The 64,975-nt window shown below is 44.5% G+C and overlaps 20 non-coding genes and 1 pseudogene across 20 annotated transcripts; all 21 read left to right on the forward strand.

The window, feature by feature from the left end:
- Nucleotides 1–92: 92 nt before the first annotated feature.
- LOC130315342 (U2 spliceosomal RNA) lies at nucleotides 93–283 on the forward strand. Its single transcript, XR_008862882.1, has one exon. It is a non-coding gene; the product is annotated as a U2 spliceosomal RNA (small nuclear RNA).
- A 2,091-nt stretch (nucleotides 284–2,374) lies between these two features.
- On the forward strand, nucleotides 2,375–2,565 carry LOC130315355 (U2 spliceosomal RNA). The gene has a single exon (XR_008862893.1). It is a non-coding gene; the product is annotated as a U2 spliceosomal RNA (small nuclear RNA).
- Nucleotides 2,566–4,670: 2,105 nt separating this feature from the next.
- LOC130315362 (U2 spliceosomal RNA) lies at nucleotides 4,671–4,861 on the forward strand. Its single transcript, XR_008862899.1, has one exon. It is a non-coding gene; the product is annotated as a U2 spliceosomal RNA (small nuclear RNA).
- A 2,076-nt stretch (nucleotides 4,862–6,937) lies between these two features.
- LOC130315363 (U2 spliceosomal RNA) lies at nucleotides 6,938–7,128 on the forward strand. Its single transcript, XR_008862900.1, has one exon. It is a non-coding gene; the product is annotated as a U2 spliceosomal RNA (small nuclear RNA).
- Nucleotides 7,129–9,221: 2,093 nt separating this feature from the next.
- LOC130315364 (U2 spliceosomal RNA) lies at nucleotides 9,222–9,412 on the forward strand. The gene has a single exon (XR_008862901.1). It is a non-coding gene; the product is annotated as a U2 spliceosomal RNA (small nuclear RNA).
- A 2,113-nt stretch (nucleotides 9,413–11,525) lies between these two features.
- LOC130315361 (U2 spliceosomal RNA) lies at nucleotides 11,526–11,685 on the forward strand (annotated as a pseudogene).
- A 692-nt stretch (nucleotides 11,686–12,377) lies between these two features.
- Nucleotides 12,378–12,560, forward strand: LOC130315360 (U2 spliceosomal RNA). Its single transcript, XR_008862898.1, has one exon. It is a non-coding gene; the product is annotated as a U2 spliceosomal RNA (small nuclear RNA).
- A 2,092-nt stretch (nucleotides 12,561–14,652) lies between these two features.
- On the forward strand, nucleotides 14,653–14,843 carry LOC130315344 (U2 spliceosomal RNA). Its single transcript, XR_008862883.1, has one exon. It is a non-coding gene; the product is annotated as a U2 spliceosomal RNA (small nuclear RNA).
- Nucleotides 14,844–16,938: 2,095 nt separating this feature from the next.
- LOC130315345 (U2 spliceosomal RNA) lies at nucleotides 16,939–17,129 on the forward strand. The gene has a single exon (XR_008862884.1). It is a non-coding gene; the product is annotated as a U2 spliceosomal RNA (small nuclear RNA).
- Nucleotides 17,130–37,913: 20,784 nt separating this feature from the next.
- Nucleotides 37,914–38,104, forward strand: LOC130315346 (U2 spliceosomal RNA). The gene has a single exon (XR_008862885.1). It is a non-coding gene; the product is annotated as a U2 spliceosomal RNA (small nuclear RNA).
- A 2,086-nt stretch (nucleotides 38,105–40,190) lies between these two features.
- Nucleotides 40,191–40,381, forward strand: LOC130315347 (U2 spliceosomal RNA). Its single transcript, XR_008862886.1, has one exon. It is a non-coding gene; the product is annotated as a U2 spliceosomal RNA (small nuclear RNA).
- Nucleotides 40,382–42,469: 2,088 nt separating this feature from the next.
- LOC130315348 (U2 spliceosomal RNA) lies at nucleotides 42,470–42,660 on the forward strand. The gene has a single exon (XR_008862887.1). It is a non-coding gene; the product is annotated as a U2 spliceosomal RNA (small nuclear RNA).
- A 2,092-nt stretch (nucleotides 42,661–44,752) lies between these two features.
- Nucleotides 44,753–44,943, forward strand: LOC130315349 (U2 spliceosomal RNA). Its single transcript, XR_008862888.1, has one exon. It is a non-coding gene; the product is annotated as a U2 spliceosomal RNA (small nuclear RNA).
- Nucleotides 44,944–47,032: 2,089 nt separating this feature from the next.
- Nucleotides 47,033–47,223, forward strand: LOC130315358 (U2 spliceosomal RNA). The gene has a single exon (XR_008862896.1). It is a non-coding gene; the product is annotated as a U2 spliceosomal RNA (small nuclear RNA).
- A 2,098-nt stretch (nucleotides 47,224–49,321) lies between these two features.
- On the forward strand, nucleotides 49,322–49,512 carry LOC130315350 (U2 spliceosomal RNA). The gene has a single exon (XR_008862889.1). It is a non-coding gene; the product is annotated as a U2 spliceosomal RNA (small nuclear RNA).
- Nucleotides 49,513–51,602: 2,090 nt separating this feature from the next.
- LOC130315359 (U2 spliceosomal RNA) lies at nucleotides 51,603–51,793 on the forward strand. Its single transcript, XR_008862897.1, has one exon. It is a non-coding gene; the product is annotated as a U2 spliceosomal RNA (small nuclear RNA).
- A 2,081-nt stretch (nucleotides 51,794–53,874) lies between these two features.
- On the forward strand, nucleotides 53,875–54,065 carry LOC130315351 (U2 spliceosomal RNA). The gene has a single exon (XR_008862890.1). It is a non-coding gene; the product is annotated as a U2 spliceosomal RNA (small nuclear RNA).
- Nucleotides 54,066–56,143: 2,078 nt separating this feature from the next.
- Nucleotides 56,144–56,334, forward strand: LOC130315352 (U2 spliceosomal RNA). Its single transcript, XR_008862891.1, has one exon. It is a non-coding gene; the product is annotated as a U2 spliceosomal RNA (small nuclear RNA).
- A 2,088-nt stretch (nucleotides 56,335–58,422) lies between these two features.
- Nucleotides 58,423–58,613, forward strand: LOC130315353 (U2 spliceosomal RNA). The gene has a single exon (XR_008862892.1). It is a non-coding gene; the product is annotated as a U2 spliceosomal RNA (small nuclear RNA).
- A 3,386-nt stretch (nucleotides 58,614–61,999) lies between these two features.
- On the forward strand, nucleotides 62,000–62,190 carry LOC130315356 (U2 spliceosomal RNA). Its single transcript, XR_008862894.1, has one exon. It is a non-coding gene; the product is annotated as a U2 spliceosomal RNA (small nuclear RNA).
- A 2,087-nt stretch (nucleotides 62,191–64,277) lies between these two features.
- Nucleotides 64,278–64,468, forward strand: LOC130315357 (U2 spliceosomal RNA). The gene has a single exon (XR_008862895.1). It is a non-coding gene; the product is annotated as a U2 spliceosomal RNA (small nuclear RNA).
- The last annotated feature ends 507 nt before the right edge of the window (nucleotides 64,469–64,975 follow it).

Raw genomic sequence — 64,975 nt, forward strand, 5'->3', positions numbered from 1 at the left:
TGTGCATGGAAAATTGTCTGGCAGCCTCCCTGACAGCAAGCAGTGATAGTGCCCATGAAGGGCACCTTGTTGGGCCCGCCCCTTTCACGGTTATCGCTTCTCGGCCTTTTGGCTAAGATCAAGTGTAGTATCTGTTCTTATCAGTTTAATATCTGATACGTCCCCTATCTGGGGACCATATATTAAATGGATTTTTGAGAACGGGGGCCGATTTCGAAGCTTGCTTCCGTCGCCCTATGCATTGACCCGATATGGCAGTATCTTCGGGTACAGTGCACCACCCCCTTACAGGGTTAAAAAGAAAGATTCCTACTTTCATTGCTACCTGCTTGCTGGCTAGCCAGCTAGCCAGCCCTGTGGGCCTTGCTGCTGCTGCAGCCAAAAAACAAAAGGTGGTGCTGCTGCTGCTTCTGCTGCTTCTGCTTCTGCTTGTGTCTGGCCGCTGTTGGAGCGTCCAGGCACAGGACTTCTGCTGCTGCTGACTAAATGGCCTCCTTAATTGGATCATTTGAGTAGCCAGCACACCTGTGCAGGTAGGGCATGACATGATAGGCAGCTGCCTTGATAGCGGGTGGGTGCTGAATGTTCCTAATTGACAAAATAAGATTAATGCTTATGAAGAAATATAAAATCTCATCCCTTCCCCAATATCGCGCCACACCCCTACCCCTTAATTCCCTGGTTGAACTTGATGGACATATGTCTTTTTTCGACCGTACTAACTATGTAACTATGTAACATAACATGGGGGGGGGGGGGGGTCTCCTGGCTGTTCACACAGGTGTGTCATTGCTGTACATTGACCATGCATTGCTTCTGTGGTATTGCAAAGGCAAAGACAAATGCTTCCAGCCATCCATTGCACTAATGGATTGGTCATCAGCTGGCTGTCTATGTCCCGCATCAATATAGACCAAAGTACAGAGGGTTAGGCTATGCTATTGTGCACCTACCTGATGCATCAGAAGGTGCGAGGCCCTTGCTAAATTCTGTGCACAGACTTTGAGATCTATACTTTAGACTGTATCTAAACCTGCTCCAACATGGACTGACATTCTGGCCTACTTTCAGCCGATGCGACTTGTCTGTCGCTGAACAGTCGCTTTTTATGTATTCAGCACCTATGTATAATGTTGTAAAAATGCTCTAGAAGCTAAAGTCGCAGAAATGTCACACATATTTGGCCTGCAACTTTCTGTGCGACAAATTCAGACAGGAAAAATCAGTATAAATCCTTAGAAAATTATCCCCCAGTGTCTCCATCTGCTGGCGGTATTGAATAAGCATTGCTGCACTGATGGGGTATGCATTAGACGAAAAAAAAGAAGAAAAAGAAGAATAATACGCCCAGAAAAGAGGCGAAAAGGAGAAAAACGTAAAAAAACGTGAAAAAAAAGTAAGAGGAAGAGAAGGGAAAAAAAGGTGGAAATGGGTTTAAAAGTGATTTCGGCGGAGAAATATATATATATATATATATATATATATATATATATATATATACGCGCACACACACACATATATATAAACGTATTCTCCGTTGAGATATTGCAGCCGCTGCTGTGTCCAGGCCCAGGAGCCTTAGCACTGTGCTGTGATGTCACTCAATACCACTGACATCACTAGGTGTAAACAACATCTCTCCTTTGCTGTGTATGTGACTATGGAGCTGTTTGGTGATGTCGTCTATTATGGCCTTCATAGAAGCAACAGGAGATTGTTGCATCCATCTAGAACCCTCAGAACTACAGTGCTATGATGTCACTCACTTCCACAGGCCTTGCAGAGTGTAAACAACAACAACCCAGCTTTGTTGTGTATGTAACCATAGGGATTTGTGATGTCACCTAGAACCTTCACAGCAGCGACAGCTTTATGAGGAGCATCAGCACTGCTCTGCCTGAGCAGAACCATCACCGCCATAGGTTGTCAAATAACCCGGATTTAACCCACACAGGTAAGTCCAATGGGGTGCAGGCATGTCCTCTATGCTTACAGCTTCCCGTGGGTGTTGGTTTGATACCGTTTGGGGACAGCCAAGGAGGCATCTGCAGGCAACAAAGGTAGGTGTGTGCTTGTGTGTGTGTTTCCTATGCAGATCCTAAGCCCAGTGTCACATGCAAGTAGGAGGAGTAAGAAGGGTTCCTGGCAAATCCGGGTTATGGATTGCATTTAAAAAGGCCCCGTGGGAGTGCAATGGGCCCCTGTCTTGCTGCTTAGCAATAATGGTATGGGTTTAGGTTCTGCTGTGTGTACTGGTGGTTGACTGCCCCCCAGCCCAGAGTGTGCATGGAAAATTGTCTGGCAGCCTCCCTGACAGCAAGCAGTGATAGTGCCCATGAAGGGCACCTTGTTGGGCCCGCCCCTTTCACGGTTCATCGCTTCTCGGCCTTTTGGCTAAGATCAAGTGTAGTATCTGTTCTTATCAGTTTAATATCTGATACGTCCCCTATCTGGGGACCATATATTAAATGGATTTTTGAGAACGGGGGCCGATTTCGAAGCTTGCTTCCGTCGCCCTATGCATTGACCCGATATGGCAGTATCTTCGGGTACAGTGCACCACCCCCTTACAGGGTTAAAAAGAAAGATTCCTACTTTCATTGCTACCTGCTTGCTGGCTAGCCAGCTAGCCAGCCCTGTGGGCCTTGCTGCTGCTGCTGCAGCCAAAAAACAAAAGGTGGTGCTGCTGCTGCTTCTGCTGCTTCTGCTTCTGCTTGTGTCTGGCCGCTGTTGGAGCGTCCAGGCACAGGACTTCTGCTGCTGCTGACTAAATGGCCTCCTTAATTGGATCATTTGAGTAGCCAGCACACCTGTGCAGGTAGGGCATGACATGATAGGCAGCTGCCTTGATAGCGGGTGGGTGCTGAATGTTCCTAATTGACAAAATAAGATTAATGCTTATGAAGAAATATAAAATCTCATCCCTTCCCCAATATCGCGCCACACCCCTACCCCTTAATTCCCTGGTTGAACTTGATGGACATATGTCTTTTTTCGACCGTACTAACTATGTAACTATGTAACATAACATGGGGGGGGGGGGGGGTCTCCTGGCTGTTCACACAGGTGTGTCATTGCTGTACATTGACCATGCATTGCTTCTGTGGTATTGCAAAGGCAAAGACAAATGCTTCCAGCCATCCATTGCACTAATGGATTGGTCATCAGCTGGCTGTCTATGTCCCGCATCAATATAGACCAAAGTACAGAGGGTTAGGCTATGCTATTGTGCACCTACCTGATGCATCAGAAGGTGCGAGGCCCTTGCTAAATTCTGTGCACAGACTTTGAGATCTATACTTTAGACTGTATCTAAACCTGCTCCAACATGGACTGACATTCTGGCCTACTTTCAGCCGATGCGACTTGTCTGTCGCTGAACAGTCGCTTTTTATGTATTCAGCACCTATGTATAATGTTGTAAAAATGCTCTAGAAGCTAAAGTCGCAGAAATGTCACACATATTTGGCCTGCAACTTTCTGTGCGACAAATTCAGACAGGAAAAATCAGTATAAATCCTTAGAAAATTATCCCCCAGTGTCTCCATCTGCTGGCGGTATTGAATAAGCATTGCTGCACTGATGGGGTATGCATTAGACGAAAAAAAAGAAGAAAAAGAAGAATAATACGCCCAGAAAAGAGGCGAAAAGGAGAAAAACGTAAAAAAACGTGAAAAAAAAGTAAGAGGAAGAGAAGGGAAAAAAAGGTGGAAATGGGTTTAAAAGTGATTTCGGCGGAGAAATATATATATATATATATATATATATATATATATATATATATATATATATATATACGCGCACACACACACATATATATAAACGTATTCTCCGTTGAGATATTGCAGCCGCTGCTGTGTCCAGGCCCAGGAGCCTTAGCACTGTGCTGTGATGTCACTCAATACCACTGACATCACTAGGTGTAAACAACATCTCTCCTTTGCTGTGTATGTGACTATGGAGCTGTTTGGTGATGTCGTCTATTATGGCCTTCATAGAAGCAACAGGAGATTGTTGCATCCATCTAGAACCCTCAGAACTACAGTGCTATGATGTCACTCACTTCCACAGGCCTTGCAGAGTGTAAACAACAACAACCCAGCTTTGTTGTGTATGTAACCATAGGGATTTGTGATGTCACCTAGAACCTTCACAGCAGCGACAGCTTTATGAGGAGCATCAGCACTGCTCTGCCTGAGCAGAACCATCACCGCCATAGGTTGTCAAATAACCCGGATTTAACCCACACAGGTAAGTCCAATGGGGTGCAGGCATGTCCTCTATGCTTACAGCTTCCCGTGGGTGTTGGTTTGATACCGTTTGGGGACAGCCAAGGAGGCATCTGCAGGCAACAAAGGTAGGTGTGTGCTTGTGTGTGTGTTTCCTATGCAGATCCTAAGCCCAGTGTCACATGCAAGTAGGAGGAGTAAGAAGGGTTCCTGGCAAATCCGGGTTATGGATTGCATTTAAAAAGGCCCCGTGGGAGTGCAATGGGCCCCTGTCTTGCTGCTTAGCAATAATGGTATGGGTTTAGGTTCTGCTGTGTGTACTGGTGGTTGACTGCCCCCCAGCCCAGAGTGTGCATGGAAAATTGTCTGGCAGCCTCCCTGACAGCAAGCAGTGATAGTGCCCATGAAGGGCACCTTGTTGGGCCCGCCCCTTTCACGGTTATCGCTTCTCGGCCTTTTGGCTAAGATCAAGTGTAGTATCTGTTCTTATCAGTTTAATATCTGATACGTCCCCTATCTGGGGACCATATATTAAATGGATTTTTGAGAACGGGGGCCGATTTCGAAGCTTGCTTCCGTCGCCCTATGCATTGACCCGATATGGCAGTATCTTCGGGTACAGTGCACCACCCCCTTACAGGGTTAAAAAGAAAGATTCCTACTTTCATTGCTACCTGCTTGCTGGCTAGCCAGCTAGCCAGCCCTGTGGGCCTTGCTGCTGCTGCAGCCAAAAAACAAAAGGTGGTGCTGCTGCTGCTTCTGCTGCTTCTGCTTCTGCTTGTGTCTGGCCGCTGTTGGAGCGTCCAGGCACAGGACTTCTGCTGCTGCTGACTAAATGGCCTCCTTAATTGGATCATTTGAGTAGCCAGCACACCTGTGCAGGTAGGGCATGACATGATAGGCAGCTGCCTTGATAGCGGGTGGGTGCTGAATGTTCCTAATTGACAAAATAAGATTAATGCTTATGAAGAAATATAAAATCTCATCCCTTCCCCAATATCGCGCCACACCCCTACCCCTTAATTCCCTGGTTGAACTTGATGGACATATGTCTTTTTTCGACCGTACTAACTATGTAACTATGTAACATAACATGGGGGGGGGGGGGTCTCCTGGCTGTTCACACAGGTGTGTCATTGCTGTACATTGACCATGCATTGCTTCTGTGGTATTGCAAAGGCAAAGACAAATGCTTCCAGCCATCCATTGCACTAATGGATTGGTCATCAGCTGGCTGTCTATGTCCCGCATCAATATAGACCAAAGTACAGAGGGTTAGGCTATGCTATTGTGCACCTACCTGATGCATCAGAAGGTGCGAGGCCCTTGCTAAATTCTGTGCACAGACTTTGAGATCTATACTTTAGACTGTATCTAAACCTGCTCCAACATGGACTGACATTCTGGCCTACTTTCAGCCGATGCGACTTGTCTGTCGCTGAACAGTCGCTTTTTATGTATTCAGCACCTATGTATAATGTTGTAAAAATGCTCTAGAAGCTAAAGTCGCAGAAATGTCACACATATTTGGCCTGCAACTTTCTGTGCGACAAATTCAGACAGGAAAAATCAGTATAAATCCTTAGAAAATTATCCCCCAGTGTCTCCATCTGCTGGCGGTATTGAATAAGCATTGCTGCACTGATGGGGTATGCATTAGACGAAAAAAAAGAAGAAAAAGAAGAATAATACGCCCAGAAAAGAGGCGAAAAGGAGAAAAACGTAAAAAAACGTGAAAAAAAAGTAAGAGGAAGAGAAGGGAAAAAAAGGTGGAAATGGGTTTAAAAGTGATTTCGGCGGAGAAATATATATATATATATATATATATATATATACGCGCACACACACACATATATATAAACGTATTCTCCGTTGAGATATTGCAGCCGCTGCTGTGTCCAGGCCCAGGAGCCTTAGCACTGTGCTGTGATGTCACTCAATACCACTGACATCACTAGGTGTAAACAACATCTCTCCTTTGCTGTGTATGTGACTATGGAGCTGTTTGGTGATGTCGTCTATTATGGCCTTCATAGAAGCAACAGGAGATTGTTGCATCCATCTAGAACCCTCAGAACTACAGTGCTATGATGTCACTCACTTCCACAGGCCTTGCAGAGTGTAAACAACAACAACCCAGCTTTGTTGTGTATGTAACCATAGGGATTTGTGATGTCACCTAGAACCTTCACAGCAGCGACAGCTTTATGAGGAGCATCAGCACTGCTCTGCCTGAGCAGAACCATCACCGCCATAGGTTGTCAAATAACCCGGATTTAACCCACACAGGTAAGTCCAATGGGGTGCAGGCATGTCCTCTATGCTTACAGCTTCCCGTGGGTGTTGGTTTGATACCGTTTGGGGACAGCCAAGGAGGCATCTGCAGGCAACAAAGGTAGGTGTGTGCTTGTGTGTGTGTTTCCTATGCAGATCCTAAGCCCAGTGTCACATGCAAGTAGGAGGAGTAAGAAGGGTTCCTGGCAAATCCGGGTTATGGATTGCATTTAAAAAGGCCCCGTGGGAGTGCAATGGGCCCCTGTCTTGCTGCTTAGCAATAATGGTATGGGTTTAGGTTCTGCTGTGTGTACTGGTGGTTGACTGCCCCCCAGCCCAGAGTGTGCATGGAAAATTGTCTGGCAGCCTCCCTGACAGCAAGCAGTGATAGTGCCCATGAAGGGCACCTTGTTGGGCCCGCCCCTTTCACGGTTATCGCTTCTCGGCCTTTTGGCTAAGATCAAGTGTAGTATCTGTTCTTATCAGTTTAATATCTGATACGTCCCCTATCTGGGGACCATATATTAAATGGATTTTTGAGAACGGGGGCCGATTTCGAAGCTTGCTTCCGTCGCCCTATGCATTGACCCGATATGGCAGTATCTTCGGGTACAGTGCACCACCCCCTTACAGGGTTAAAAAGAAAGATTCCTACTTTCATTGCTACCTGCTTGCTGGCTAGCCAGCTAGCCAGCCCTGTGGGCCTTGCTGCTGCTGCAGCCAAAAAACAAAAGGTGGTGCTGCTGCTGCTTCTGCTGCTTCTGCTTCTGCTTGTGTCTGGCCGCTGTTGGAGCGTCCAGGCACAGGACTTCTGCTGCTGCTGACTAAATGGCCTCCTTAATTGGATCATTTGAGTAGCCAGCACACCTGTGCAGGTAGGGCATGACATGATAGGCAGCTGCCTTGATAGCGGGTGGGTGCTGAATGTTCCTAATTGACAAAATAAGATTAATGCTTATGAAGAAATATAAAATCTCATCCCTTCCCCAATATCGCGCCACACCCCTACCCCTTAATTCCCTGGTTGAACTTGATGGACATATGTCTTTTTTCGACCGTACTAACTATGTAACTATGTAACATAACATGGGGGGGGGGGGGTCTCCTGGCTGTTCACACAGGTGTGTCATTGCTGTACATTGACCATGCATTGCTTCTGTGGTATTGCAAAGGCAAAGACAAATGCTTCCAGCCATCCATTGCACTAATGGATTGGTCATCAGCTGGCTGTCTATGTCCCGCATCAATATAGACCAAAGTACAGAGGGTTAGGCTATGCTATTGTGCACCTACCTGATGCATCAGAAGGTGCGAGGCCCTTGCTAAATTCTGTGCACAGACTTTGAGATCTATACTTTAGACTGTATCTAAACCTGCTCCAACATGGACTGACATTCTGGCCTACTTTCAGCCGATGCGACTTGTCTGTCGCTGAACAGTCGCTTTTTATGTATTCAGCACCTATGTATAATGTTGTAAAAATGCTCTAGAAGCTAAAGTCGCAGAAATGTCACACATATTTGGCCTGCAACTTTCTGTGCGACAAATTCAGACAGGAAAAATCAGTATAAATCCTTAGAAAATTATCCCCCAGTGTCTCCATCTGCTGGCGGTATTGAATAAGCATTGCTGCACTGATGGGGTATGCATTAGACGAAAAAAAAAGAAGAAAAAGAAGAATAATACGCCCAGAAAAGAGGCGAAAAGGAGAAAAACGTAAAAAAACGTGAAAAAAAAGTAAGAGGAAGAGAAGGGAAAAAAAGGTGGAAATGGGTTTAAAAGTGATTTCGGCGGAGAAATATATATATATATATATATATATATATATATATATATATATATATACGCGCACACACACACATATATATAAACGTATTCTCCGTTGAGATATTGCAGCCGCTGCTGTGTCCAGGCCCAGGAGCCTTAGCACTGTGCTGTGATGTCACTCAATACCACTGACATCACTAGGTGTAAACAACATCTCTCCTTTGCTGTGTATGTGACTATGGAGCTGTTTGGTGATGTCGTCTATTATGGCCTTCATAGAAGCAACAGGAGATTGTTGCATCCATCTAGAACCCTCAGAACTACAGTGCTATGATGTCACTCACTTCCACAGGCCTTGCAGAGTGTAAACAACAACAACCCAGCTTTGTTGTGTATGTAACCATAGGGATTTGTGATGTCACCTAGAACCTTCACAGCAGCGACAGCTTTATGAGGAGCATCAGCACTGCTCTGCCTGAGCAGAACCATCACCGCCATAGGTTGTCAAATAACCCGGATTTAACCCACACAGGTAAGTCCAATGGGGTGCAGGCATGTCCTCTATGCTTACAGCTTCCCGTGGGTGTTGGTTTGATACCGTTTGGGGACAGCCAAGGAGGCATCTGCAGGCAACAAAGGTAGGTGTGTGCTTGTGTGTGTGTTTCCTATGCAGATCCTAAGCCCAGTGTCACATGCAAGTAGGAGGAGTAAGAAGGGTTCCTGGCAAATCCGGGTTATGGATTGCATTTAAAAAGGCCCCGTGGGAGTGCAATGGGCCCCTGTCTTGCTGCTTGGCAATAATGGTATGGGTTTAGGTTCTGCTGTGTGTACTGGTGGTTGACTGCCCCCCAGCCCAGAGTGTGCATGGAAAATTGTCTGGCAGCCTCCCTGACAGCAAGCAGTGATAGTGCCCATGAAGGGCACCTTGTTGGGCCCGCCCCTTTCACGGTTATCGCTTCTCGGCCTTTTGGCTAAGATCAAGTGTAGTATCTGTTCTTATCAGTTTAATATCTGATACGTCCCCTATCTGGGGACCATATATTAAATGGATTTTTGAGAACGGGGGCCGATTTCGAAGCTTGCTTCCGTCGCCCTATGCATTGACCCGATATGGCAGTATCTTCGGGTACAGTGCACCACCCCCTTACAGGGTTAAAAAGAAAGATTCCTACTTTCATTGCTACCTGCTTGCTGGCTAGCCAGCTAGCCAGCCCTGTGGGCCTTGCTGCTGCTGCAGCCAAAAAACAAAAGGTGGTGCTGCTGCTGCTTCTGCTGCTTCTGCTTCTGCTTGTGTCTGGCCGCTGTTGGAGCGTCCAGGCACAGGACTTCTGCTGCTGCTGACTAAATGGCCTCCTTAATTGGATCATTTGAGTAGCCAGCACACCTGTGCAGGTAGGGCATGACATGATAGGCAGCTGCCTTGATAGCGGGTGGGTGCTGAATGTTCCTAATTGACAAAATAAGATTAATGCTTATGAAGAAATATAAAATCTCATCCCTTCCCCAATATCGCGCCACACCCCTACCCCTTAATTCCCTGGTTGAACTTGATGGACATATGTCTTTTTTCGACCGTACTAACTATGTAACTATGTAACATAACATGGGGGGGGGGGGGGTCTCCTGGCTGTTCACACAGGTGTGTCATTGCTGTACATTGACCATGCATTGCTTCTGTGGTATTGCAAAGGCAAAGACAAATGCTTCCAGCCATCCATTGCACTAATGGATTGGTCATCAGCTGGCTGTCTATGTCCCGCATCAATATAGACCAAAGTACAGAGGGTTAGGCTATGCTATTGTGCACCTACCTGATGCATCAGAAGGTGCGAGGCCCTTGCTAAATTCTGTGCACAGACTTTGAGATCTATACTTTAGACTGTATCTAAACCTGCTCCAACATGGACTGACATTCTGGCCTACTTTCAGCCGATGCGACTTGTCTGTCGCTGAACAGTCGCTTTTTATGTATTCAGCACCTATGTATAATGTTGTAAAAATGCTCTAGAAGCTAAAGTCGCAGAAATGTCACACATATTTGGCCTGCAACTTTCTGTGCGACAAATTCAGACAGGAAAAATCAGTATAAATCCTTAGAAAATTATCCCCCAGTGTCTCCATCTGCTGGCGGTATTGAATAAGCATTGCTGCACTGATGGGGTATGCATTAGACGAAAAAAAAGAAGAAAAAGAAGAATAATACGCCCAGAAAAGAGGCGAAAAGGAGAAAAACGTAAAAAAACGTGAAAAAAAAGTAAGAGGAAGAGAAGGGAAAAAAAGGTGGAAATGGGTTTAAAAGTGATTTCGGCGGAGAAATATATATATATATATATATATATATATATATATATATATATATATATATATATATATATATATATACGCGCACACACACACATATATATAAACGTATTCTCCGTTGAGATATTGCAGCCGCTGCTGTGTCCAGGCCCAGGAGCCTTAGCACTGTGCTGTGATGTCACTCAATACCACTGACATCACTAGGTGTAAACAACATCTCTCCTTTGCTGTGTATGTGACTATGGAGCTGTTTGGTGATGTCGTCTATTATGGCCTTCATAGAAGCAACAGGAGATTGTTGCATCCATCTAGAACCCTCAGAACTACAGTGCTATGATGTCACTCACTTCCACAGGCCTTGCAGAGTGTAAACAACAACAACCCAGCTTTGTTGTGTATGTAACCATAGGGATTTGTGATGTCACCTAGAACCTTCACAGCAGCGACAGCTTTATGAGGAGCATCAGCACTGCTCTGCCTGAGCAGAACCATCACCGCCATAGGTTGTCAAATAACCCGGATTTAACCCACACAGGTAAGTCCAATGGGGTGCAGGCATGTCCTCTATGCTTACAGCTTCCCGTGGGTGTTGGTTTGATACCGTTTGGGGACAGCCAAGGAGGCATCTGCAGGCAACAAAGGTAGGTGTGTGCTTGTGTGTGTGTTTCCTATGCAGATCCTAAGCCCAGTGTCACATGCAAGTAGGAGGAGTAAGAAGGGTTCCTGGCAAATCCGGGTTATGGATTGCATTTAAAAAGGCCCCGTGGGAGTGCAATGGGCCCCTGTCTTGCTGCTTAGCAATAATGGTATGGGTTTAGGTTCTGCTGTGTGTACTGGTGGTTGACTGCCCCCCAGCCCAGAGTGTGCATGGAAAATTGTCTGGCAGCCTCCCTGACAGCAAGCAGTGATAGTGCCCATGAAGGGCACCTTGTTGGGCCCGCCCCTTTCACGGTTATCGCTTCTCGGCCTTTTGGCTAAGATCAAGTGTAGTATCTGTTCTTATCAGTTTTCATGCTGGTGGGGATGGGTGCTGCATGGAGGATGCAGGTGTACCAGGGCTTTCCGGGGCTGGTTCTGAGGAATCAGCTCGACGGCTGCCCCGATGTGACCTGTTCCCTCCGGGTCTCGCCATGAGGCTGAGAGGGTCTAGAGCCGAGGTACTTTTGTGCCTCGGGGAGTGGTGACCCCGAGGTGCCGAAACTCACTGGGAGAATAGGCTCACTGAGTTGAAGCACGGGCACCATAATCTCTTCACCTTGTGGCACTCACCTCTTGATTCCCGGCCTTCTGGCTAGGATCAGAGAAATTTTTATAGATCCGGCCGGATGTCCGGGCAGTATATCTGCACACATTCACTTATTTATTTATTTTTTGTCTCACTGTGTCACTTTTTGCGTGTTGTGTGTTCACAGGATTTGTCAGGATGCGGTAGCCCTTCTGGGTGTCCCTCCTGGCGGTCTAGGGGAGGTGTGTGTGGCCATTAGGTTCCGCACCTCCCTGCAAACACCCCGGGTACTCCTGCTTAGCAGGGTACCTACCGTAATCGGCTCTGCGGGCAGATACCTTGGCTAACGCCAAGGGGGATGCCGGGAGCATTTGTGGTCTCCTAGTAGCTTCGGCGAAAAGGGACATCGAACCTGGAACCTCGCAGGTACCTTTTGGTCCGGAGGCGAAGGGTAAGGTTTGTTGGGGGGCCTCTCTCCTATCGGAGAAGGGCTTGCGATAGACCGCATCCTTTGTGCACGTTTTTTTAGTGTAACACGTTTGCACTTTTTCTTGCACTTTGGGTGAATCGAAAGCACGTTCCTCGGCTTTAGATAAAAAAAAAAAAAAAAATCTGTTCTTATCAGTTTAATATCTGATACGTCCCCTATCTGGGGACCATATATTAAATGGATTTTTGAGAACGGGGGCCGATTTCGAAGCTTGCTTCCGTCGCCCTATGCATTGACCCGATATGGCAGTATCTTCGGGTACAGTGCACCACCCCCTTACAGGGTTAAAAAGAAAGATTCCTACTTTCATTGCTACCTGCTTGCTGGCTAGCCAGCTAGCCAGCCCTGTGGGCCTTGCTGCTGCTGCTGCAGCCAAAAAACAAAAGGTGGTGCTGCTGCTGCTTCTGCTGCTTCTGCTTCTGCTTGTGTCTGGCCGCTGTTGGAGCGTCCAGGCACAGGACTTCTGCTGCTGCTGACTAAATGGCCTCCTTAATTGGATCATTTGAGTAGCCAGCACACCTGTGCAGGTAGGGCATGACATGATAGGCAGCTGCCTTGATAGCGGGTGGGTGCTGAATGTTCCTAATTGACAAAATAAGATTAATGCTTATGAAGAAATATAAAATCTCATCCCTTCCCCAATATCGCGCCACACCCCTACCCCTTAATTCCCTGGTTGAACTTGATGGACATATGTCTTTTTTCGACCGTACTAACTATGTAACTATGTAACATAACATGGGGGGGGGGGGGGGGTCTCCTGGCTGTTCACACAGGTGTGTCATTGCTGTACATTGACCATGCATTGCTTCTGTGGTATTGCAAAGGCAAAGACAAATGCTTCCAGCCATCCATTGCACTAATGGATTGGTCATCAGCTGGCTGTCTATGTCCCGCATCAATATAGACCAAAGTACAGAGGGTTAGGCTATGCTATTGTGCACCTACCTGATGCATCAGAAGGTGCGAGGCCCTTGCTAAATTCTGTGCACAGACTTTGAGATCTATACTTTAGACTGTATCTAAACCTGCTCCAACATGGACTGACATTCTGGCCTACTTTCAGCCGATGCGACTTGTCTGTCGCTGAACAGTCGCTTTTTATGTATTCAGCACCTATGTATAATGTTGTAAAAATGCTCTAGAAGCTAAAGTCGCAGAAATGTCACACATATTTGGCCTGCAACTTTCTGTGCGACAAATTCAGACAGGAAAAATCAGTATAAATCCTTAGAAAATTATCCCCCAGTGTCTCCATCTGCTGGCGGTATTGAATAAGCATTGCTGCACTGATGGGGTATGCATTAGACGAAAAAAAAGAAGAAAAAGAAGAATAATACGCCCAGAAAAGAGGCGAAAAGGAGAAAAACGTAAAAAAACGTGAAAAAAAAGTAAGAGGAAGAGAAGGGAAAAAAAGGTGGAAATGGGTTTAAAAGTGATTTCGGCGGAGAAATATATATATATATATATATATATATATATATATATATATACGCGCACACACACACATATATATAAACGTATTCTCCGTTGAGATATTGCAGCCGCTGCTGTGTCCAGGCCCAGGAGCCTTAGCACTGTGCTGTGATGTCACTCAATACCACTGACATCACTAGGTGTAAACAACATCTCTCCTTTGCTGTGTATGTGACTATGGAGCTGTTTGGTGATGTCGTCTATTATGGCCTCCATAGAAGCAACAGGAGATTGTTGCATCCATCTAGAACCCTCAGAACTACAGTGCTATGATGTCACTCACTTCCACAGGCCTTGCAGAGTGTAAACAACAACAACCCAGCTTTGTTGTGTATGTAACCATAGGGATTTGTGATGTCACCTAGAACCTTCACAGCAGCGACAGCTTTATGAGGAGCATCAGCACTGCTCTGCCTGAGCAGAACCATCACCGCCATAGGTTGTCAAATAACCCGGATTTAACCCACACAGGTAAGTCCAATGGGGTGCAGGCATGTCCTCTATGCTTACAGCTTCCCGTGGGTGTTGGTTTGATACCGTTTGGGGACAGCCAAGGAGGCATCTGCAGGCAACAAAGGTAGGTGTGTGCTTGTGTGTGTGTTTCCTATGCAGATCCTAAGCCCAGTGTCACATGCAAGTAGGAGGAGTAAGAAGGGTTCCTGGCAAATCCGGGTTATGGATTGCATTTAAAAAGGCCCCGTGGGAGTGCAATGGGCCCCTGTCTTGCTGCTTAGCAATAATGGTATGGGTTTAGGTTCTGCTGTGTGTACTGGTGGTTGACTGCCCCCCAGCCCAGAGTGTGCATGGAAAATTGTCTGGCAGCCTCCCTGACAGCAAGCAGTGATAGTGCCCATGAAGGGCACCTTGTTGGGCCCGCCCCTTTCACGGTTATCGCTTCTCGGCCTTTTGGCTAAGATCAAGTGTAGTATCTGTTCTTATCAGTTTAATATCTGATACGTCCCCTATCTGGGGACCATATATTAAATGGATTTTTGAGAACGGGGGCCGATTTCGAAGCTTGCTTCCGTCGCCCTATGCATTGACCCGATATGGCAGTATCTTCGGGTACAGTGCACCACCCCCTTACAGGGTTAAAAAGAAAGATTCCTACTTTCATTGCTACCTGCTTGCTGGCTAGCCAGCTAGCCAGCCCTGTGGGCCTTGCTGCTGCTGCAGCCAAAAAACAAAAGGTGGTGCTGCTGCTGCTTCTGCTGCTTCTGCTTCTGCTTGTGTCTGGCCGCTGTTGGAGCGTCCAGGCACAGGACTTCTGCTGCTGCTGACTAAATGGCCTCCTTAATTGGATCATTTGAGTAGCCAGCACACCTGTGCAGGTAGGGCATGACATGATAGGCAGCTGCCTTGATAGCGGGTGGGTGCTGAATGTTCCTAATTGACAAAATAAGATTAATGCTTATGAAGAAATATAAAATCTCATCCCTTCCCCAATATCGCGCCACACCCCTACCCCTTAATTCCCTGGTTGAACTTGATGGACATATGTCTTTTTTCGACCGTACTAACTATGTAACTATGTAACATAACATGGGGGGGGGGGGGGTCTCCTGGCTGTTCACACAGGTGTGTCATTGCTGTACATTGACCATGCATTGCTTCTGTGGTATTGCAAAGGCAAAGACAAATGCTTCCAGCCATCCATTGCACTAATGGATTGGTCATCAGCTGGCTGTCTATGTCCCGCATCAATATAGACCAAAGTACAGAGGGTTAGGCTATGCTATTGTGCACCTACCTGATGCATCAGAAGGTGCGAGGCCCTTGCTAAATTCTGTGCACAGACTTTGAGATCTATACTTTAGACTGTATCTAAACCTGCTCCAACATGGACTGACATTCTGGCCTACTTTCAGCCGATGCGACTTGTCTGTCGCTGAACAGTCGCTTTTTATGTATTCAGCACCTATGTATAATGTTGTAAAAATGCTCTAGAAGCTAAAGTCGCAGAAATGTCACACATATTTGGCCTGCAACTTTCTGTGCGACAAATTCAGACAGGAAAAATCAGTATAAATCCTTAGAAAATTATCCCCCAGTGTCTCCATCTGCTGGCGGTATTGAATAAGCATTGCTGCACTGATGGGGTATGCATTAGACGAAAAAAAAGAAGAAAAAGAAGAATAATACGCCCAGAAAAGAGGCGAAAAGGAGAAAAACGTAAAAAAACGTGAAAAAAAAGTAAGAGGAAGAGAAGGGAAAAAAAGGTGGAAATGGGTTTAAAAGTGATTTCGGCGGAGAAATATATATATATATATATATATATATATATATATATATATATATATATACGCGCACACACACACATATATATAAACGTATTCTCCGTTGAGATATTGCAGCCGCTGCTGTGTCCAGGCCCAGGAGCCTTAGCACTGTGCTGTGATGTCACTCAATACCACTGACATCACTAGGTGTAAACAACATCTCTCCTTTGCTGTGTATGTGACTATGGAGCTGTTTGGTGATGTCGTCTATTATGGCCTTCATAGAAGCAACAGGAAATTGTTGCATCCATCTAGAACCCTCAGAACTACAGTGCTATGATGTCACTCACTTCCACAGGCCTTGCAGAGTGTAAACAACAACAACCCAGCTTTGTTGTGTATGTAACCATAGGGATTTGTGATGTCACCTAGAACCTTCACAGCAGCGACAGCTTTATGAGGAGCATCAGCACTGCTCTGCCTGAGCAGAACCATCACCGCCATAGGTTGTCAAATAACCCGGATTTAACCCACACAGGTAAGTCCAATGGGGTGCAGGCATGTCCTCTATGCTTACAGCTTCCCGTGGGTGTTGGTTTGATACCGTTTGGGGACAGCCAAGGAGGCATCTGCAGGCAACAAAGGTAGGTGTGTGCTTGTGTGTGTGTTTCCTATGCAGATCCTAAGCCCAGTGTCACATGCAAGTAGGAGGAGTAAGAAGGGTTCCTGGCAAATCCGGGTTATGGATTGCATTTAAAAAGGCCCCGTGGGAGTGCAATGGGCCCCTGTCTTGCTGCTTAGCAATAATGGTATGGGTTTAGGTTCTGCTGTGTGTACTGGTGGTTGACTGCCCCCCAGCCCAGAGTGTGCATGGAAAATTGTCTGGCAGCCTCCCTGACAGCAAGCAGTGATAGTGCCCATGAAGGGCACCTTGTTGGGCCCGCCCCTTTCACGGTTATCGCTTCTCGGCCTTTTGGCTAAGATCAAGTGTAGTATCTGTTCTTATCAGTTTAATATCTGATACGTCCCCTATCTGGGGACCATATATTAAATGGATTTTTGAGAACGGGGGCCGATTTCGAAGCTTGCTTCCGTCGCCCTATGCATTGACCCGATATGGCAGTATCTTCGGGTACAGTGCACCACCCCCTTACAGGGTTAAAAAGAAAGATTCCTACTTTCATTGCTACCTGCTTGCTGGCTAGCCAGCTAGCCAGCCCTGTGGGCCTTGCTGCTGCTGCAGCCAAAAAACAAAAGGTGGTGCTGCTGCTGCTTCTGCTGCTTCTGCTTCTGCTTGTGTCTGGCCGCTGTTGGAGCGTCCAGGCACAGGACTTCTGCTGCTGCTGACTAAATGGCCTCCTTAATTGGATCATTTGAGTAGCCAGCACACCTGTGCAGGTAGGGCATGACATGATAGGCAGCTGCCTTGATAGCGGGTGGGTGCTGAATGTTCCTAATTGACAAAATAAGATTAATGCTTATGAAGAAATATAAAATCTCATCCCTTCCCCAATATCGCGCCACACCCCTACCCCTTAATTCCCTGGTTGAACTTGATGGACATATGTCTTTTTTCGACCGTACTAACTATGTAACTATGTAACATAACATGGGGGGGGGGGGGGGGGTCTCCTGGCTGTTCACACAGGTGTGTCATTGCTGTACATTGACCATGCATTGCTTCTGTGGTATTGTAAAGGCAAAGACAAATGCTTCCAGCCATCCATTGCACTAATGGATTGGTCATCAGCTGGCTGTCTATGTCCCGCATCAATATAGACCAAAGTACAGAGGGTTAGGCTATGCTATTGTGCACCTACCTGATGCATCAGAAGGTGCGAGGCCCTTGCTAAATTCTGTGCACAGACTTTGAGATCTATACTTTAGACTGTATCTAAACCTGCTCCAACATGGACTGACATTCTGGCCTACTTTCAGCCGATGCGACTTGTCTGTCGCTGAACAGTCGCTTTTTATGTATTCAGCACCTATGTATAATGTTGTAAAAATGCTCTAGAAGCTAAAGTCGCAGAAATGTCACACATATTTGGCCTGCAACTTTCTGTGCGACAAATTCAGACAGGAAAAATCAGTATAAATCCTTAGAAAATTATCCCCCAGTGTCTCCATCTGCTGGCGGTATTGAATAAGCATTGCTGCACTGATGGGGTATGCATTAGACGAAAAAAAAGAAGAAAAAGAAGAATAATACGCCCAGAAAAGAGGCGAAAAGGAGAAAAACGTAAAAAAACGTGAAAAAAAAGTAAGAGGAAGAGAAGGGAAAAAAAGGTGGAAATGGGTTTAAAAGTGATTTCGGCGGAGAAATATATATATATATATATATATATATATAGAAATTCAGAAGGGATACAGCACCAAATAGCTGAGGACTCAGGCTGGTAGATGGAGCAAGATTTTATTTGCCATCCATGTGCAACGTTTCGGCAATAAACTGCCTTTTTCAAGCATATCAAACAAAGTGACAATGTGCATATATATAGGAATCACAACATGCTGTGATTGGTTACATAACAGGTGTTATACATATATCATTATAATCAGTGACCACATCCTATTGGTTAAGTTGTGTTGTCATAGTGATTCAAATACACAAAAACTATAAATCTTAATGAGCATAAAAAACGACCATCAAAACATATATAAGCTTCAGATGTGTTCACTGGGACTTCACTTACATTGATCCATGTCTCCGATTGCATCTTCATCATATAGATCGCATAAGAGATCTAGCGTGCGTGTGTGTCAGCTGTGTTTGTAAATAAACAAACTGCGGCTGCGTGGCTCCACATCGTGTAGTTCCGATCAGCTGACCACTATAGGTCAGCTGATGCAGGAGCGTCATAGATGTAAATAAACAAACTGCGGCTGCGTGGCTCCACATCGTGTACTTCCGATCAGCTGACCACTATAGGTCAGCTGATGCAGGAGCGTCATAGATGTCCGCGATCATAACAAAATGATCCGCGCAAGCGCCAACTGCCTGCGCATGCGTGGTGCGTCTACATGGGTGATCGCATATCGGTGAATCGACCTGCGCATATCAAATGCGCCTGTCGATACCCGAAGTGCCCCTGACCAAAAAACGCACAGCATAGTCTAAAATACATATGAGTCCAAATAGACTTCTATACATGTATTGTTCAAGACAAATTTATTATAACGGACGTCTATATAGATACCAGCACAGAAATATGTCACAAGAAGATGTCATGTTGAAACAAGGATCAATGTATAATAAACTATATTTAAATCATAAGATCTATAATTATGCAAAAGAAAACTTTTTTTCTCAGGAGTCCTCAGTGAATCCATCCTCAGCTGTAATCTTCATATAGGGTGGTGATAAATAATAGGTGAAGTGAATCTAAAAAAATATACATAAAAAATATTTTAAAATATTATCATGGAAAGATATCCAAAAACCTCATGTTGTCACTTGTAAACATTAAATATAAGCATCAGGTGAAAAAAAGGTAAGAAAAAAGAGAGTAAGAACAAAAAATGTGATAAATGAAAAAAGAGGAGGGGGGGGGGGAATAAAATTATAAAATAAAATAGAGGAAAAAGAAAAGAGGTAAGAAGAAAGGGGAAAAAAAGAAAAAAAGAAAAGAAGGAGAGAAGAGTGGGGGGGGGGGGGGAAGGGGGGGGGGAGGGGAAAGGGGAAAAAGGGGGAAAAAAAGGAAGGGGGAAAAAAGGGAAATGAATAGAAATAGAGGAAAGAAGAGTAAGAAGATAAAGAAGGAAAAAAGAAAAGAGGAAGATAGAAGGAGAAAGAAAAAGAAGGGGAATAATTGAAAAAAAAGGGGGGAAGAAGAAGAATAAGAATAGAGGATAACCTAAATGCCTACATAAAGGGTTTCAAGCCAAAATCCATATTCAATCCCTTTGGACACATCGTGTCTAATGTATAGATCCATTTAAGTTCTTTCTGGCGCAATAATTTCTCCCTGTCACCCCCTCGTCTTAACACAGGTACATGATCTATAATGCGAAATCTTAGCTGACTGATACTATGACCAAATTCCAAAAAATGTTTAGGTAGTGGGAGATCAACCCTCTTGGTCCTAATGGAAGATTTATGACCATTTAATCTTATCCGGCATTCATTGGTGGTTTCACCTATGTAATAAAGCCCGCATGGACAGGTCAACAGATAGATTACAAAGGAGGAGCGGCATGTATATCTACCATGAATCTTGAATGGTTTGCCTGTATGTGGGTGATTAAATGAATCGCCCTTTAACATAGAATTACAATGACTACAATTTAAGCAGGGAAAATTGCCCTGTTTAAATTTTTGTGTACCTTTATCTTTGAATGAGCCGACATCAGATTTAATAAGACGGTCTTTAAAACTGCGTCCCTTACGGTATGCCATTATTGGTGGCTTATCTAAGCCAGTAGTCTTACTCACGAGTGACCAGTTATGCCTAATAATATTAGCTATAGCCTGGCTATTAACTGAATACGTAGATACAAATGGTATCCTATCTGTGGGTTGTTTGGGGGTACTATGTAATAGAGTGGATCTCTCGACTTGTAAGAGTCTATTTGAGTGATGGTTTAACAAACGTTGTGGATAACCCCTACGTCTAAATTTCCCTTGCATTTCATCAATTCTTTTGGAGGACTGTATAGGATCTGAGACTATCCGTTTAACACGTAGCAATTGGCTCCATGGGAGTGATTTAACTGTGGGTCTAGGATGAAAACTATCATATTGTAGAACACTATTCCTATCTGTTTTCTTTGTATAGAGATCCATTGATAATCTACCGTCAGTTACTGTAACAAATGTGTCCAAAAATTGAATTGATGATTCGGACACCACCATGGTGAATTGAAGTTCAGGGTATATACTATTCAATTCATCAAGGAACAAATGAAGTTGTGACAAAGTACCCGTCCAAATCACGAAGGTATCATCTATGTAACGGAACCAAGTCCGTACATGAGGATACCATCGTGATTTGTAAATATAAGTTTCCTCAAATTCCGTCATATATACATTTGCATATGTTGGGGCCACATTGGACCCCATGGCCGTTCCCCTGTTTTGGACATAGAAGTCATCCCCAAACAGGAAATAATTCCGTCTGAGGATGACCCCCAATAAGTCCAAAACAAGGGAACGTGCCCCTGCAGAGAGATCAGTGGATAATAGGCAATTGGCGACCGCCTGGATCCCCTTTGAGTGTTTGATCGACGTGTAAAGATTAACCACGTCGAACGATACCAGAAGGGATCCAGGGGGGCAAACCAAATCCTGAATTTTGGAAATGAAATCACCCGTGTCACGAATAAATGATTTAGCCGAGGTGGCATGACATCTTAAAATCTTATCCAAATAAACGGCAATGGGGGAGAACACAGAACCACTCCCGGAGACGATAGGTCGTCCGGGGGGGTTCTGGAGGTTCTTATGTATCTTAGGTAAACAATATAGGACTGGTGTTATAGGATGTTTTTGAGTCAAAAATGTTACCAATTCTGTATCTATAATATGGTTCTCAACCGCCTGCTGTAAAAGAAATGAGATGTCAGCCTGGATTTCCTTCAAAGGATCCTTCCTAAGTTTACTGTAAACCGTGACATCAGACACTTGTCTAGTAATCTCGGCTAGATAAAGTGGGGTGTCCATAACAACCAGGGCACCCCCCTTATCCGCGGCTTTGATGGTGATGTCAGAATTTTTTTGTAACCTTGATAATACATCATATTCACTGCGAGTCAAATTATGCCAACCGGAATGAGTAGAATTCTCTTTCAATACATTAATCTGTTTGGTGACAACCTCAACAAATGCTTCAATTCCATTATTGGTTCTGGGTGGCATAAACTGACTTTTGTTAAACAGATTAACATCCTTTAGAGTTAACTCAGCAGATTGGACCAAACTAGTAGTGTTATCATTAAGCGGAATGTCCTGAAAATAGCCCTTCAGGCGTACCCGTCTGAAAAATCCTTCCAAATCAATCAAAAGTCCAAACCAATCTGTGTCTGTAGTCGGACAGAATGACAATCCTTTCTGTAATACATTAAGTTCCATAGAAGATAAGGATATGGAGGATATATTTACCACAAGAGAGTCCTCTATGTCGTGATCCCTCGGCCCCTCGGTTGGCGTGACTGGGTCCTCTGGCGTGTGCGGATACTGGCGTCTCCTATGTTTACGGCCTCCCCGCCGGGTTTTGCGGGGGTATCCTGAGCTCTGGCTAAAAAAGAAGAAGGGGGGGAAGGACCCTCGGAGGAGTCACTATCCAGAGCAGTTGACAAAAAACCTTTATGGGCACGGCGTTTCTGACGATGATGTGGTTTGGTGCGTCGTCTGCGACGATTCCCGTCTTGTTCTTGACTCATCTGCCACATGTAAATTCGACCACTTGCATAATCATCCAAATCGCGGTGCCATTTGCTCCTCTTGGCTTCCTCTAACTCTTGTTGATGCTTAAGTATGCGAACAGCAAGTTTCTCCTTTGCCTCCTGATACTGTTGTGAGGTCAATAGGGTTTTAAGCTGCTCCTCCACTTCTAAACACTTTGATTTGGTTTTCTCAATATCTTCATAGAGAAATTCCATATTTAGTAGCATTACATCGAAAGCATACTTGTTAGAGATTTGAATAAATTTAGTGTGAAATAGATCATTGCGAGGGAACAGGTTCGGGGTGAGGTGAGATCTCATCCCACGAGGTATGCGTTGTTCCTTGTAGTATTCCCTAAGCGTGACCAGATGTAATTCCAAGGTGATCAAACGCTTAGATTCCATATCCCATTTCCTTTTCAGTAGGTCAGCAGATGGAGTGCTTAGGAAATTGGCTTCTTTATGCACTGCATTTAGGATCCTCAAAGCATCCTGATCCGTATATGAAAAGGTGTGGGGGATGGCATCACTGGATAAACTGGTATCAACAGGAGTAGTCATCTTGCATCCATCAGAGTCCAATGACCGTGCCCGTCTCCAATGGCAATAACAATGGATGATGGGGGAGACAGCACCGATCAAATCAGCATGTGCAGGTGATCATCCGGGAATGCCAACCCGGAAAAGCATGCAGAAATTCAGAAGGGATACAGCACCAAATAGCTGAGGACTCAGGCTGGTAGATGGAGCAAGATTTTATTTGCCATCCATGTGCAACGTTTCGGCAATAAACTGCCTTTTTCAAGCATATCAAACAAAGTGACAATGTGCATATATATAGGAATCACAACATGCTGTGATTGGTTACATAACAGGTGTTATACATATATCATTATAATCAGTGACCACATCCTATTGGTTAAGTTGTGTTGTCATAGTGATTCAAATACACAAAAACTATAAATCTTAATGAGCATAAAAAACGACCATCAAAACATATATAAGCTTCAGATGTGTTCACTGGGACTTCACTTACATTGATCCATGTCTCCGATTGCATCTTCATCATATAGATCGCATAAGAGATCTAGCGTGCGTGTGTGTCAGCTGTGTTTGTAAATAAACAAACTGCGGCTGCGTGGCTCCACATCGTGTAGTTCCGATCAGCTGACCACTATAGGTCAGCTGATGCAGGAGCGTCATAGATGTAAATAAACAAACTGCGGCTGCGTGGCTCCACATCGTGTACTTCCGATCAGCTGACCACTATAGGTCAGCTGATGCAGGAGCGTCATAGATGTCCGCGATCATAACAAAATGATCCGCGCAAGCGCCAACTGCCTGCGCATGCGTGGTGCGTCTACATGGGTGATCGCATATCGGTGAATCGACCTGCGCATATCAAATGTGCCTGTCGATACCCGAAGTGCCCCTGACCAAAAAACGCACAGCATAGTCTAAAATACATATGAGTCCAAATAGACTTCTATACATGTATTGTTCAAGACGAATTTATTATAACGGACGTCTATATAGATACCAGCACAGAAATATGTCACAAGAAGATGTCATGTTGAAACAAGGATCAATGTATAATAAACTATATTTAAATCATAAGATCTATAATTATGCAAAAGAAAACTTTTTTTCTCAGGAGTCCTCAGTGAATCCATCCTCAGCTGTAATCTTCATATAGGGTGGTGATAAATAATAGGTGAAGTGAATCTAAAAAAATATACATAAAAAATATTTTAAAATATTATCATGGAAAGATATCCAAAAACCTCATGTTGTCACTTGTAAACATTAAATATAAGGATCAGGTGAAAAAAAGGTAAGAAAAAAGAGAGTAAGAACAAAAAATGTGATAAATGAAAAAAGAGGAGGGGGGGGGGGGAATAAAATTATAAAATAAAATAGAGGAAAAAGAAAAGAGGTAAGAAGAAAGGGGAAAAAAAGAAAAAAAGAAAAGAAGGAGAGAAGAGTGGGGGGGGGGGGGGGAAGGGGGGGGGAAGGGGAAAGGGGAAAAAGGGGGAAAAAAAGGAAGGGGGAAAAAAGGGAAATGAATAGAAATAGAGGAAAGAAGAGTAAGAAGATAAAGAAGGAAAAAAGAAAAGAGGAAGATAGAAGGAGAAAGAAAAAGAAGGGGAATAATTGAAAAAAAAGGGGGGAAGAAGAAGAATAAGAATAGAGGATAACCTAAATGCCTACATAAAGGGTTTCAAGCCAAAATCCATATTCAATCCCTTTGGACACATCGTGTCTAATGTATAGATCCATTTAAGTTCTTTCTGGCGCAATAATTTCTCCCTGTCACCCCCTCGTCTTAACACAGGTACATGATCTATAATGCGAAATCTTAGCTGACTGATACTATGACCAAATTCCAAAAAATGTTTAGGTAGTGGGAGATCAACCCTCTTGGTCCTAATGGAAGATTTATGACCATTTAATCTTATCCGGCATTCATTGGTGGTTTCACCTATGTAATAAAGCCCGCATGGACAGGTCAACAGATAGATTACAAAGGAGGAGTGGCATGTATATCTACCATGAATCTTGAATGGTTTGCCTGTATGTGGGTGATTAAATGAATCGCCCTTTAACATAGAATTACAATGACTACAATTTAAGCAGGGAAAATTGCCCTGTTTAAATTTTTGTGTACCTTTATCTTTGAATGAGCCGACATCAGATTTAATAAGACGGTCTTTAAAACTGCGTCCCTTACGGTATGCCATTATTGGTGGCTTATCTAAGCCAGTAGTCTTACTCACGAGTGACCAGTTATGCCTAATAATATTAGCTATAGCCTGGCTATTAACTGAATACGTAGATACAAATGGTATCCTATCTGTGGGTTGTTTGGGGGTACTATGTAATAGAGTGGATCTCTCGACTTGTAAGAGTCTATTTGAGTGATGGTTTAACAAACGTTGTGGATAACCCCTACGTCTAAATTTCCCTTGCATTTCATCAATTCTTTTGGAGGACTGTATAGGATCTGAGACTATCCGTTTAACACGTAGCAATTGGCTCCATGGGAGTGATTTAACTGTGGGTCTAGGATGAAAACTATCATATTGTAGAACACTATTCCTATCTGTTTTCTTTGTATAGAGATCCATTGATAATCTACCGTCAGTTACTGTAACAAATGTGTCCAAAAATTGAATTGATGATTCGGACACCACCATGGTGAATTGAAGTTCAGGGTATATACTATTCAATTCATCAAGGAACAAATGAAGTTGTGACAAAGTACCCGTCCAAATCACGAAGGTATCATCTATGTAACGGAACCAAGTCCGTACATGAGGATACCATCGTGATTTGTAAATATAAGTTTCCTCAAATTCCGTCATATATACATTTGCATATGTTGGGGCCACATTGGACCCCATGGCCGTTCCCCTGTTTTGGACATAGAAGTCATCCCCAAACAGGAAATAATTCCGTCTGAGGATGACCCCCAATAAGTCCAAAACAAGGGAACGTGCCCCTGCAGAGAGATCAGTGGATAATAGGCAATTGGCGACCGCCTGGATCCCCTTTGAGTGTTTGATCGACGTGTAAAGATTAACCACGTCGAACGATACCAGAAGGGATCCAGGGGGGCAAACCAAATCCTGAATTTTGGAAATGAAATCACCCGTGTCACGAATAAATGATTTAGCCGAGGTGGCATGACATCTTAAAATCTTATCCAAATAAACGGCAATGGGGGAGAACACAGAACCACTCCCGGAGACGATAGGTCGTCCGGGGGGGTTCTGGAGGTTCTTATGTATCTTAGGTAAACAATATAGGACTGGTGTTATAGGATGTTTTTGAGTCAAAAATGTTACCAATTCTGTATCTATAATATGGTTCTCAACCGCCTGCTGTAAAAGAAATGAGATGTCAGCCTGGATTTCCTTCAAAGGATCCTTCCTAAGTTTACTGTAAACCGTGACATCAGACACTTGTCTAGTAATCTCGGCTAGATAAAGTGGGGTGTCCATAACAACCAGGGCACCCCCCTTATCCGCGGCTTTGATGGTGATGTCAGAATTTTTTTGTAACCTTGATAATACATCATATTCACTGCGAGTCAAATTATGCCAACCGGAATGAGTAGAATTCTCTTTCAATACATTAATCTGTTTGGTGACAACCTCAACAAATGCTTCAATTCCATTATTGGTTCTGGGTGGCATAAACTGACTTTTGTTAAACAGATTAACATCCTTTAGAGTTAACTCAGCAGATTGGACCAAACTAGTAGTGTTATCATTAAGCGGAATGTCCTGAAAATAGCCCTTCAGGCGTACCCGTCTGAAAAATCCTTCCAAATCAATCAAAAGTCCAAACCAATCTGTGTCTGTAGTCGGACAGAATGACAATCCTTTCTGTAATACATTAAGTTCCATAGAAGATAAGGATATGGAGGATATATTTACCACAAGAGAGTCCTCTATGTCGTGATCCCTCGGCCCCTCGGTTGGCGTGACTGGGTCCTCTGGCGTGTGCGGATACTGGCGTCTCCTATGTTTACGGCCTCCCCGCCGGGTTTTGCGGGGGTATCCTGAGCTCTGGCTAAAAAAGAAGAAGGGGGGGAAAGACCCTCGGAGGAGTCACTATCCAGAGCAGTTGACAAAAAACCTTCTTTATGGGCACGGCGTTTCTGACGATGATGTGGTTTGGTGCGTCGTCTGCGACGATTCCCGTCTTGTTCTTGACTCATCTGCCACATGTAAATTCGACCACTTGCATAATCATCCAAATCGCGGTGCCATTTGCTCCTCTTGGCTTCCTCTAACTCTTGTTGATGCTTAAGTATGCGAACAGCAAGTTTCTCCTTTGCCTCCTGATACTGTTGTGAGGTCAATAGGGTTTTAAGCTGCTCCTCCACTTCTAAACACTTTGATTTGGTTTTCTCAATATCTTCATAGAGAAATTCCATATTTAGTAGCATTACATCGAAAGCATACTTGTTAGAGATTTGAATAAATTTAGTGTGAAATAGATCATTGCGAGGGAACAGGTTCGGGGTGAGGTGAGATCTCATCCCACGAGGTATGCGTTGTTCCTTGTAGTATTCCCTAAGCGTGACCAGATGTAATTCCAAGGTGATCAAACGCTTAGATTCCATATCCCATTTCCTTTTCAGTAGGTCAGCAGATGGAGTGCTTAGGAAATTGGCTTCTTTATGCACTGCATTTAGGATCCTCAAAGCATCCTGATCCGTATATGAAAAGGTGTGGGGGATGGCATCACTGGATAAACTGGTATCAACAGGAGTAGTCATCTTGCATCCATCAGAGTCCAATGACCGTGCCCGTCTCCAATGGCAATAACAATGGACGATGGGGGAGACAGCACCGATCAAATCAGCATGTGCAGGTGATCATCCGGGAATGCCAACCCGGAAAAGCATGCAGAAATTCAGAAGGGATACAGCACCAAATAGCTGAGGACTCAGGCTGGTAGATGGAGCAAGATTTTATTTGCCATCCATGTGCAACGTTTCGGCAATAAACTGCCTTTTTCAAGCATATCAAACAAAGTGACAATGTGCATATATATAGGAATCACAACATGCTGTGATTGGTTACATAACAGGTGTTATACATATATCATTATAATCAGTGACCACATCCTATTGGTTAAGTTGTGTTGTCATAGTGATTCAAATACACAAAAACTATAAATCTTAATGAGCATAAAAAACGACCATCAAAACATATATAAGCTTCAGATGTGTTCACTGGGACTTCACTTACATTGATCCATGTCTCCGATTGCATCTTCATCATATAGATCGCATAAGAGATCTAGCGTGCGTGTGTGTCAGCTGTGTTTGTAAATAAACAAACTGCGGCTGCGTGGCTCCACATCGTGTAGTTCCGATCAGCTGACCACTATAGGTCAGCTGATGCAGGAGCGTCATAGATGTAAATAAACAAACTGCGGCTGCGTGGCTCCACATCGTGTACTTCCGATCAGCTGACCACTATAGGTCAGCTGATGCAGGAGCGTCATAGATGTCCGCGATCATAACAAAATGATCCGCGCAAGCGCCAACTGCCTGCGCATGCGTGGTGCGTCTACATGGGTGATCGCATATCGGTGAATCGACCTGCGCATATCAAATGCGCCTGTCGATACCCGAAGTGCCCCTGACCAAAAAACGCACAGCATAGTCTAAAATACATATGAGTCCAAATAGACTTCTATACATGTATTGTTCAAGACGAATTTATTATAACGGACGTCTATATAGATACCAGCACAGAAATATGTCACAAGAAGATGTCATGTTGAAACAAGGATCAATGTATAATAAACTATATTTAAATCATAAGATCTATAATTATGCAAAAGAAAACTTTTTTTCTCAGGAGTCCTCAGTGAATCCATCCTCAGCTGTAATCTTCATATAGGGTGGTGATAAATAATAGGTGAAGTGAATCTAAAAAAATATACATAAAAAATATTTTAAAATATTATCATGGAAAGATATCCAAAAACCTCATGTTGTCACTTGTAAACATTAAATATAAGGATCAGGTGAAAAAAAGGTAAGAAAAAAGAGAGTAAGAACAAAAAATGTGATAAATGAAAAAAGAGGAGGGGGGGGGGAATAAAATTATAAAATAAAATAGAGGAAAAAGAAAAGAGGTAAGAAGAAAGGGGAAAAAAAGAAAAAAAGAAAAGAAGGAGAGAAGAGTGGGGGGGGGGGGGGAGGGGGGGGGAAGGGGAAAGGGGAAAAAGGGGGAAAAAAGGAAGGGGGAAAAAAGGGAAATGAATAGAAATAGAGGAAAGAAGAGTAAGAAGATAAAGAAGGAAAAAAGAAAAGAGGAAGATAGAAGGAGAAAGAAAAAGAAGGGGAATAATTGAAAAAAAAGGGGGGAAGAAGAAGAATAAGAATAGAGGATAACCTAAATGCCTACATAAAGGGTTTCAAGCCAAAATCCATATTCAATCCCTTTGGACACATCGTGTCTAATGTATAGATCCATTTAAGTTCTTTCTGGCGCAATAATTTCTCCCTGTCACCCCCTCGTCTTAACACAGGTACATGATCTATAATGCGAAATCTTAGCTGACTGATACTATGACCAAATTCCAAAAAATGTTTAGGTAGTGGGAGATCAACCCTCTTGGTCCTAATGGAAGATTTATGACCATTTAATCTTATCCGGCATTCATTGGTGGTTTCACCTATGTAATAAAGCCCGCATGGACAGGTCAACAGATAGATTACAAAGGAGGAGTGGCATGTATATCTACCATGAATCTTGAATGGTTTGCCTGTATGTGGGTGATTAAATGAATCGCCCTTTAACATAGAATTACAATGACTACAATTTAAGCAGGGAAAATTGCCCTGTTTAAATTTTTGTGTACCTTTATCTTTGAATGAGCCGACATCAGATTTAATAAGACGGTCTTTAAAACTGCGTCCCTTACGGTATGCCATTATTGGTGGCTTATCTAAGCCAGTAGTCTTACTCACGAGTGACCAGTTATGCCTAATAATATTAGCTATAGCCTGGCTATTAACTGAATACGTAGATACAAATGGTATCCTATCTGTGGGTTGTTTGGGGGTACTATGTAATAGAGTGGATCTCTCGACTTGTAAGAGTCTATTTGAGTGATGGTTTAACAAACGTTGTGGATAACCCCTACGTCTAAATTTCCCTTGCATTTCATCAATTCTTTTGGAGGACTGTATAGGATCTGAGACTATATGTTTAACACGTAGCAATTGGCTCCATGGGAGTGATTTAACTGTGGGTCTAGGATGAAAACTATCATATTGTAGAACACTATTCCTATCTGTTTTCTTTGTATAGAGATCCATTGATAATCTACCGTCAGTTACTGTAACAAATGTGTCCAAAAATTGAATTGATGATTCGGACACCACCATGGTGAATTGAAGTTCAGGGTATATACTATTCAATTCATCAAGGAACAAATGAAGTTGTGACAAAGTACCCGTCCAAATCACGAAGGTATCATCTATGTAACGGAACCAAGTCCGTACATGAGGATACCATCGTGATTTGTAAATATAAGTTTCCTCAAATTCCGTCATATATACATTTGCATATGTTGGGGCCACATTGGACCCCATGGCCGTTCCCCTGTTTTGGACATAGAAGTCATCCCCAAACAGGAAATAATTCCGTCTGAGGATGACCCCCAATAAGTCCAAAACAAGGGAACGTGCCCCTGCAGAGAGATCAGTGGATAATAGGCAATTGGCGACCGCCTGGATCCCCTTTGAGTGTTCGATCGACGTGTAAAGATTAACCACGTCGAACGATACCAGAAGGGATCCAGGGGGGCAAACCAAATCCTGAATTTTGGAAATGAAATCACCCGTGTCACGAATAAATGATTTAGCCGAGGTGGCATGACATCTTAAAATCTTATCCAAATAAACGGCAATGGGGGAGAACACAGAACCACTCCCGGAGACGATAGGTCGTCCGGGGGGGTTCTGGAGGTTCTTATGTATCTTAGGTAAACAATATAGGACTGGTGTTATAGGATGTTTTTGAGTCAAAAATTTTACCAATTCTGTATCTATAATATGGTTCTCAACCGCCTGCTGTAAAAGAAATGAGATGTCAGCCTGGATTTCCTTCAAAGGATCCTTCCTAAGTTTACTGTAAACCGTGACATCAGACACTTGTCTAGTAATCTCGGCTAGATAAAGTGGGGTGTCCATAACAACCAGGGCACCCCCCTTATCCGCGGCTTTGATGGTGATGTCAGAATTTTTTTGTAACCTTGATAATACATCATATTCACTGCGAGTCAAATTATGCCAACCGGAATGAGTAGAATTCTCTTTCAATACATTAATCTGTTTGGTGACAACCTCAACAAATGCTTCAATTCCATTATTGGTTCTGGGTGGCATAAACTGACTTTTGTTAAACAGATTAACATCCTTTAGAGTTAACTCAGCAGATTGGACCAAACTAGTAGTGTTATCATTAAGCGGAATGTCCTGAAAATAGCCCTTCAGGCGTACCCGTCTGAAAAATCCTTCCAAATCAATCAAAAGTCCAAACCAATCTGTGTCTGTAGTCGGACAGAATGACAATCCTTTCTGTAATACATTAAGTTCCATAGAAGATAAGGATATGGAGGATATATTTACCACAAGAGAGTCCTCTATGTCGTGATCCCTCGGCCCCTCGGTTGGCGTGACTGGGTCCTCTGGCGTGTGCGGATACTGGCGTCTCCTATGTTTACGGCCTCCCCGCCGGGTTTTGCGGGGGTATCCTGAGCTCTGGCTAAAAAAGAAGAAGGGGGGGAAAGACCCTCGGAGGAGTCACTATCCAGAGCAGTTGACAAAAAACCTTCTTTATGGGCACGGCGTTTCTGACGATGATGTGGTTTGGTGCGTCGTCTGCGACGATTCCCGTCTTGTTCTTGACTCATCTGCCACATGTAAATTCGACCACTTGCATAATCATCCAAATCGTGGTGCCATTTGCTCCTCTTGGCTTCCTCTAACTCTTGTTGATGCTTAAGTATGCGAACAGCAAGTTTCTCCTTTGCCTCCTGATACTGTTGTGAGGTCAATAGGGTTTTAAGCTGCTCCTCCACTTCTAAACACTTTGATTTGGTTTTCTCAATATCTTCATAGAGAAATTCCATATTTAGTAGCATTACATCGAAAGCATACTTGTTAGAGATTTGAATAAATTTAGTGTGAAATAGATCATTGCGAGGGAACAGGTTCGGGGTGAGGTGAGATCTCATCCCACGAGGTATGCGTTGTTCCTTGTAGTATTCCCTAAGCGTGACCAGATGTAATTCCAAGGTGATCAAACGCTTAGATTCCATATCCCATTTCCTTTTCAGTAGGTCAGCAGATGGAGTGCTTAGGAAATTGGCTTCTTTATGCACTGCATTTAGGATCCTCAAAGCATCCTGATCCGTATATGAAAAGGTGTGGGGGATGGCATCACTGGATAAACTGGTATCAACAGGAGTAGTCATCTTGCATCCATCAGAGTCCAATGACCGTGCCCGTCTCCAATGGCAATAACAATGGATGATGGGGGAGACAGCACCGATCAAATCAGCATGTGCAGGTGATCATCCGGGAATGCCAACCCGGAAAAGCATGCAGAAATTCAGAAGGGATACAGCACCAAATAGCTGAGGACTCAGGCTGGTAGATGGAGCAAGATTTTATTTGCCATCCATGTGCAACGTTTCGGCAATAAACTGCCTTTTTCAAGCATATCAAACAAAGTGACAATGTGCATATATATAGGAATCACAACATGCTGTGATTGGTTACATAACAGGTGTTATACATATATCATTATAATCAGTGACCACATCCTATTGGTTAAGTTGTGTTGTCATAGTGATTCAAATACACAAAAACTATAAATCTTAATGAGCATAAAAAACGACCATCAAAACATATATAAGCTTCAGATGTGTTCACTGGGACTTCACTTACATTGATCCATGTCTCCGATTGCATCTTCATCATATAGATCGCATAAGAGATCTAGCGTGCGTGTGTGTCAGCTGTGTTTGTAAATAAACAAACTGCGGCTGCGTGGCTCCACATCGTGTAGTTCCGATCAGCTGACCACTATAGGTCAGCTGATGCAGGAGCGTCATAGATGTAAATAAACAAACTGCGGCTGCGTGGCTCCACATCGTGTACTTCCGATCAGCTGACCACTATAGGTCAGCTGATGCAGGAGCGTCATAGATGTCCGCGATCATAACAAAATGATCCGCGCAAGCGCCAACTGCCTGCGCATGCGTGGTGCGTCTACATGGGTGATCGCATATCGGTGAATCGACCTGCGCATATCAAATGCGCCTGTCGATACCCGAAGTGCCCCTGACCAAAAAACGCACAGCATAGTCTAAAATACATATGAGTCCAAATAGACTTCTATACATGTATTGTTCAAGACAAATTTATTATAACGGACGTCTATATAGATACCAGCACAGAAATATGTCACAAGAAGATGTCATGTTGAAACAAGGATCAATGTATAATAAACTATATTTAAATCATAAGATCTATAATTATGCAAAAGAAAACTTTTTTTCTCAGGAGTCCTCAGTGAATCCATCCTCAGCTGTAATCTTCATATAGGGTGGTGATAAATAATAGGTGAAGTGAATCTAAAAAAATATACATAAAAAATATTTTAAAATATTATCATGGAAAGATATCCAAAAACCTCATGTTGTCACTTGTAAACATTAAATATAAGGATCAGGTGAAAAAAAGGTAAGAAAAAAGAGAGTAAGAACAAAAAATGTGATAAATGAAAAAAGAGGAGGGGGGGGGGGAATAAAATTATAAAATAAAATAGAGGAAAAAGAAAAGAGGTAAGAAGAAAGGGGAAAAAAAGAAAAAAAGAAAAGAAGGAGAGAAGAGTGGGGGGGGGGAAGGGGGGGGAAGGGGAAAGGGGAAAAAGGGGGAAAAAAAGGAAGGGGGAAAAAAGGGAAATGAATAGAAATAGAGGAAAGAAGAGTAAGAAGATAAAGAAGGAAAAAAGAAAAGAGGAAGATAGAAGGAGAAAGAAAAAGAAGGGGAATAATTGAAAAAAAAGGGGGGAAGAAGAAGAATAAGAATAGAGGATAACCTAAATGCCTACATAAAGGGTTTCAAGCCAAAATCCATATTCAATCCCTTTGGACACATCGTGTCTAATGTATAGATCCATTTAAGTTCTTTCTGGCGCAATAATTTCTCCCTGTCACCCCCTCGTCTTAACACAGGTACATGATCTATAATGCGAAATCTTAGCTGACTGATACTATGACCAAATTCCAAAAAATGTTTAGGTAGTGGGAGATCAACCCTCTTGGTCCTAATGGAAGATTTATGACCATTTAATCTTATCCGGCATTCATTGGTGGTTTCACCTATGTAATAAAGCCCGCATGGACAGGTCAACAGATAGATTACAAAGGAGGAGCGGCATGTATATCTACCATGAATCTTGAATGGTTTGCCTGTATGTGGGTGATTAAATGAATCGCCCTTTAACATAGAATTACAATGACTACAATTTAAGCAGGGAAAATTGCCCTGTTTAAATTTTTGTGTACCTTTATCTTTGAATGAGCCGACATCAGATTTAATAAGACGGTCTTTAAAACTGCGTCCCTTACGGTATGCCATTATTGGTGGCTTATCTAAGCCAGTAGTCTTACTCACGAGTGACCAGTTATGCCTAATAATATTAGCTATAGCCTGGCTATTAACTGAATACGTAGATACAAATGGTATCCTATCTGTGGGTTGTTTGGGGGTACTATGTAATAGAGTGGATCTCTCGACTTGTAAGAGTCTATTTGAGTGATGGTTTAACAAACGTTGTGGATAACCCCTACGTCTAAATTTCCCTTGCATTTCATCAATTCTTTTGGAGGACTGTATAGGATCTGAGACTATCCGTTTAACACGTAGCAATTGGCTCCATGGGAGTGATTTAACTGTGGGTCTAGGATGAAAACTATCATATTGTAGAACACTATTCCTATCTGTTTTCTTTGTATAGAGATCCATTGATAATCTACCGTCAGTTACTGTAACAAATGTGTCCAAAAATTGAATTGATGATTCGGACACCACCATGGTGAATTGAAGTTCAGGGTATATACTATTCAATTCATCAAGGAACAAATGAAGTTGTGACAAAGTACCCGTCCAAATCACGAAGGTATCATCTATGTAACGGAACCAAGTCCGTACATGAGGATACCATCGTGATTTGTAAATATAAGTTTCCTCAAATTCCGTCATATATACATTTGCATATGTTGGGGCCACATTGGACCCCATGGCCGTTCCCCTGTTTTGGACATAGAAGTCATCCCCAAACAGGAAATAATTCCGTCTGAGGATGACCCCCAATAAGTCCAAAACAAGGGAACGTGCCCCTGCAGAGAGATCAGTGGATAATAGGCAATTGGCGACCGCCTGGATCCCCTTTGAGTGTTCGATCGACGTGTAAAGATTAACCACGTCGAACGATACCAGAAGGGATCCAGGGGGGCAAACCAAATCCTGAATTTTGGAAATGAAATCACCCGTGTCACGAATAAATGATTTAGCCGAGGTGGCATGACATCTTAAAATCTTATCCAAATAAACGGCAATGGGGGAGAACACAGAACCACTCCCGGAGACGATAGGTCGTCCGGGGGGGTTCTGGAGGTTCTTATGTATCTTAGGTAAACAATATAGGACTGGTGTTATAGGATGTTTTTGAGTCAAAAATGTTACCAATTCTGTATCTATAATATGGTTCTCAACCGCCTGCTGTAAAAGAAATGAGATGTCAGCCTGGATTTCCTTCAAAGGATCCTTCCTAAGTTTACTGTAAACCGTGACATCAGACACTTGTCTAGTAATCTCGGCTAGATAAAGTGGGGTGTCCATAACAACCAGGGCACCCCCCTTATCCGCGGCTTTGATGGTGATGTCAGAATTTTTTTGTAACCTTGATAATACATCATATTCACTGCGAGTCAAATTATGCCAACCGGAATGAGTAGAATTCTCTTTCAATACATTAATCTGTTTGGTGACAACCTCAACAAATGCTTCAATTCCATTATTGGTTCTGGGTGGCATAAACTGACTTTTGTTAAACAGATTAACATCCTTTAGAGTTAACTCAGCAGATTGGACCAAACTAGTAGTGTTATCATTAAGCGGAATGTCTTGAACAATACATGTATAGAAGTCTATTTGGACTCATATGTATTTTAGACTATGCTGTGCGTTTTTTGGTCAGGGGCACTTCGGGTATCGACAGGCGCATTTGATATGCGCAGGTCGATTCACCGATATGCGATCACCCATGTAGACGCACCACGCATGCGCAGGCAGTTGGCGCTTGCGCGGATCATTTTGTTATGATCGCGGACATCTATGACGCTCCTGCATCAGCTGACCTATAGTGGTCAGCTGATCGGAAGTACACGATGTGGAGCCACGCAGCCGCAGTTTGTTTATTTACATCTATGACGCTCCTGCATCAGCTGACCTATAGTGGTCAGCTGATCGGAACTACACGATGTGGAGCCACGCAGCCGCAGTTTGTTTATTTACAAACACAGCTGACACACACGCACGCTAGATCTCTTATGCGATCTATATGATGAAGATGCAATCGGAGACATGGATCAATGTAAGTGAAGTCCCAGTGAACACATCTGAAGCTTATATATGTTTTGATGGTCGTTTTTTATGCTCATTAAGATTTATAGTTTTTGTGTATTTGAATCACTATGACAACACAACTTAACCAATAGGATGTGGTCACTGATTATAATGATATATGTATAACACCTGTTATGTAACCAATCACAGCATGTTGTGATTCCTATATATATGCACATTGTCACTTTGTTTGATATGCTTGAAAAAGGCAGTTTATTGCCGAAACGTTGCACATGGATGGCAAATAAAATCTTGCTCCATCTACCAGCCTGAGTCCTCAGCTATTTGGTGCTGTATCCCTTCTGAATTTCTGCATGCTTTTCCGGGTTGGCATTCCCGGATGATCACCTGCACATGCTGATTTGATCGGTGCTGTCTCCCCCATCATCCACATATATATATATATATATATATATATATATATATATATATATATATACGCGCACACACACACATATATATAAACGTATTCTCCGTTGAGATATTGCAGCCGCTGCTGTGTCCAGGCCCAGGAGCCTTAGCACTGTGCTGTGATGTCACTCAATACCACTGACATCACTAGGTGTAAACAACATCTCTCCTTTGCTGTGTATGTGACTATGGAGCTGTTTGGTGATGTCGTCTATTATGGCCTTCATAGAAGCAACAGGAGATTGTTGCATCCATCTAGAACCCTCAGAACTACAGTGCTATGATGTCACTCACTTCCACAGGCCTTGGAGAGTGTAAACAACAACAACCCAGCTTTGTTGTGTATGTAACCATAGGGATTTGTGATGTCACCTAGAACCTTCACAGCAGCGACAGCTTTATGAGGAGCATCAGCACTGCTCTGCCTGAGCAGAACCATCACCGCCATAGGTTGTCAAATAACCCGGATTTAACCCACACAGGTAAGTCCAATGGGGTGCAGGCATGTCCTCTATGCTTACAGCTTCCCGTGGGTGTTGGTTTGATACCGTTTGGGGACAGCCAAGGAGGCATCTGCAGGCAACAAAGGTAGGTGTGTGCTTGTGTGTGTGTTTCCTATGCAGATCCTAAGCCCAGTGTCACATGCAAGTAGGAGGAGTAAGAAGGGTTCCTGGCAAATCCGGGTTATGGATTGCATTTAAAAAGGCCCCGTGGGAGTGCAATGGGCCCCTGTCTTGCTGCTTAGCAATAATGGTATGGGTTTAGGTTCTGCTGTGTGTACTGGTGGTTGACTGCCCCCCAGCCCAGAGTGTGCATGGAAAATTGTCTGGCAGCCTCCCTGACAGCAAGCAGTGATAGTGCCCATGAAGGGCACCTTGTTGGGCCCGCCCCTTTCACGGTTATCGCTTCTCGGCCTTTTGGCTAAGATCAAGTGTAGTATCTGTTCTTATCAGTTTAATATCTGATACGTCCCCTATCTGGGGACCATATATTAAATGGATTTTTGAGAACGGGGGCCGATTTCGAAGCTTGCTTCCGTCGCCCTATGCATTGACCCGATATGGCAGTATCTTCGGGTACAGTGCACCACCCCCTTACAGGGTTAAAAAGAAAGATTCCTACTTTCATTGCTACCTGCTTGCTGGCTAGCCAGCTAGCCAGCCCTGTGGGCCTTGCTGCTGCTGCAGCCAAAAAACAAAAGGTGGTGCTGCTGCTGCTTCTGCTGCTTCTGCTTCTGCTTGTGTCTGGCCGCTGTTGGAGCGTCCAGGCACAGGACTTCTGCTGCTGCTGACTAAATGGCCTCCTTAATTGGATCATTTGAGTAGCCAGCACACCTGTGCAGGTAGGGCATGACATGATAGGCAGCTGCCTTGATAGCGGGTGGGTGCTGAATGTTCCTAATTGACAAAATAAGATTAATGCTTATGAAGAAATATAAAATCTCATCCCTTCCCCAATATCGCGCCACACCCCTACCCCTTAATTCCCTGGTTGAACTTGATGGACATATGTCTTTTTTCGACCGTACTAACTATGTAACTATGTAACATAACATGGGGGGGGGGGGGTCTCCTGGCTGTTCACACAGGTGTGTCATTGCTGTACATTGACCATGCATTGCTTCTGTGGTATTGCAAAGGCAAAGACAAATGCTTCCAGCCATCCATTGCACTAATGGATTGGTCATCAGCTGGCTGTCTATGTCCCGCATCAATATAGACCAAAGTACAGAGGGTTAGGCTATGCTATTGTGCACCTACCTGATGCATCAGAAGGTGCGAGGCCCTTGCTAAATTCTGTGCACAGACTTTGAGATCTATACTTTAGACTGTATCTAAACCTGCTCCAACATGGACTGACATTCTGGCCTACTTTCAGCCGATGCGACTTGTCTGTCGCTGAACAGTCGCTTTTTATGTATTCAGCACCTATGTATAATGTTGTAAAAATGCTCTAGAAGCTAAAGTCGCAGAAATGTCACACATATTTGGCCTGCAACTTTCTGTGCGACAAATTCAGACAGGAAAAATCAGTATAAATCCTTAGAAAATTATCCCCCAGTGTCTCCATCTGCTGGCGGTATTGAATAAGCATTGCTGCACTGATGGGGTATGCATTAGACGAAAAAAAAGAAGAAAAAGAAGAATAATACGCCCAGAAAAGAGGCGAAAAGGAGAAAAACGTAAAAAAACGTGAAAAAAAAGTAAGAGGAAGAGAAGGGAAAAAAAGGTGGAAATGGGTTTAAAAGTGATTTCGGCGGAGAAATATATATATATATATATATATATATATATATATATATATATGCGCACACACACACATATATATAAACGTATTCTCCGTTGAGATATTGCAGCCGCTGCTGTGTCCAGGCCCAGGAGCCTTAGCACTGTGCTGTGATGTCACTCAATACCACTGACATCACTAGGTGTAAACAACATCTCTCCTTTGCTGTGTATGTGACTATGGAGCTGTTTGGTGATGTCGTCTATTATGGCCTTCATAGAAGCAACAGGAGATTGTTGCATCCATCTAGAACCCTCAGAACTACAGTGCTATGATGTCACTCACTTCCACAGGCCTTGCAGAGTGTAAACAACAACAACCCAGCTTTGTTGTGTATGTAACCATAGGGATTTGTGATGTCACCTAGAACCTTCACAGCAGCGACAGCTTTATGAGGAGCATCAGCACTGCTCTGCCTGAGCAGAACCATCACCGCCATAGGTTGTCAAATAACCCGGATTTAACCCACACAGGTAAGTCCAATGGGGTGCAGGCATGTCCTCTATGCTTACAGCTTCCCGTGGGTGTTGGTTTGATACCGTTTGGGGACAGCCAAGGAGGCATCTGCAGGCAACAAAGGTAGGTGTGTGCTTGTGTGTGTGTTTCCTATGCAGATCCTAAGCCCAGTGTCACATGCAAGTAGGAGGAGTAAGAAGGGTTCCTGGCAAATCCGGGTTATGGATTGCATTTAAAAAGGCCCCGTGGGAGTGCAATGGGCCCCTGTCTTGCTGCTTAGCAATAATGGTATGGGTTTAGGTTCTGCTGTGTGTACTGGTGGTTGACTGCCCCCCAGCCCAGAGTGTGCATGGAAAATTGTCTGGCAGCCTCCCTGACAGCAAGCAGTGATAGTGCCCATGAAGGGCACCTTGTTGGGCCCGCCCCTTTCACGGTTATCGCTTCTCGGCCTTTTGGCTAAGATCAAGTGTAGTATCTGTTCTTATCAGTTTAATATCTGATACGTCCCCTATCTGGGGACCATATATTAAATGGATTTTTGAGAACGGGGGCCGATTTCGAAGCTTGCTTCCGTCGCCCTATGCATTGACCCGATATGGCAGTATCTTCGGGTACAGTGCACCACCCCCTTACAGGGTTAAAAAGAAAGATTCCTACTTTCATTGCTACCTGCTTGCTGGCTAGCCAGCTAGCCAGCCCTGTGGGCCTTGCTGCTGCTGCAGCCAAAAAACAAAAGGTGGTGCTGCTGCTGCTTCTGCTGCTTCTGCTTCTGCTTGTGTCTGGCCGCTGTTGGAGCGTCCAGGCACAGGACTTCTGCTGCTGCTGACTAAATGGCCTCCTTAATTGGATCATTTGAGTAGCCAGCACACCTGTGCAGGTAGGGCATGACATGATAGGCAGCTGCCTTGATAGCGGGTGGGTGCTGAATGTTCCTAATTGACAAAATAAGATTAATGCTTATGAAGAAATATAAAATCTCATCCCTTCCCCAATATCGCGCCACACCCCTACCCCTTAATTCCCTGGTTGAACTTGATGGACATATGTCTTTTTTCGACCGTACTAACTATGTAACTATGTAACATAACATGGGGGGGGGGGGGGGTCTCCTGGCTGTTCACACAGGTGTGTCATTGCTGTACATTGACCATGCATTGCTTCTGTGGTATTGCAAAGGCAAAGACAAATGCTTCCAGCCATCCATTGCACTAATGGATTGGTCATCAGCTGGCTGTCTATGTCCCGCATCAATATAGACCAAAGTACAGAGGGTTAGGCTATGCTATTGTGCACCTACCTGATGCATCAGAAGGTGCGAGGCCCTTGCTAAATTCTGTGCACAGACTTTGAGATCTATACTTTAGACTGTATCTAAACCTGCTCCAACATGGACTGACATTCTGGCCTACTTTCAGCCGATGCGACTTGTCTGTCGCTGAACAGTCGCTTTTTATGTATTCAGCACCTATGTATAATGTTGTAAAAATGCTCTAGAAGCTAAAGTCGCAGAAATGTCACACATATTTGGCCTGCAACTTTCTGTGCGACAAATTCAGACAGGAAAAATCAGTATAAATCCTTAGAAAATTATCCCCCAGTGTCTCCATCTGCTGGCGGTATTGAATAAGCATTGCTGCACTGATGGGGTATGCATTAGACGAAAAAAAAGAAGAAAAAGAAGAATAATACGCCCAGAAAAGAGGCGAAAAGGAGAAAAACGTAAAAAAACGTGAAAAAAAAGTAAGAGGAAGAGAAGGGAAAAAAAGGTGGAAATGGGTTTAAAAGTGATTTCGGCGGAGAAATATATATATATATATATATATATATATATATATATATATATATATACGCGCACACACACACATATATATAAACGTATTCTCCGTTGAGATATTACAGCCGCTGCTGTGTCCAGGCCCAGGAGCCTTAGCACTGTGCTGTGATGTCACTCAATACCACTGACATCACTAGGTGTAAACAACATCTCTCCTTTGCTGTGTATGTGACTATGGAGCTGTTTGGTGATGTCGTCTATTATGGCCTTCATAGAAGCAACAGGAGATTGTTGCATCCATCTAGAACCCTCAGAACTACAGTGCTATGATGTCACTCACTTCCACAGGCCTTGCAGAGTGTAAACAACAACAACCCAGCTTTGTTGTGTATGTAACCATAGGGATTTGTGATGTCACCTAGAACCTTCACAGCAGCGACAGCTTTATGAGGAGCATCAGCACTGCTCTGCCTGAGCAGAACCATCACCGCCATAGGTTGTCAAATAACCCGGATTTAACCCACACAGGTAAGTCCAATGGGGTGCAGGCATGTCCTCTATGCTTACAGCTTCCCGTGGGTGTTGGTTTGATACCGTTTGGGGACAGCCAAGGAGGCATCTGCAGGCAACAAAGGTGTGCTTGTGTGTGTGTTTCCTATGCAGATCCTAAGCCCAGTGTCACATGCAAGTAGGAGGAGTAAGAAGGGTTCCTGGCAAATCCGGGTTATGGATTGCATTTAAAAAGGCCCCGTGGGAGTGCAATGGGCCCCTGTCTTGCTGCTTAGCAATAATGGTATGGGTTTAGGTTCTGCTGTGTGTACTGGTGGTTGACTGCCCCCCAGCCCAGAGTGTGCATGGAAAATTGTCTGGCAGCCTCCCTGACAGCAAGCAGTGATAGTGCCCATGAAGGGCACCTTGTTGGGCCCGCCCCTTTCACGGTTATCGCTTCTCGGCCTTTTGGCTAAGATCAAGTGTAGTATCTGTTCTTATCAGTTTAATATCTGATACGTCCCCTATCTGGGGACCATATATTAAATGGATTTTTGAGAACGGGGGCCGATTTCGAAGCTTGCTTCCGTCGCCCTATGCATTGACCCGATATGGCAGTATCTTCGGGTACAGTGCACCACCCCCTTACAGGGTTAAAAAGAAAGATTCCTACTTTCATTGCTACCTGCTTGCTGGCTAGCCAGCTAGCCAGCCCTGTGGGCCTTGCTGCTGCTGCAGCCAAAAAACAAAAGGTGGTGCTGCTGCTGCTTCTGCTGCTTCTGCTTCTGCTTGTGTCTGGCCGCTGTTGGAGCGTCCAGGCACAGGACTTCTGCTGCTGCTGACTAAATGGCCTCCTTAATTGGATCATTTGAGTAGCCAGCACACCTGTGCAGGTAGGGCATGACATGATAGGCAGCTGCCTTGATAGCGGGTGGGTGCTGAATGTTCCTAATTGACAAAATAAGATTAATGCTTATGAAGAAATATAAAATCTCATCCCTTCCCCAATATCGCGCCACACCCCTACCCCTTAATTCCCTGGTTGAACTTGATGGACATATGTCTTTTTTCGACCGTACTAACTATGTAACTATGTAACATAACATGGGGGGGGGGGGGTCTCCTGGCTGTTCACACAGGTGTGTCATTGCTGTACATTGACCATGCATTGCTTCTGTGGTATTGCAAAGGCAAAGACAAATGCTTCCAGCCATCCATTGCACTAATGGATTGGTCATCAGCTGGCTGTCTATGTCCCGCATCAATATAGACCAAAGTACAGAGGGTTAGGCTATTCTATTGTGCACCTACCTGATGCATCAGAAGGTGCGAGGCCCTTGCTAAATTCTGTGCACAGACTTTGAGATCTATACTTTAGACTGTATCTAAACCTGCTCCAACATGGACTGACATTCTGGCCTACTTTCAGCCGATGCGACTTGTCTGTCGCTGAACAGTCGCTTTTTATGTATTCAGCACCTATGTATAATGTTGTAAAAATGCTCTAGAAGCTAAATTCGCAGAAATGTCACACATATTTGGCCTGCAACTTTCTGTGCGACAAATTCACACAGGAAAAATCAGTATAAATCCTTAGAAAATTATCCCCCAGTGTCTCCATCTGCTGGCGGTATTGAATAAGCATTGCTGCACTGATGGGGTATGCATTAGACGAAAAAAAAGAAGAAAAAGAAGAATAATACGCCCAGAAAAGAGGCGAAAAGGAGAAAAACGTAAAAAAACGTGAAAAAAAAGTAAGAGGAAGAGAAGGGAAAAAAAGGTGGAAATGGGTTTAAAAGTGATTTCGGCGGAGAAATATATATATATATATATATATATATATATATATATATATATATACGCGCACACACACACATATATATATAAACGTATTCTCCGTTGAGATATTGCAGCCGCTGCTGTGTCCAGGCCCAGGAGCCTTAGCACTGTGCTGTGATGTCACTCAATACCACTGACATCACTAGGTGTAAACAACATCTCTCCTTTGCTGTGTATGTGACTATGGAGCTGTTTGGTGATGTCGTCTATTATGGCCTTCATAGAAGCAACAGGAGATTGTTGCATCCATCTAGAACCCTCAGAACTACAGTGCTATGATGTCACTCACTTCCACAGGCCTTGCAGAGTGTAAACAACAACAACCCAGCTTTGTTGTGTATGTAACCATAGGGATTTGTGATGTCACCTAGAACCTTCACAGCAGCGACAGCTTTATGAGGAGCATCAGCACTGCTCTGCCTGAGCAGAACCATCACCGCCATAGGTTGTCAAATAACCCGGATTTAACCCACACAGGTAAGTCCAATGGGGTGCAGGCATGTCCTCTATGCTTACAGCTTCCCGTGGGTGTTGGTTTGATACCGTTTGGGGACAGCCAAGGAGGCATCTGCAGGCAACAAAGGTAGGTGTGTGCTTGTGTGTGTGTTTCCTATGCAGATCCTAAGCCCAGTGTCACATGCAAGTAGGAGGAGTAAGAAGGGTTCCTGGCAAATCCGGGTTATGGATTGCATTTAAAAAGGCCCCGTGGGAGTGCAATGGGCCCCTGTCTTGCTGCTTAGCAATAATGGTATGGGTTTAGGTTCTGCTGTGTGTACTGGTGGTTGACTGCCCCCCAGCCCAGAGTGTGCATGGAAAATTGTCTGGCAGCCTCCCTGACAGCAAGCAGTGATAGTGCCCATGAAGGGCACCTTGTTGGGCCCGCCCCTTTCACGGTTATCGCTTCTCGGCCTTTTGGCTAAGATCAAGTGTAGTATCTGTTCTTATCAGTTTAATATCTGATACGTCCCCTATCTGGGGACCATATATTAAATGGATTTTTGAGAACGGGGGCCGATTTCGAAGCTTGCTTCCGTCGCCCTATGCATTGACCCGATATGGCAGTATCTTCGGGTACAGTGCACCACCCCCTTACAGGGTTAAAAAGAAAGATTCCTACTTTCATTGCTACCTGCTTGCTGGCTAGCCAGCTAGCCAGCCCTGTGGGCCTTGCTGCTGCTGCAGCCAAAAAACAAAAGGTGGTGCTGCTGCTGCTTCTGCTGCTTCTGCTTCTGCTTGTGTCTGGCCGCTGTTGGAGCGTCCAGGCACAGGACTTCTGCTGCTGCTGACTAAATGGCCTCCTTAATTGGATCATTTGAGTAGCCAGCACACCTGTGCAGGTAGGGCATGACATGATAGGCAGCTGCCTTGATAGCGGGTGGGTGCTGAATGTTCCTAATTGACAAAATAAGATTAATGCTTATGAAGAAATATAAAATCTCATCCCTTCCCCAATATCGCGCTACACCCCTACCCCTTAATTCCCTGGTTGAACTTGATGGACATATGTCTTTTTTCGACCGTACTAACTATGTAACTATGTAACATAACATGGGGGGGGGGGGGGTCTCCTGGCTGTTCACACAGGTGTGTCATTGCTGTACATTGACCATGCATTGCTTCTGTGGTATTGCAAAGGCAAAGACAAATGCTTCCAGCCATCCATTGCACTAATGGATTGGTCATCAGCTGGCTGTCTATGTCCCGCATCAATATAGACCAAAGTACAGAGGGTTAGGCTATGCTATTGTGCACCTACCTGATGCATCAGAAGGTGCGAGGCCCTTGCTAAATTCTGTGCACAGACTTTGAGATCTATACTTTAGACTGTATCTAAACCTGCTCCAACATGGACTGACATTCTGGCCTACTTTCAGCCGATGCGACTTGTCTGTCGCTGAACAGTTTCTTTTTATGTATTCAGCACCTATGTATAATGTTGTAAAAATGCTCTAGAAGCTAAAGTCGCAGAAATGTCACACATATTTGGCCTGCAACTTTCTGTGCGACAAATTCAGACAGGAAAAATCAGTATAAATCCTTAGAAAATTATCCCCCAGTGTCTCCATCTGCTGGCGGTATTGAATAAGCATTGCTGCACTGATGGGGTATGCATTAGACGAAAAAAAAGAAGAAAAAGAAGAATAATACGCCCAGAAAAGAGGCGAAAAGGAGAAAAACGTAAAAAAACGTGAAAAAAAAGTAAGAGGAAGAGAAGGGAAAAAAAGGTGGAAATGGGTTTAAAAGTGATTTCGGCGGAGAAATATATATATATATATATATATATATATATATATATATATACGCGCACACACACACATATATATATAAACGTATTCTCCGTTGAGATATTGCAGCCGCTGCTGTGTCCAGGCCCAGGAGCCTTAGCACTGTGCTGTGATGTCACTCAATACCACTGACATCACTAGGTGTAAACAACATCTCTCCTTTGCTGTGTATGTGACTATGGAGCTGTTTGGTGATGTCGTCTATTATGGCCTTCATAGAAGCAACAGGAGATTGTTGCATCCATCTAGAACCCTCAGAACTACAGTGCTATGATGTCACTCACTTCCACAGGCCTTGCAGAGTGTAAACAACAACAACCCAGCTTTGTTGTGTATGTAACCATAGGGATTTGTGATGTCACCTAGAACCTTCACAGCAGCGACAGCTTTATGAGGAGCATCAGCACTGCTCTGCCTGAGCAGAACCATCACCGCCATAGGTTGTCAAATAACCCGGATTTAACCCACACAGGTAAGTCCAATGGGGTGCAGGCATGTCCTCTATGCTTACAGCTTCCCGTGGGTGTTGGTTTGATACCGTTTGGGGACAGCCAAGGAGGCATCTGCAGGCAACAAAGGTAGGTGTGTGCTTGTGTGTGTGTTTCCTATGCAGATCCTAAGCCCAGTGTCACATGCAAGTAGGAGGAGTAAGAAGGGTTCCTGGCAAATCCGGGTTATGGATTGCATTTAAAAAGGCCCCGTGGGAGTGCAATGGGCCCCTGTCTTGCTGCTTAGCAATAATGGTATGGGTTTAGGTTCTGCTGTGTGTACTGGTGGTTGACTGCCCCCCAGCCCAGAGTGTGCATGGAAAATTGTCTGGCAGCCTCCCTGACAGCAAGCAGTGATAGTGCCCATGAAGGGCACCTTGTTGGGCCCGCCCCTTTCACGGTTATTGCTTCTCAGCCTTTTGGCTAAGATCAAGTGTAGTATCTGTTCTTATCAGTTTAATATCTGATACGTCCCCTATCTGGGGACCATATATTAAATGGATTTTTGAGAACGGGGGCCGATTTCGAAGCTTGCTTCCGTCGCCCTATGCATTGACCCGATATGGCAGTATCTTCGGGTACAGTGCACCACCCCCTTACAGGGTTAAAAAGAAAGATTCCTACTTTCATTGCTACCTGCTTGCTGGCTAGCCAGCTAGCCAGCCCTGTGGGCCTTGATGCTGCTGCAGCCAAAAAACAAAAGGTGGTGCTGCTGCTGCTTCTGCTGCTTCTGCTTCTGCTTGTGTCTGGCCGCTGTTGGAGCGTCCAGGCACAGGACTTCTGCTGCTGCTGACTAAATGGCCTCCTTAATTGGATCATTTGAGTAGCCAGCACACCTGTGCAGGTAGGGCATGACATGATAGGCAGCTGCCTTGATAGCGGGTGGGTGCTGAATGTTCCTAATTGACAAAATAAGATTAATGCTTATGAAGAAATATAAAATCTCATCCCTTCCCCAATATCGCGCCACACCCCTACCCCTTAATTCCCTGGTTGAACTTGATGGACATATGTCTTTTTTCGACCGTACTAACTATGTAACTATGTAACATAACATGGGGGGGGGGGGGGGGTCTCCTGGCTGTTCACACAGGTGTGTCATTGCTGTACATTGACCATGCATTGCTTCTGTGGTATTGCAAAGGCAAAGACAAATGCTTCCAGCCATCCATTGCACTAATGGATTGGTCATCAGCTGGCTGTCTATGTCCCGCATCAATATAGACCAAAGTACAGAGGGTTAGGCTATGCTATTGTGCACCTACCTGATGCATCAGAAGGTGCGAGGCCCTTGCTAAATTCTGTGCACAGACTTTGAGATCTATACTTTAGACTGTATCTAAACCTGCTCCAACATGGACTGACATTCTGGCCTACTTTCAGCCGATGCGACTTGTCTGTCGCTGAACAGTCGCTTTTTATGTATTCAGCACCTATGTATAATTTTGTAAAAATGCTCTAGAAGCTAAAGTCGCAGAAATGTCACACATATTTGGCCTGCAACTTTCTGTGCGACAAATTCAGACAGGAAAAATCAGTATAAATCCTTAGAAAATTATCCCCCAGTGTCTCCATCTGCTGGCGGTATTGAATAAGCATTGCTGCACTGATGGGGTATGCATTAGACGAAAAAAAAGAAGAAAAAGAAGAATAATACGCCCAGAAAAGAGGCGAAAAGGAGAAAAACGTAAAAAAACGTGAAAAAAAAGTAAGAGGAAGAGAAGGGAAAAAAAGGTGGAAATGGGTTTAAAAGTGATTTCGGCGGAGAAATATATATATATATATATATATATATATATATATATATATATATATATATACGCGCACACACACACATATATATAAACGTATTCTCCGTTGAGATATTGCAGCCGCTGCTGTGTCCAGGCCCAGGAGCCTTAGCACTGTGCTGTGATGTCACTCAATACCACTGACATCACTAGGTGTAAACAACATCTCTCCTTTGCTGTGTATGTGACTATGGAGCTGTTTGGTGATGTCGTCTATTATGGCCTTCATAGAAGCAACAGGAGATTGTTGCATCCATCTAGAACCCTCAGAACTACAGTGCTATGATGTCACTCACTTCCACAGGCCTTGCAGAGTGTAAACAACAACAACCCAGCTTTGTTGTGTATGTAACCATAGGGATTTGTGATGTCACCTAGAACCTTCACAGCAGCGACAGCTTTATGAGGAGCATCAGCACTGCTCTGCCTGAGCAGAACCATCACCGCCATAGGTTGTCAAATAACCCGGATTTAACCCACACAGGTAAGTCCAATGGGGTGCAGGCATGTCCTCTATGCTTACAGCTTCCCGTGGGTGTTGGTTTGATACCGTTTGGGGACAGCCAAGGAGGCATCTGCAGGCAACAAAGGTAGGTGTGTGCTTGTGTGTGTGTTTCCTATGCAGATCCTAAGCCCAGTGTCACATGCAAGTAGGAGGAGTAAGAAGGGTTCCTGGCAAATCCGGGTTATGGATTGCATTTAAAAAGGCCCGTGGGAGTGCAATGGGCCCCTGTCTTGCTGCTTAGCAATAATGGTATGGGTTTAGGTTCTGCTGTGTGTACTGGTGGTTGACTGCCCCCCAGCCCAGAGTGTGCATGGAAAATTGTCTGGCAGCCTCCCTGACAGCAAGCAGTGATAGTGCCCATGAAGGGCACCTTGTTGGGCCCGCCCCTTTCACGGTTATCGCTTCTCGGCCTTTTGGCTAAGATCAAGTGTAGTATCTGTTCTTATCAGTTTAATATCTGATACGTCCCCTATCTGGGGACCATATATTAAATGGATTTTTGAGAACGGGGGCCGATTTCGAAGCTTGCTTCCGTCGCCCTATGCATTGACCCGATATGGCAGTATCTTCGGGTACAGTGCACCACCCCCTTACAGGGTTAAAAAGAAAGATTCCTACTTTCATTGCTACCTGCTTGCTGGCTAGCCAGCTAGCCAGCCCTGTGGGCCTTGCTGCTGCTGCAGCCAAAAAACAAAAGGTGGTGCTGCTGCTGCTTCTGCTGCTTCTGCTTCTGCTTGTGTCTGGCCGCTGTTGGAGCGTCCAGGCACAGGACTTCTGCTGCTGCTGACTAAATGGCCTCCTTAATTGGATCATTTGAGTAGCCAGCACACCTGTGCAGGTAGGGCATGACATGATAGGCAGCTGCCTTGATAGCGGGTGGGTGCTGAATGTTCCTAATTGACAAAATAAGATTAATGCTTATGAAGAAATATAAAATCTCATCCCTTCCCCAATATCGCGCCACACCCCTACCCCTTAATTCCCTGGTTGAACTTGATGGACATATGTCTTTTTTCGACCGTACTAACTATGTAACTATGTAACATAACATGGGGGGGGGGGGGGGGTCTCCTGGCTGTTCACACAGGTGTGTCATTGCTGTACATTGACCATGCATTGCTTCTGTGGTATTGCAAAGGCAAAGACAAATGCTTCCAGCCATCCATTGCACTAATGGATTGGTCATCAGCTGGCTGTCTATGTCCCGCATCAATATAGACCAAAGTACAGAGGGTTAGGCTATGCTATTGTGCACCTACCTGATGCATCAGAAGGTGCGAGGCCCTTGCTAAATTCTGTGCACAGACTTTGAGATCTATACTTTAGACTGTATCTAAACCTGCTCCAACATGGACTGACATTCTGGCCTACTTTCAGCCGATGCGACTTGTCTGTCGCTGAACAGTCGCTTTTTATGTATTCAGCACCTATGTATAATGTTGTAAAAATGCTCTAGAAGCTAAAGTCGCAGAAATGTCACACATATTTGGCCTGCAACTTTCTGTGCGACAAATTCAGACAGGAAAAATCAGTATAAATCCTTAGAAAATTATCCCCCAGTGTCTCCATCTGCTGGCGGTATTGAATAAGCATTGCTGCACTGATGGGGTATGCATTAGACGAAAAAAAAGAAGAAAAAAGAAGAATAATACGCCCAGAAAAGAGGCGAAAAGGAGAAAAACGTAAAAAAACGTGAAAAAAAAGTAAGAGGAAGAGAAGGGAAAAAAAGGTGGAAATGGGTTTAAAAGTGATTTCGGCGGAGAAATATATATATATATATATATATATATATATATATATATATACGCGCACACACACACATATATATAAACGTATTCTCCGTTGAGATATTGCAGCCGCTGCTGTGTCCAGGCCCAGGAGCCTTAGCACTGTGCTGTGATGTCACTCAATACCACTGACATCACTAGGTGTAAACAACATCTCTCCTTTGCTGTGTATGTGACTATGGAGCTGTTTGGTGATGTCGTCTATTATGGCCTTCATAGAAGCAACAGGAGATTGTTGCATCCATCTAGAACCCTCAGAACTACAGTGCTATGATGTCACTCACTTCCACAGGCCTTGCAGAGTGTAAACAACAACAACCCAGCTTTGTTGTGTATGTAACCATAGGGATTTGTGATGTCACCTAGAACCTTCACAGCAGCGACAGCTTTATGAGGAGCATCAGCACTGCTCTGCCTGAGCAGAACCATCACCGCCATAGGTTGTCAAATAACCCGGATTTAACCCACACAGGTAAGTCCAATGGGGTGCAGGCATGTCCTCTATGCTTACAGCTTCCCGTGGGTGTTGGTTTGATACCGTTTGGGGACAGCCAAGGAGGCATCTGCAGGCAACAAAGGTAGGTGTGTGCTTGTGTGTGTGTTTCCTATGCAGATCCTAAGCCCAGTGTCACATGCAAGTAGGAGGAGTAAGAAGGGTTCCTGGCAAATCCGGGTTATGGATTGCATTTAAAAAGGCCCCGTGGGAGTGCAATGGGCCCCTGTCTTGCTGCTTAGCAATAATGGTATGGGTTTAGGTTCTGCTGTGTGTACTGGTGGTTGACTGCCCCCCAGCCCAGAGTGTGCATGGAAAATTGTCTGGCAGCCTCCCTGACAGCAAGCAGTGATAGTGCCCATGAAGGGCACCTTGTTGGGCCCGCCCCTTTCACGGTTATCGCTTCTCGGCCTTTTGGCTAAGATCAAGTGTAGTATCTGTTCTTATCAGTTTAATATCTGATACGTCCCCTATCTGGGGACCATATATTAAATGGATTTTTGAGAACGGGGGCCGATTTCGAAGCTTGCTTCCGTCGCCCTATGTATTGACCCGATATGGCAGTATCTTCGGGTACAGTGCACCACCCCCTTACAGGGTTAAAAAGAAAGATTCCTACTTTCATTGCTACCTGCTTGCTGGCTAGCCAGCTAGCCAGCCCTGTGGGCCTTGCTGCTGCTGCAGCCAAAAAACAAAAGGTGGTGCTGCTGCTGCTTCTGCTGCTTCTGCTTCTGCTTGTGTCTGGCCGCTGTTGGAGCGTCCAGGAACAGGACTTCTGCTGCTGCTGACTAAATGGCCTCCTTAATTGGATCATTTGAGTAGCCAGCACACCTGTGCAGGTAGGGCATGACATGATAGGCAGCTGCCTTGATAGCGGGTGGGTGCTGAATGTTCCTAATTGACAAAATAAGATTAATGCTTATGAAGAAATATAAAATCTCATCCCTTCCCCAATATCGCGCCACACCCCTACCCCTTAATTCCCTGGTTGAACTTGATGGACATATGTCTTTTTTCGACCGTACTAACTATGTAACTATGTAACATAACATGGGGGGGGGGGGTGTCTCCTGGCTGTTCACACAGGTGTGTCATTGCTGTACATTGACCATGCATTGCTTCTGTGGTATTGCAAAGGCAAAGACAAATGCTTCCAGCCATCCATTGCACTGATGGATTGGTCATCAGCTGGCTGTCTATGTCCCGCATCAATATAGACCAAAGTACAGAGGGTTAGGCTATGCTATTGTGCACCTACCTGATGCATCAGAAGGTGCGAGGCCCTTGCTAAATTCTGTGCACAGACTTTGAGATCTATACTTTAGACTGTATCTAAACCTGCTCCAACATGGACTGACATTCTGGCCTACTTTCAGCCGATGCGACTTGTCTGTCGCTGAACAGTCGCTTTTTATGTATTCAGCACCTATGTATAATGTTGTAAAAATGCTCTAGAAGCTAAAGTCGCAGAAATTTCACACATATTTGGCCTGCAACTTTCTGTGCGACAAATTCAGACAGGAAAAATCAGTATAAATCCTTAGAAAATTATCCCCCAGTGTCTCCATCTGCTGGCGGTATTGAATAAGCATTGCTGCACTGATGGGGTATGCATTAGACGAAAAAAAAGAAGAAAAAGAAGAATAATACGCCCAGAAAAGAGGCGAAAAGGAGAAAAACGTAAAAAAACGTGAAGAAAAAGTAAGAGGAAGAGAAGGGAAAAAAAGGTGGAAATGGGTTTAAAAGTGATTTCGGCGGAGAAATATATATATATATATATATATATATATATATATACGCGCACACACACACATATATATAAACGTATTCTCCGTTGAGATATTGCAGCCGCTGCTGTGTCCAGGCCCAGGAGCCTTAGCACTGTGCTGTGATGTCACTCAATACCACTGACATCACTAGGTGTAAACAACATCTCTCCTTTGCTGTGTATGTGACTATGGAGCTGTTTGGTGATGTCGTCTATTATGGCCTTCATAGAAGCAACAGGAGATTGTTGCATCCATCTAGAACCCTCAGAACTACAGTGCTATGATGTCACTCACTTCCACAGGCCTTGCAGAGTGTAAACAACAACAACCCAGCTTTGTTGTGTATGTAACCATAGGGATTTGTGATGTCACCTAGAACCTTCACAGCAGCGACAGCTTTATGAGGAGCATCAGCACTGCTCTGCCTGAGCAGAACCATCACCGCCATAGGTTGTCAAATAACCCGGATTTAACCCACACAGGTAAGTCCAATGGGGTGCAGGCATGTCCTCTATGCTTACAGCTTCCCGTGGGTGTTGGTTTGATACCGTTTGGGGACAGCCAAGGAGGCATCTGCAGGCAACAAAGGTAGGTGTGTGCTTGTGTGTGTGTTTCCTATGCAGATCCTAAGCCCAGTGTCACATGCAAGTAGGAGGAGTAAGAAGGGTTCCTGGCAAATCCGGGTTATGGATTGCATTTAAAAAGGCCCCGTGGGAGTGCAATGGGCCCCTGTCTTGCTGCTTAGCAATAATGGTATGGGTTTAGGTTCTGCTGTGTGTACTGGTGGTTGACTGCCCCCCAGCCCAGAGTGTGCATGGAAAATTGTCTGGCAGCCTCCCTGACAGCAAGCAGTGATAGTGCCCATGAAGGGCACCTTGTTGGGCCCGCCCCTTTCACGGTTATCGCTTCTCGGCCTTTTGGCTAAGATCAAGTGTAGTATCTGTTCTTATCAGTTTAATATCTGATACGTCCCCTATCTGGGGACCATATATTAAATGGATTTTTGAGAACGGGGGCCGATTTCGAAGCTTGCTTCCGTCGCCCTATGCATTGACCCGATATGGCAGTATCTTCGGGTACAGTGCACCACCCCCTTACAGGGTTAAAAAGAAAGATTCCTACTTTCATTGCTACCTGCTTGCTGGCTAGCCAGCTAGCCAGCCCTGTGGGCCTTGCTGCTGCTGCAGCCAAAAAACAAAAGGTGGTGCTGCTGCTGCTTCTGCTGCTTCTGCTTCTGCTTGTGTCTGGCCGCTGTTGGAGCGTCCAGGCACAGGACTTCTGCTGCTGCTGACTAAATGGCCTCCTTAATTGGATCATTTGAGTAGCCAGCACACCTGTGCAGGTAGGGCATGACATGATAGGCAGCTGCCTTGATAGCGGGTGGGTGCTGAATGTTCCTAATTGACAAAATAAGATTAATGCTTATGAAGAAATATAAAATCTCATCCCTTCCCCAATATCGCGCCACACCCCTACCCCTTAATTCCCTGGTTGAACTTGATGGACATATGTCTTTTTTCGACCGTACTAACTATGTAACTATGTAACATAACATGGGGGGGGGGGGGTCTCCTGGCTGTTCACACAGGTGTGTCATTGCTGTACATTGACCATGCATTGCTTCTGTGGTATTGCAAAGGCAAAGACAAATGCTTCCAGCCATCCATTGCACTAATGGATTGGTCATCAGCTGGCTGTCTATGTCCCGCATCAATATAGACCAAAGTACAGAGGGTTAGGCTATGCTATTGTGCACCTACCTGATGCATCAGAAGGTGCGAGGCCCTTGCTAAATTCTGTGCACAGACTTTGAGATCTATACTTTAGACTGTATCTAAACCTGCTCCAACATGGACTGACATTCTGGCCTACTTTCAGCCGATGCGACTTGTCTGTCGCTGAACAGTCGCTTTTTATGTATTCAGCACCTATGTATAATGTTGTAAAAATGCTCTAGAAGCTAAAGTCGCAGAAATGTCACACATATTTGGCCTGCAACTTTCTGTGCGACAAATTCAGACAGGAAAAATCAGTATAAATCCTTAGAAAATTATCCCCCAGTGTCTCCATCTGCTGGCGGTATTGAATAAGCATTGCTGCACTGATGGGGTATGCATTAGACGAAAAAAAAGAAGAAAAAGAAGAATAATACGCCCAGAAAAGAGGCGAAAAGGAGAAAAACGTAAAAAAACGTGAAAAAAAAGTAAGAGGAAGAGAAGGGAAAAAAAGGTGGAAATGGGTTTAAAAGTGATTTCGGCGGAGAAATATATATATATATATATATATATATATATATATACGCGCACACACACACATATATATAAACGTATTCTCCGTTGAGATATTGCAGCCGCTGCTGTGTCCAGGCCCAGGAGCCTTAGCACTGTGCTGTGATGTCACTCAATACCACTGACATCACTAGGTGTAAACAACATCTCTCCTTTGCTGTGTATGTGACTATGGAGCTGTTTGGTGATGTCGTCTATTATGGCCTTCATAGAAGCAACAGGAGATTGTTGCATCCATCTAGAACCCTCAGAACTACAGTGCTATGATGTCACTCACTTCCACAGGCCTTGCAGAGTGTAAACAACAACAACCCAGCTTTGTTGTGTATGTAACCATAGGGATTTGTGATGTCACCTAGAACCTTCACAGCAGCGACAGCTTTATGAGGAGCATCAGCACTGCTCTGCCTGAGCAGAACCATCACCGCCATAGGTTGTCAAATAACCCGGATTTAACCCACACAGGTAAGTCCAATGGGGTGCAGGCATGTCCTCTATGCTTACAGCTTCCCGTGGGTGTTGGTTTGATACCGTTTGGGGACAGCCAAGGAGGCATCTGCAGGCAACAAAGGTAGGTGTGTGCTTGTGTGTGTTTCCTATGCAGATCCTAAGCCCAGTGTCACATGCAAGTAGGAGGAGTAAGAAGGGTTCCTGGCAAATCCGGGTTATGGATTGCATTTAAAAAGGCCCCGTGGGAGTGCAATGGGCCCCTGTCTTGCTGCTTAGCAATAATGGTATGGGTTTAGGTTCTGCTGTGTGTACTGGTGGTTGACTGCCCCCCAGCCCAGAGTGTGCATGGAAAATTGTCTGGCAGCCTCCCTGACAGCAAGCAGTGATAGTGCCCATGAAGGGCACCTTGTTGGGCCCGCCCCTTTCACGGTTATCGCTTCTCGGCCTTTTGGCTAAGATCAAGTGTAGTATCTGTTCTTATCAGTTTAATATCTGATACGTCCCCTATCTGGGGACCATATATTAAATGGATTTTTGAGAACGGGGGCCGATTTCGAAGCTTGCTTCCGTCGCCCTATGCATTGACCCGATATGGCAGTATCTTCGGGTACAGTGCACCACCCCCTTACAGGGTTAAAAAGAAAGATTCCTACTTTCATTGCTACCTGCTTGCTGGCTAGCCAGCTAGCCAGCCCTGTGGGCCTTGCTGCTGCTGCAGCCAAAAAACAAAAGGTGGTGCTGCTGCTGCTTCTGCTGCTTCTGCTTCTGCTTGTGTCTGGCCGCTGTTGGAGCGTCCAGGCACAGGACTTCTGCTGCTGCTGACTAAATGGCCTCCTTAATTGGATCATTTGAGTAGCCAGCACACCTGTGCAGGTAGGGCATGACATGATAGGCAGCTGCCTTGATAGCGGGTGGGTGCTGAATGTTCCTAATTGACAAAATAAGATTAATGCTTATGAAGAAATATAAAATCTCATCCCTTCCCCAATATCGCGTCACACCCCTACCCCTTAATTCCCTGGTTGAACTTGATGGACATATGTCTTTTTTCGACCGTACTAACTATGTAACTATGTAACATAACATGGGGGGGGGGGTCTCCTGGCTGTTCACACAGGTGTGTCATTGCTGTACATTGACCATGCATTGCTTCTGTGGTATTGCAAAGGCAAAGACAAATGCTTCCAGCCATCCATTGCACTAATGGATTGGTCATCAGCTGGCTGTCTATGTCCCGCATCAATATAGACCAAAGTACAGAGGGTTAGGCTATGCTATTGTGCACCTACCTGATGCATCAGAAGGTGCGAGGCCCTTGCTAAATTCTGTGCACAGACTTTGAGATCTATACTTTAGACTGTATCTAAACCTGCTCCAACATGGACTGACATTCTGGCCTACTTTCAGCCGATGCGACTTGTCTGTCGCTGAACAGTCGCTTTTTATGTATTCAGCACCTATGTATAATGTTGTAAAAATGCTCTAGAAGCTAAAGTCGCAGAAATGTCACACATATTTGGCCTGCAACTTTCTGTGCGACAAATTCAGACAGGAAAAATCAGTATAAATCCTTAGAAAATTATCCCCCAGTGTCTCCATCTGCTGGCGGTATTGAATAAGCATTGCTGCACTGATGGGGTATGCATTAGACGAAAAAAAAGAAGAAAAAGAAGAATAATACGCCCAGAAAAGAGGCGAAAAGGAGAAAAACGTAAAAAAACGTGAAAAAAAAGTAAGAGGAAGAGAAGGGAAAAAAAGGTGGAAATGGGTTTAAAAGTGATTTCGGCGGAGAAATATATATATATATATATATATATATATATATATATATATATATACGCGCACACACACACATATATATAAACGTATTCTCCGTTGAGATATTGCAGCCGCTGCTGTGTCCAGGCCCAGGAGCCTTAGCACTGTGCTGTGATGTCACTCAATACCACTGACATCACTAGGTGTAAACAACATCTCTCCTTTGCTGTGTATGTGACTATGGAGCTGTTTGGTGATGTCGTCTATTACGGCCTTCATAGAAGCAACAGGAGATTGTTGCATCCATCTAGAACCCTCAGAACTACAGTGCTATGATGTCACTCACTTCCACAGGCCTTGCAGAGTGTAAACAACAACAACCCAGCTTTGTTGTGTATGTAACCATAGGGATTTGTGATGTCACCTAGAACCTTCACAGCAGCGACAGCTTTATGAGGAGCATCAGCACTGCTCTGCCTGAGCAGAACCATCACCGCCATAGGTTGTCAAATAACCCGGATTTAACCCACACAGGTAAGTCCAATGGGGTGCAGGCATGTCCTCTATGCTTACAGCTTCCCGTGGGTGTTGGTTTGATACCGTTTGGGGACAGCCAAGGAGGCATCTGCAGGCAACAAAGGTAGGTGTGTGCTTGTGTGTGTGTTTCCTATGCAGATCCTAAGCCCAGTGTCACATGCAAGTAGGAGGAGTAAGAAGGGTTCCTGGCAAATCCGGGTTATGGATTGCATTTAAAAAGGCCCCGTGGGAGTGCAATGGGCCCCTGTCTTGCTGCTTAGCAATAATGGTATGGGTTTAGGTTCTGCTGTGTGTACTGGTGGTTGACTGCCCCCCAGCCCAGAGTGTGCATGGAAAATTGTCTGGCAGCCTCCCTGACAGCAAGCAGTGATAGTGCCCATGAAGGGCACCTTGTTGGGCCCGCCCCTTTCACGGTTATCGCTTCTCGGCCTTTTGGCTAAGATCAAGTGTAGTATCTGTTCTTATCAGTTTAATATCTGATACGTCCCCTATCTGGGGACCATATATTAAATGGATTTTTGAGAACGGGGGCCGATTTCGAAGCTTGCTTCCGTCGCCCTATGCATTGACCCGATATGGCAGTATCTTCGGGTACAGTGCACCACCCCCTTACAGGGTTAAAAAGAAAGATTCCTACTTTCATTGCTACCTGCTTGCTGGCTAGCCAGCTAGCCAGCCCTGTGGGCCTTGCTGCTGCTGCAGCCAAAAAACAAAAGGTGGTGCTGCTGCTGCTTCTGCTGCTTCTGCTTCTGCTTGTGTCTGGCCGCTGTTGGAGCGTCCAGGCACAGGACTTCTGCTGCTGCTGACTAAATGGCCTCCTTAATTGGATCATTTGAGTAGCCAGCACACCTGTGCAGGTAGGGCATGACATGATAGGCAGCTGCCTTGATAGCGGGTGGGTGCTGAATGTTCCTAATTGACAAAATAAGATTAATGCTTATGAAGAAATATAAAATCTCATCCCTTCCCCAATATCGCGCCACACCCCTACCCCTTAATTCCCTGGTTGAACTTGATGGACATATGTCTTTTTTCGACCGTACTAACTATGTAACTATGTAACATAACATGGGGGGGGGGGGGGGGGTCTCCTGGCTGTTCACACAGGTGTGTCATTGCTGTACATTGACCATGCATTGCTTCTGTGGTATTGCAAAGGCAAAGACAAATGCTTCCAGCCATCCATTGCACTAATGGATTGGTCATCAGCTGGCTGTCTATGTCCCGCATCAATATAGACCAAAGTACAGAGGGTTAGGCTATGCTATTGTGCACCTACCTGATGCATCAGAAGGTGCGAGGCCCTTGCTAAATTCTGTGCACAGACTTTGAGATCTATGCTTTAGACTGTATCTAAACCTGCTCCAACATGGACTGACATTCTGGCCTACTTTCAGCCGATGCGACTTGTCTGTCGCTGAACAGTCGCTTTTTATGTATTCAGCACCTATGTATAATGTTGTAAAAATGCTCTAGAAGCTAAAGTCGCAGAAATGTCACACATATTTGGCCTGCAACTTTCTGTGCGACAAATTCAGACAGGAAAAATCAGTATAAATCCTTAGAAAATTATCCCCCAGTGTCTCCATCTGCTGGCGGTATTGAATAAGCATTGCTGCACTGATGGGGTATGCATTAGACGAAAAAAAAGAAGAAAAAGAAGAATAATACGCCCAGAAAAGAGGCGAAAAGGAGAAAAACGTAAAAAAACGTGAAAAAAAAGTAAGAGGAAGAGAAGGGAAAAAAAGGTGGAAATGGGTTTAAAAGTGATTTCGGCGGAGAATATATATATATATATATATATATATATATATATATATATATATATATATACGCGCACACACACACATATATATAAACGTATTCTCCGTTGAGATATTGCAGCCGCTGCTGTGTCCAGGCCCAGGAGCCTTAGCACTGTGCTGTGATGTCACTCAATACCACTGACATCACTAGGTGTAAACAACATCTCTCCTTTGCTGTGTATGTGACTATGGAGCTGTTTGGTGATGTCGTCTATTATGGCCTTCATAGAAGCAACAGGAGATTGTTGCATCCATCTAGAACCCTCAGAACTACAGTGCTATGATGTCACTCACTTCCACAGGCCTTGCAGAGTGTAAACAACAACAACCCAGCTTTGTTGTGTATGTAACCATAGGGATTTGTGATGTCACCTAGAACCTTCACAGCAGCGACAGCTTTATGAGGAGCATCAGCACTGCTCTGCCTGAGCAGAACCATCACCGCCATAGGTTGTCAAATAACCCGGATTTAACCCACACAGGTAAGTCCAATGGGGTGCAGGCATGTCCTCTATGCTTACAGCTTCCCGTGGGTGTTGGTTTGATACCGTTTGGGGACAGCCAAGGAGGCATCTGCAGGCAACAAAGGTAGGTGTGTGCTTGTGTGTGTGTTTCCTATGCAGATCCTAAGCCCAGTGTCACATGCAAGTAGGAGGAGTAAGAAGGGTTCCTGGCAAATCCGGGTTATGGATTGCATTTAACCCCTTAAGGACACATGACGTACTGGAACGTCATGTGTCCACTCCCGATCTATAACACGGGGCCACGGCGTGGCCCCGCGTCATAGCGGGTCGGGCCCGGCCTCTAACAACGGCCGGGACCCGTGGCTAATAGCGCGCGGCATTGATCGCTGTGCCGCGCGCTATTAACCCTTTAGACGCGGCGTTCAAAGTTGAACGCCGCGTCTAAAGTGAAACCGAAAGCATCCCGGCTAGCTCAGTGGGCTGTTCGGGATAGCCGCGGTGAAATCGCGGCATCCCGAACAGCTGACAGGACAGCGGGAGGGCCCCTACCTGCCTCCTCGCTGTCCGATCGCCGAATGACTGCTCAGTGCCTGAGATCCAGGCATGAGCAGTCATCCGGCAGAATCGTTGATCACTGGTTTCTTATGAGAAACCAGTGATCAACATAGAAGATCAGTGTGTGCAGTGTTATAGGTCCCTATGGGACCTATAACACTGCAAAAAAAAAGTGAAAAAAAAAAGTGAATAAACATCATTTAACCCCTCCCCTATTAAAAGTTTGAATCACCCCCCTTTTCCAATAAAAAAAAAAACACAGTGTAAATAAAAATAAAAATAAACATATGTGGTATCACCGCGTGCGGAAATGTCCGAATTATAAAAATATATCATTAATTAAACCGCTCGGTCAATGGCGTGCGCGCAAAAAAATTCCAAAGTCCAAAATAGTGCATTTTTGGTCACTTTTTATATCATTTAAAAATGAATAAAAAGTGATCAATAAGTCCTATCAATGCAAAAATGGTACCGTTAAAAACTTCAGATCACTGCGCAAAAAATGAGCCCTCATACCGCCCCAAACACGGAAAAATAAAAAAGTTATAGGGGTCAGAAGATGACAATTTTAAACGTATTAATTTTCCTGCATGTAGTTATGATTTTTTCCAGAAGTCCGACAAAATCAAACCTATATAAGTAGGGTATCATTTTAATCATATGGACCTACAGAATACATATCAGGTGTCATTTTTACCGAAAAATGTACTACGTAGAAACGGAAGCCCCCAAAAGTTACAAAACAGCGTTTTTTTTTCAATTTTGTCGCACAATGATTTTTTTTCCCGCTTCACCATAGATTTTTGGGCAAAATGACTGACGTCATTACAAAGTAGAATTGGTGGCGCAAAAAATAAGCCATCATATGGATTTTTAGGTGTAAATTTGAAAGAGTTATGATTTTTTAAAGGCAAGGAGCAAAAAACGAAAATGCAAAAACGGAAAAACCTCCGGTCCTTAAGGGGTTAAAAAGGCCCCGTGGGAGTGCAATGGGCCCCTGTCTTGCTGCTTAGCAATAATGGTATGGGTTTAGGTTCTGCTGTGTGTACTGGTGGTTGACTGCCCCCCAGCCCAGAGTGTGCATGGAAAATTGTCTGGCAGCCTCCCTGACAGCAAGCAGTGATAGTGCCCATGAAGGGCACCTTGTTGGGCCCGCCCCTTTCACGGTTATCGCTTCTCGGCCTTTTGGCTAAGATCAAGTGTAGTATCTGTTCTTATCAGTTTAATATCTGATACGTCCCCTATCTGGGGACCATATATTAAATGGATTTTTGAGAACGGGGGCCGATTTCGAAGCTTGCTTCCGTCGCCCTATGCATTGACCCGATATGGCAGTATCTTCGGGTACAGTGCACCACCCCCTTACAGGGTTAAAAAGAAAGATTCCTACTTTCATTGCTACCTGCTTGCTGGCTAGCCAGCTAGCCAGCCCTGTGGGCCTTGCTGCTGCTGCAGCCAAAAAACAAAAGGTGGTGCTGCTGCTGCTTCTGCTGCTTCTGCTTCTGCTTGTGTCTGGCCGCTGTTGGAGCGTCCAGGCACAGGACTTCTGCTGCTGCTGACTAAATGGCCTCCTTAATTGGATCATTTGAGTAGCCAGCACACCTGTGCAGGTAGGGCATGACATGATAGGCAGCTGCCTTGATAGCGGGTGGGTGCTGAATGTTCCTAATTGACAAAATAAGATTAATGCTTATGAAGAAATATAAAATCTCATCCCTTCCCCAATATCGCGCCACACCCCTACCCCTTAATTCCCTGGTTGAACTTGATGGACATATGTCTTTTTTCGACCGTACTAACTATGTAACTATGTAACATAACATGGGGGGGGGGGGGGGGTGGTCTCCTGGCTGTTCACACAGGTGTGTCATTGCTGTACATTGACCATGCATTGCTTCTGTGGTATTGCAAAGGCAAAGACAAATGCTTCCAGCCATCCATTGCACTAATGGATTGGTCATCAGCTGGCTGTCTATGTCCCGCATCAATATAGACCAAAGTACAGAGGGTTAGGCTATGCTATTGTGCACCTACCTGATGCATCAGAAGGTGCGAGGCCCTTGCTAAATTCTGTGCACAGACTTTGAGATCTATACTTTAGACTGTATCTAAACCTGCTCCAACATGGACTGACATTCTGGCCTACTTTCAGCCGATGCGACTTGTCTGTCGCTGAACAGTCGCTTTTTATGTTTTCAGCACCTATGTATAATGTTGTAAAAATGCTCTAGAAGCTAAAGTCGCAGAAATGTCACACATATTTGGCCTGCAACTTTCTGTGCGACAAATTCAGACAGGAAAAATCAGTATAAATCCTTAGAAAATTATCCCCCAGTGTCTCCATCTGCTGGCGGTATTGAATAAGCATTGCTGCACTGATGGGGTATGCATTAGACGAAAAAAAAGAAGAAAAAGAAGAATAATACGCCCAGAAAAGAGGCGAAAAGGAGAAAAACGTAAAAAAACGTGAAAAAAAAGTAAGAGGAAGAGAAGGGAAAAAAAGGTGGAAATGGGTTTAAAAGTGATTTCGGCGGAGAATATATATATATATATATATATATATATATATATATACGCGCACACACACACATATATATAAACGTATTCTCCGTTGAGATATTGCAGCCGCTGCTGTGTCCAGGCCCAGGAGCCTTAGCACTGTGCTGTGATGTCACTCAATACCACTGACATCACTAGGTGTAAACAACATCTCTCCTTTGCTGTGTATGTGACTATGGAGCTGTTTGGTGATGTCGTCTATTATGGCCTTCATAGAAGCAACAGGAGATTGTTGCATCCATCTAGAACCCTCAGAACTACAGTGCTATGATGTCACTCACTTCCACAGGCCTTGCAGAGTGTAAACAACAACAACCCAGCTTTGTTGTGTATGTAACCATAGGGATTTGTGATGTCACCTAGAACCTTCACAGCAGCGACAGCTTTATGAGGAGCATCAGCACTGCTCTGCCTGAGCAGAACCATCACCGCCATAGGTTGTCAAATAACCCGGATTTAACCCACACAGGTAAGTCCAATGGGGTGCAGGCATGTCCTCTATGCTTACAGCTTCCCGTGGGTGTTGGTTTGATACCGTTTGGGGACAGCCAAGGAGGCATCTGCAGGCAACAAAGGTAGGTGTGTGCTTGTGTGTGTGTTTCCTATGCAGATCCTAAGCCCAGTGTCACATGCAAGTAGGAGGAGTAAGAAGGGTTCCTGGCAAATCCGGGTTATGGATTGCATTTAAAAAGGCCCCGTGGGAGTGCAATGGGCCCCTGTCTTGCTGCTTAGCAATAATGGTATGGGTTTAGGTTCTGCTGTGTGTACTGGTGGTTGACTGCCCCCCAGCCCAGAGTGTGCATGGAAAATTGTCTGGCAGCCTCCCTGACAGCAAGCAGTGATAGTGCCCATGAAGGGCACCTTGTTGGGCCCGCCCCTTTCACGGTTATCGCTTCTCGGCCTTTTGGCTAAGATCAAGTGTAGTATCTGTTCTTATCAGTTTAATATCTGATACGTCCCCTATCTGGGGACCATATATTAAATGGATTTTTGAGAACGGGGGCCGATTTCGAAGCTTGCTTCCGTCGCCCTATGCATTGACCCGATATGGCAGTATCTTCGGGTACAGTGCACCACCCCCTTACAGGGTTAAAAAGAAAGATTCCTACTTTCATTGCTACCTGCTTGCTGGCTAGCCAGCTAGCCAGCCCTGTGGGCCTTGCTGCTGCTGCAGCCAAAAAACAAAAGGTGGTGCTGCTGCTGCTTCTGCTGCTTCTGCTTCTGCTTGTGTCTGGCCGCTGTTGGAGCGTCCAGGCACAGGACTTCTGCTGCTGCTGACTAAATGGCCTCCTTAATTGGATCATTTGAGTAGCCAGCACACCTGTGCAGGTAGGGCATGACATGATAGGCAGCTGCCTTGATAGCGGGTGGGTGCTGAATGTTCCTAATTGACAAAATAAGATTAATGCTTATGAAGAAATATAAAATCTCATCCCTTCCCCAATATCGCGCCACACCCCTACCCCTTAATTCCCTGGTTGAACTTGATGGACATATGTCTTTTTTCGACCGTACTAACTATGTAACTATGTAACATAACATGGGGGGGGGGGGGTCTCCTGGCTGTTCACACAGGTGTGTCATTG

This window comes from Hyla sarda, unplaced genomic scaffold (genome assembly GCF_029499605.1).
Source record: "Hyla sarda isolate aHylSar1 unplaced genomic scaffold, aHylSar1.hap1 scaffold_1870, whole genome shotgun sequence".
NCBI classification, from domain to species: domain Eukaryota; kingdom Metazoa; phylum Chordata; class Amphibia; order Anura; family Hylidae; genus Hyla; species Hyla sarda.